At 42.9% G+C, this 72089-nt stretch overlaps 1 protein-coding gene across 1 annotated transcript; it reads left to right on the forward strand.

Annotated features, from left to right (window-relative positions):
* The first annotated feature begins 28792 nt into the window (after positions 1-28792).
* On the forward strand, positions 28793-37695 carry LOC110488611 (alpha-2Db adrenergic receptor-like). Its single transcript, XM_021560887.3, has one exon. The coding sequence runs from the start codon at positions 32571-32573 to the stop codon at positions 33885-33887; it is 1317 nt and encodes a 438-aa protein (XP_021416562.1). The 5' UTR covers positions 28793-32570; the 3' UTR covers positions 33888-37695.
* Positions 37696-72089: the final 34394 nt, after the last annotated feature.

Raw genomic sequence — 72089 nt, forward strand, 5'->3', positions numbered from 1 at the left:
CTCAAACTAGACACTCTAATGTACTTGTGCTCAGTTGTGCACCGAGGCCTCCCACTCCTCTTTCTTTTCTGGTTAGAGCCAGTTTGCACTGTTCTGTGAAGGGAGTAGTACACAGCATTTTACGAGATCTTCAGGTTCTTGGCAATTTCTCGCATGGAACAGCCTTCATTTCTCAGAACAAGAATAGACTAATGAGTTTCAGAAGAAAGTCATTTGTTTCTGGCCCTTTTGAGCTTGTAATCGAACCCACAAATGCTGATGCCCCAGATACTCAACCAGTCTAAGGAAAGCCAGTTATATTGCTTCTTTAATCAGGACAACAGTTTAAAGCTGTGCTAAGATAATTGCAAAAGGGTTTTCTAATGATCAATTAGCCTTTAAAATTATAAACTTGGATTAGCTAACACAATGTACACAGGAGTGATGGTTGCTGATAATGGGCCTCTGTACGCCAATGTAGATATTCCATTACAAATCTGCTGTTTTCAGCAACAATAGTAATTTACAACATTAACAATATCTACATTGTATTTCTGATCAATTTGATGTTATTTTAATGGACAAAAGAAATGTGCTTTTATTTCAAAAACAAGGACATTTCTAAGTGACCACAAACATTTTAACAGTAATGTATATACAGTTGAAGTCTGAAGATTACATACACCTTAGCCAAATACATTTATTTTCACAATTCCTGACATTTAATCCAAGTAAAAATTCACTGTCTTAGGTCAGTTAGGATCAGCACGTTATTTTAAGAATGTGAAATGTCAGAATAATAGAATGATTTATTTCAGCTTTCATTTCTTTCACATTCCCAGTGGGTCAGAAGTTTACATACGCTCAATTAGTATTTGGTAGCATTGCCTTTAAATAGTTTAACTTGGGTCAAACATTTCGGGTAGCCTTCCACAAGCTTCCCACAATAAGTTGGGTGAATGTTTTTTTCTCCTCCTGGCAGAGCTCGTGTAACTGAGTCAGGTTTGTAGGCCTCCTTGCTCGCACACGCTTTTTCAGTTCTGCCCACAAATTTTCAATAGGATTGAGGTTAGAGCTTTGTGATGGCCACTCCAATACCTTGACTTTGTTGTCCTTAAGCCATTTTGCCACAACTTTGGAAGTATGCTTGGGGTCATTGTCCATTTGGAAGACCCATTTGTGACCAAGCTTTAACTTCCTGACTGATGTCTTGAGATGTTGCTTCAATATATCCACAGAATTGTCCTCCTCATGATGCCATCTATTTTGTGAAGCGCACCAGGCCCTCCTGCAGCAAAGGACCCCCACAACATGATGCTGCCACCCCCGTTCTTCACGGCTGGGATGGTGTAATTTTGTTTGGAAGCCTCCCCATTTTTCGATGGTCATTATTGCCAAACAGTTCTATTTTTGTTTCATCAGACCAGAGGACATTTCTCCAAAAAGTACAATCTTTGTCCCCATGTGCAGTTGAAAACCACAGTCTTGATTTTTTATGGCGGTTTTGGAGCAGTGGCTTCTTCCTTGCTGAGCGGCCTTTCATGATATGTCGATATAGGACTCGTTTTACTGTGGATAGAGATATTTTTGTACCTGTTTCCTCCAGCATCTTCACAAGGTCCTTTGCTGCTGTTCTGGGATTGATTTGCACTTTTCACACCAAAGTACGTTCATCTCAGACTTTCCGCGATAGGCTTGTAGGCCTGTTGTAAGACAGGTCCTCACCAGACATCACCAGCAACAACGTCGCCTATGGGCACAAACCCAGTGACGCTGGACCAGACAAGACTGCCAAAAAGTGCTCTTCACTGACAAGTCGCGATTTTGATGTTCGGATTCGCATTTATCATCGAAGGAATGAACATTACACTGAGGCCTGTACTCTGGAGTGGGATTGATTTGGAGGTGGAGAGTCCGTCATGGTCTGGGGCGGTGTGTCACAGCATCATCGGACTGAGCTTGTTGTCATTGCAGGCAATCTCAATGCTGTGTGTTACAGGGAAGACATCCTCCTCCCTCATGTGGTACCCTTCCTGCAGGCTCATCCTGACATGACCCTCCAGCATGACAATGCCACCTGCCATACTGCTCGTTCTGTGCGTGATTTCCTGCAAGACAGGAATGTCAGTGTTCTGCCATGGCCAGCGAAGAGCCCGGTGCCAAGGCAAGGTGCCTTGGTGGAAGAGTGGGGTAACATCTCACAGCAAGAACGGGCAAATCTGGTGCAGCCCATGAGGTGAAGACGCAGTGCAGTACTTAATGCAGCTGGTGGCCACACCAGATACTGACTGTTACTTTTGATTTTGATCCCCCCTTTGTTTAGGGACACATTATTCCATTTCTGTTAGTCACATGTCTATGGTCGGAACTTGTTCAGTTTGTCTCAGTTGTTGAAACTTGTTATGTCCATACACATTTTTACAGATGTTAAGTTTGCTGAAAATAAACACAGTTGACACTGAGAGGACGTTTCTGACTGATGAAATTGGGGAGAAAAAGGAAGTAAAATACCCCCCCCCTCAAAAAAAACAACCAGATAGACATACAAAGTAGGTCTCCTGAACAATGCCGAGTAGACAGACAAAAACAACGATATGGTGTCAGCAAAGTCAACAGGAAATAACTAGATTGAACACCAATGACTAGCTACGGATTCTGATTCATACACAATGTTTGGAGAAGAGGAAACTTGTGCACTGAGACCAGTGACTGTGAGTGAGTGAAACAGAGCTGTGTGTGTGTCTGTCTGGGTAAATGAGAGCAGAGAGAGAGCTGCTTGTTCTAATCCAGTCGTTGCAGCAGGCTCAACTGATACCCTGGCCTTTTATTTACAGAAGAACTAGCAAATAGTTATTTCGAGCACACTGCGCGTCACACTGTTTGAGTGAAGGAGAGATGCGTGCTGGCAGCTGTAAAATGACTGTTTTCCAAGTACACCGCACACCACTAACTGATGCCCCGCAAATTAACGGACAGTTCAATCAGCTAATTAGCGTGAAGGTTGGACTCCCGAGCCTCCAATGGCTGTGGATATGTAACCTGATACCCCAGAGTCATTTGAATTACCTTGATATGCCTTGATTAAACAATTAAATTAAAACAAAATCCCTAAATTGTGGAATTAATTCCTTTAAATGTTATCTGGTACTTTTGTATACCTTTTACCCAGTAGTTCTGAAAGTACCACACACAAGTGTGTATTCTACATCACAGAAAGTATTCACACCCCTTGAATTTTTCCATATTTTGTGTTACAGACTGCATTTAAATATATTAAATTGAGATTGATTTATCACTGGCCTACACACAATACCCCCATAATGTCAAAGTGGAGATATTTAAATTAAGAATAAACTTTTTACAAATTAATAAAAAATCTGAAAAGTCTTGAGTCAGTATTCAACCCCTTTGTTATGGCAAGCCTAAATACATTCAGAAGTAAACATTTGCTTAACAAGACACATAATAAGTTGCATGGACTCACTCTTTGTGCAATGATAGTGTTTAACATGATTGTTTCACTTCATCTTTGTACACCACCTATCCTAATAAATAAAATCCAAATTACATTTGTTTGGGTCACTGGTCTACATAACGTATAGGTGGAATGATGTTTCTCAAATTTTTTACAAAATCATGAATACAAAGCTGAAGTATCTTGAGTCAATAAGTATTCAACCCCTTTGTTATGGCAAGCCTAACAAGTCACATAATATATTGCATGGACTGACTGCGTGCAATAATAGTGTTTAACATGCCTGTTTAATGACTACCTCATCTTTGTATCCCATCCATACAATTATCTGTAAGGTCCCTCAGTTAAGCAGTGAATTTCAACTGCAAAGAATGGCACCTATTGGTAGATGGGAAAAACAGACATTGAATATCCCTTTGAGCATGCTGAAGTTATTAAGTACACTTTGGATGGTGTATCAATTTACTCAGTCACAACAAGGATATAACCATCCTTCCAAACTCAGTTGCCAATAGTGACTTTAAAATAGTTACATAGTTTAATGGCTGTGATAGGAGAAAACTGAGGATGGACAAACAACATTGTAGTTACTCCACAATACAAACCTAAATGACAAAGTGAAAAGAAGGAAGCCTGTAGAAAATAAAAATAATCCAAAACATGCATCCTATCTGCAAAAAGGCACTAACATAAGACTGCTGAAAGCAATTAACGTTCTGTCCTGAATTTCAAAGTGTTATGGGGCAAATCCACTCCAACACATTACGGAGTACCACCCTCCATATTTTCAAGCATAATGGTGGCTGCATTGTGTTATGGGTATGCTTGTAATTGTTAAGGACTGGGGAGTTTTTCAGGATAAAAAATAAACGTAATGGAGCTAAACACAGGCACAATCCTAGAGGAAAACCTGGTTATCTGCTTCCCACCAGACACTGGGAGATGAATTCACCATTCAGCAGGACAATAACCTAAAACACAAGGCAAACTCTACACTTGAGTTTTTTTTTACCAAGAAGACAGTGGCCGACTTAGATTTAAGTAGTTAATTTAATTCAAAACGATGACAAGACCTGTAAATCGTTGTCTAGCAATTATCAACAACCAATTTGACAGAGCTAGGAGAACATTGAAAAGAATAATGGGCAAATGTTGCACAATCCAGGTGTGAAAAGCTCTTATAGACTTACCCAGAAAGACTCACAGCTGTAATCTCTGACAAAGGTACTTCCAAAGTATTGACTCAGTGGTATGAATACTTATGTAAATTAGATATTTCTGTTTCATGATCAATTAATTTGTTAGATCTGCTTAAGTTTGCTGTACAGTACATTATCATAACATAGACAATGTGGGTTTATGAGTTTTGACAACACTAAAATTGAAGGTTGTTATTAAATTAATGCTACAGAGGTTTTTAAAAAATACCTGCAATTTGTATGAATTTGTAAGTGCTTAAAATCCTGTTCAATCTCTTTAAACAAGGCAACATTCCCTTTTGTGTCTGGCAAGGACTTTTAGATATTGCTGTTGGATGCACATAAACAATAAAACATTAGATTTTATTCAACATTGAATGCAACAGAATAAGGGTCATTCATTAGCAAAAATAGAGAACAAATTAGTCTAGAAATCCCTATATTTTTACTGCATTAGAGAATAAATATAGCTGTTCCAATAGGGCAGTAATGACTGTGGCTCTTCGCATCACTGTGATGTTGCCTGCCTGTCTTGGCGCTTAGACAGTGGACGTAGGGGCACACCTGTGGTCCCTGGTGTTGGCACATTGACGACAGTTGGTGTGACAATGAGAGATGCTGTGTCATTACCAGTGAGTGCTGTGGCGGGGAGGAGAACTAAGTGCTGGACAAGCAGGGCCAGATGGCCTGGGTTGCCAGAGATGCTTTCGGAGTGGGAACGCAAGGACACTCCACAGAGAGAGGAACACAGAGCGAGAAAAAGAGAAACAGAGAACAAGAGAGAGATACAGAAAGAGAGAGAGAAACAGAAAAACAGAGAGTGAGAAACCTGGTGGGAGGGACAAAAGTACATAGATAAAGAGAAACTGAATGAGAGACACATAGAGAAAGAATGAAAACTTCAGCCCCAGAACAGTTTGTATGTCTGACTTCTACATTCTGCCAATCTGAATAGTCTGTCCCGAAGGATGAGAGAGAAAGAGAAGCCAGGGTAGAACATCATTTTTTAATATTAGATGTAGAGAGAATAGTTGGTGAGAGGGAGAGTCTGTACAAACCCTTAAACTTACCTAGATCCACAAAATCCAACCTGTCTCTTACCCCCATCAGCCAGCTATACGGTCCAGTGACAACTAAAAGACCCAGCAACAGAGCAACACACCTGCCATGCTTCCTGCTATACTCCATTATTAGCACCCCCGACTCTGTTCTGCCAGTGGTCCCACTCCCTGGCGCCTAATAGCCCCTAAACATCTGAGTGGCAGAGTGCGCCAGGGGCAGAGACAGGAGGGCCTGATGGCTGACCAGGGCTCTGATGAGTCACACACCAGGCTGCCCGGAGCTACCCGCCCGACACTGTCCGCCAAGTCTGACGGGTGCCTGCTTCCTACTGGACATACAAACCAATCGCCTCCCACTGAGAGAAAACAACTTGTCATGATTCGGAAACTGAGATTAAGCCTCAAACTGTGTTGATGATAGGCCTACTGTAACTTTAGAATTGAGAGTTGGCATATGTTACTTTGTTAGAAGAGTGGAGCCATTTAAATTCTTGAGTTTCTGCCCCAAACTAAATGATGTAACGGAGTAATGACCATAGCAACTGACATAATGAGGTTTCATATCTTACTTTCCATTTTTAGGGAAGAAAGGTTTACTTTAAAACTGTTGCCTCTGTTTATGTTTTGGGTGGATAGAGAGTTAACGTTCAACTAATTGCAAGGACAAGGATAAATGAATCATGCCGCGAAAAAAGTTGAAAAAAACTCCACTCATTTTTCATTCTGAAAATTATCTGGAGTATCAAGGAGAGTGATGCTCACGCCAAGATAAACACGCTCTCGTGGATAATTAGGGGAGATGTTTTCTGCGATAATAAAAGGCACAATCAAACTCTGGGAAAGAGGCCAACGTCAAATGAGATGAACGTTCTAATGAACATTCTCCGACACGAGGGAAGGCTGGGCTGTATATCTTGTGGGGGGTCACGAGAATATGATGAATCTCAAAATTGTAGTTCTAACCGGAGTTGTAAAAGTTAATTTATCGTCTTCACAACCAACTGACATAAGATGACAGACATATGGAGCTTGGTCTTAACCAAGAGTTTGACATCAGACCATTTCTTAGATAAATATGCTGTATTGATATTGTTATATCTTGTGGGTTTCATAAATCAAATCAAATTGTATTTGTCACATGTACAGGTGTAGTAGACCTTGCGGTGAAATGCTTACTTACAAGCCCTTAACCAACAATGCAGTTTTAAGAAAAATACCTAAAGAAAATACAAATAAAAGTAATACATCATTAAGGAGCAGCTTTGAAATAACAATAGTGAGGCTATGTACAGGGGGTATCTGTAAAGAGTCAATGTGCGGGGGCACCGGTTAGTCGAGGTAATTGAGGTAAAATGTGCATATGTAGGTAGAGTTATTAAAGTGACTATGCATAGATAATAACAGAGAGTAGCAGCAGCGTAAAAGGGGGGGGGGGGGCAATGCAAATAGCCTCTTGGACATAGACTTGGCACTGATCCCGCATGTTGTGCGGTAGCAGAGAGAACAGTCTATGACTAGGGTGGCTGGAGTCTTTCACATAAAGATAACCATATCTTTATAACAATTCAATGATGATGAAATGGGAGACAGGAATTCTGTTGAACCATTTAATGGTGATTAACCCCATTCCGTACAAATGTGCACAACCGCGACATTCAAACGAGGCTGCAATGGGACTGTATGGGACTGTAGCGACTGTGTTGACATCAAAATCTGGGGTGTGAACTACGTTTCTTTTAAAGCGTTGATTGACATGATAATGGTCCAATAGTATTGGAGAAAAGTTTTAAAAAACTGACCCCTCCGACGCTGTACGTTACAGCGTGACGTGTCATGGCGTAACGTACAGCACACATAAAGCAACTGTCTTATAGCCTCTCTCCACCAGGTGTAGCACTTCTCTCACAGTTTTAAAACAAGGGACAGGGTAAGGGGGGATACCTAGTCATTTTCTGCGTCATCACTGCAAGCTATCATGACGCTCAAAAGCCACTGTTTACTTCTGAAGATCACTTTAGCACCGCCCTAAAAACCCGATTTCAAATTCGACACAAACCTTCATAGTGTTTCATTTACATTTTAGAGGCGATAAGGTGATAAATTGGACAGGTCGAGTGACAACTCTCCTTCTCACTATCACGCATAAGGTTTCACTTCCCCACCCGCCATTTTTAAAAAGACCCGACGGAGCTCATTGCCTTCTTGAAACATGCAGAGATGTGCATCATGAAGGCCTAGTCATTGATTTTGTTAGAAAGGGGAGAAATTGTGCTTTACAATGGTATTGATATTACAGTTGATCTGGAAGTATTACATTTTTTGGGTGCTAAAATAAGGTAAATTGTACAGACCAGCACGATGTACAAAAGTGAGTTAGTTCATGTTATATAGAACGTGATCATCTTTATACATACACAACTCCCATGATGCTCTGCAACACAACCCCAATACAATTTCTCACTTAAATTGTCCCCCTAAAGAACAACACTCAAGGTTACAGTGAGCCCCTAGGTGACAACTGCTGGGTCAGGTTGTTACCCAGTATTGAAAGCTTTGCGCTCAGTTCACAACGATTGACTTGGCTCTCCTGTTGACCTGAGAATGCACTCTCTTCACGTTCTCAGGTTTAAGTAGGTCAAAGCTTGTGCATAGCTCTCTCTGTGAGAAGCGATGAAGGCGAAGCTTTGGTGGTTGAATAGCAGTTCCTGTAGCATAGCAGGAAGCTGTTCAAGCATTGTTGCAGTGTCCCTTGACCCTGAGACACTTGTAGGCATGTTTCATGGTCTGTACAAACCTCTCCTTTTGTTGATGGATTATACAGGGCGGATCTGATGTGCTATACACCATTCACCTGCAGGAACGTGGCTATTTCTTTTAAAAAAGTGCTCCTACTAAACACTTCTCCAAGCTTCAATGGTCTTCTCAGCAGTAGTAGACCTCACGATGGCAACCTCTGGCCGCTTGCTATGAGCATCCACAACCACAAGAAACATTATGTTTTCGAATGGACCTGCGAAGTCGATGTGTATGCGTTGTCGCACCTCCCCCGGCCAATCCCACGAGGTGCAAGTTGAGGTACATTGTGAACCTTCTGGCATGAGGAACATGTTCTTCCTTTTCTCCTCAAGGAGAGACGGGAGGACCTGGGACCAGCTGCTGCCCCACCTAATGTTATTGGTATGCGAGATACCCCAAGGATCCACTGGGTTCTCCCCCTTTGAGCTCCTGTATGGAAAAGTTGGTCCAGTGGAATATGGCAGTGTTCTGTCGGGGCACACAGATCTCGTGGAACATCATATCCACGCGTCCGGGAGAAAAAGTGCATAAACGGCCTTACTAGATATCAGAAGCCCGGAAGGCGGAGGTCCAGCGGGAAGTGATGACAATGCTAGATATGAAGGTATTGGAGGAGTCCCACAGTGGTCTAGCCCTATTGTGCTGGTACTGAAACAGGGCGGAACCGTCTGCTTCTTCAATGACTTCTGGGGCCTGAACGAGGTCATTAAATTCAATGCCTACCTCATGCCCCGGGTGGATGAACTGATCGACCACTTTGGGAAGGCAAGATACATCCACACCTTGGACCTGACGAAGGGGTACTGGCAGGTGCCGCTGGCAGAGGCCTACTGGGAGAAGAGGGCCTTCTCCACCCAGGGGGGCTATACCACTACCGGGTTCTTCCTTTCGGGCTCCACGGGGCCCCAGCGACCCATGGACCGCGTCCTGTGCCTGCACAGTGAGTACGCTGCTGCTAATTTGGATGACATAATTGTGCACAGTGACAGTTGGGAGTCTCATCTCTGAAGGTTACAGGCAGTGGTGGATGCGCTAAGGGATGTGGGGCTGACCGCGAACCCCCACACATGCAAACTGGGCTACGCCGAGGTGGAGTACCTGGGCTATCAAATTGGGGGGGAAATGTGAAGCCCCAAGAAATATATATTTTTTATAAATCGCTGCCATTAGGGAGTGGTCGGTCCCCCTAACCAAGAGGCAGGTGAAGTCATTCCTGGGGATAGCAGGCTACTACAGTCGAAGGTACCTAACTTTGCCTTAATAGCTTCTCCCCTCACAGACTCAACGAAGGCACGACTACCCCAGACGGTGCAATGGATGGAGGACACAGAGGCGGCGTTCCGGGCCCTGAAGGACGCGCTATGTTCACACCCGGTACTTGTCACCCCGGACTACTCAAAACACCTCCTGGTCCAGACAGACACGTCTGACACAGGGGTAGGGGCCGTCTTGTCCCAAGAGCAGAAAGGCGAGGAGCACCCAATCACGTATGTCAGCAAGAAGCTCCTCCTGAGGGAGAAGAAGCACTCGATTGTCGTGAAGGAGTGCCTCACCATGAAGTGGGCACTAGACACTCAAGTATTACCTCCTCGGGAGGAAGTTCACCCTGATCACTGACCATGCCCCCCTTGTGTGGCTAGCAAGAGGTAAGGACACAAATGACTGTGTCACCCACTGTTCCTTTCCTCACAGTTATTCTCTTTCTGTCATCCACAGATCGGGGGCCTAGCACGGCAATGCAGACGCTCTCTCCAGGAGGCATGCAAATCTAGCTCTGAGCATGCCTCCCTCCCGGTCAGGGCTAAGGGGGAGAGGTGGTATCCTGGGAGGTCTACCCCGGGGGTTGGTGATAGAGGGGAGGTACGTGCCACGTCGGTGGCTCCCTCTGTTGGGAGTACACCGGCTGGGAACCCCGACACGGATGGCTCCAAGTAGGGGTAATTGCCAACCAGCCGTGGAGGCCACATAAAAGGAGTACTGTGGCACATCGCGGGGGAAGAACAGAGAGACCTACACAGAGCAGAAGCTGAGAAGAAGGACCGAGCCAAACCTAAGTGAGTATAAAGTTGTGTTTGCTGATTAGAACTTCCCGTCTCTGTGTTAATCTCTGCATGCTCAACCCAACACCTCACGGTCTACCACACAAAAAACATGTCAATCAAAAATGTGAGGAAGACCGGGGAGACGCAATTGATGATGAATGATACAGATATGCCCAGTCATGTTCATATAATCAGACATAAATTACTGCAGTTTAAGAACATCCATAGAAAGTACTATATGCCAGTGAAACTGAATATCATGTACACAGAAATGTCATTTTTCTGCTGGAGGTGTAAAACACAAAAGGGGGACATATTTGCATATGTTATCGTCTTGTGAAGGGTGGCTGAATTCTGGCAAAGAGTATGTTGTTTTATCTCAGCATGTCTACAGATTCTCCCTTATCCCTGTTCAAGTTTGCTTGGAAATGTTGATACTGGAGACTGTTATCAGAAGAAACTGTGCAACCTAGCATTTATAGCAGTTTAGAAATGCATTGCCAATAATTGGAAGGTTGGTTATCCTCCCACAATGGATGGAAGAAATTTCAAGTTTTGTATCACTAGATTTAATTTATTACAAGATTAAGGTTATACTGTGCAACTTTCATAAGGTATGGATGCCTTACATGGTACGATAAAAGGAGTCTATTTAAAACATGCTCATGTCAGGGGAGATACAGGACGGGTCGACTTAGCTACAGTATTTTGTGTGCAAGTAAAAAGAGCTCTACAGTACTATTAGGCCTATGATATGAATTATATGGCGGGTGTACTGTTTGTGTTAATGTGTGTGTATGTGTGTTTTTATAAAACTTCAGTTTTCCAACTGAAGACATAAAAAAAGGAAGTTGTGTTGGGGAGAGAGTTGAGTTATTGACTAGACTGGTGGGAGTTGGGCGTGCAGGCGGCTCGGGCTGGCTGGGCGGTCTGACTGAAATTTGACATGGAGGATGTCTTAATAAAGACAATCAAAAGTCTTTGCTCTTTATTTGTAAGAGTTGTTCATTTGTTAGGCTATTGGGTAAAGGTGCAACACAATATTGATTATTGAATTATAATTGATCTAGTTCAGTCTTATCAATCACGTAAACATATGTAATAATGATCTCTTACCTAGCTTGATGACTGGGCAAATCAACATCTATGTACTTTACTTCTCTAGAAGTAAAGAAATTGTCCTTATCTCCAAACATAGTTAATCCACACACTTGAGAATTCCTGACTCAAGGGTTAGTTTTCGGTAGTCATAATTGTCTTTGGAGTCATGTCTCCTCCAAAGACAATTACCAGGGTAACTGGACCAGCCATCTTGCAACCGCTTTAGTCTAATGGTGACCATTTTTAAGGTGACCATCCGCATCACTCAAACTTTGTAGTCTGCTAATGGATATGTATCAGCGAACTGCCCAAACTCAATCAGGGCAACCTATCGTGGTTGATGCAGTTAACTCAAATGTTCTGAAATGGTCTCTATACCATGCACACAATACCCTCACAATGATAGACAGTTGCTAACTACCTATTAATCAATGGATGATAATCAATTACACAATTCTTACCAAAAGTTTGCCATCACAATGGATTCCTTCGTTTCACTATCCAGTGTTGACTTCCTGTCCCTTGCGCATGTATAGTGCACGGTCTTTGCCTTTTCCTCTCTGTCTAAATAAATCCATTCTCTTAGTTTCAAACTGACTGAATATCACGGCTCAGTAAAAGACCCAGATACAGACAGTTCGATTAACGGACGTTTATTATATAAACAGGGGGCAGGCAAAGGACAGGTCAAGTGCAGGCAGGGGTCGGTAGTTCAGGGCAGAGTCCTGAGGTACAGAGCGGCAGGCAGGCAGGCTCAGGGACGGGGGCAAGCAGAGGTCAGTAAAACAGGGCAGTGGCAAATGGTACAGAACTGCAGGCAGGCTCAGATTTTGGGAAGGCAGAATGATCAAAAAATGGGGAAACTAGAAAATGGGCTCAAGGAAACAGGAATAAAAAAAACACGCTGGTAGGTTTGATGAGACAAGACGAACTGACAACAAACAAACAGAGAATGCAGGTATAAATGCACAGGGGATAATGGGGAAGATGATCGACACCTGGAGGGGGTGGAGACAAGCACAAAGACCGGTGAAACAGATCAGGGTTTGGCACTGCATCTAATTCATGTTCAACCAGACAGAATCATGTCGATCTTATTAGATATACACTGAGTATACCAAACATTAGGTATATCCCCCCACACACACCTTTTGCCCTGAGAACAGCCTCAATTCGTTCGGGATGGACTCTACAAAGTCTAGAAAGCATTCCACAGGGTTGCTGGCCCATGTTGACTCCAATGCTTCCCACAGTTGTGTCAAGTTCACTAGATACACACGGGAAACTGTTGACCATTTTTGATACACACAGAATACTGTTCAGTGTGAAAAACCCAGCAGCGTTGCAGTTCTTGAAACAAACTGGTGCGCCTGGCACCTACTACCATACCCCATTGTCTTACCCATTCACCCTCAGAATGGTACACATGCACAATCCATGTCTCAATTGTCTCAAGGCTTAAAAACCCTTCTTTAACCCTTCACCTCTTAACAAGTGACATTAATAAGGGATCATAGCTTTCACCTAGATTCACCTGGTCTGTCTAAGTCATGGAAAGAGCAGGTGTTCTTAATGTTTGTATACTTAGTGTACATATGTAAAATGTCAAAACATGGCAATAGACAAAACAGTAAACGTCATTATCTGCTAGCCATATAGGTGGTGGCCCGAAGCCTAAAAATATGAAGTTGATCAATCCCCGCTGAGGAGGAGATTATTTTTTGTATATGACAGTAAAACATTCTTACAATGACTATACAATTTGTTGGTACCTTCAATTCTTGCAAATTTTCTCAAAAAAGTCCAATTCAACACTGTCTGCTCAGGGAAATTTGCTGAACTGCTAAACTTGGAACCAATCAGAACTCCTGTACATACCCCTCGTGATAAAGGAAGCCAAATGGCCTTCTTCTATCTAAGATGTTAACACAGCCTCAAGTGAAAACTTGAGCTGCTCTTTGTGTGTTATGAAGAGGAACATATAACTAGCTCCCAAAGACTGAAATAAGATTGAGTGCACTTGAAATCGAGTGCACTTGAAATACGCAGCATGCAATGCAAATTGTCTTAATTGTATGAAGAGGTAATTCCTTTAACCAGTTAGCCAATTTAAAGCCTAGCCAGCTACTGTAAACGTCAATTTGCCTGCTCAGGAAGCCAGTGTTCCATTAGCTTGGAGGGGACAATGGTATTGAACACTGAGCTGTAGTCAATGAACAGCAATCTCACATAGGTATTCCACTTATCGAGGTGGGTGAGGGCAGTGTAGAGTGCAATTGAGATTGCTTCGTCTATGGATCTGTTTGGCTTGTATGCAAATTGGAGTGGGTCTAGCGTGTCTGGGATGATGGATGTTATGTGTGCCATAACCAGCCTTTCTAAGCACTACATGATTACAGATGTGTTTGCTACAAAGTGGTAGTCATTGTGGCATGAAGCCATAGAGTTCTTCGGGAACAGAAAGAATGGTAGTCATCTGAAGACATGGGGATTATAGACTTGGACAAGGAGATGTATACAGAAAGTAGCCCTATTTGGTAAAAGACCAAGTTCATATTATGGCAAGAACAGCTCAAATAAGCAAAGAGAAACGACAGTCCACAATTAATTTAAGACATGGTCAGTCAATATGAAACATTTCAAGAACTTTGAAAGTTTCTTGAAGTGCAGTCGCAAAAACCATCAAGCGCGATGATATGAGGACCGCCACAGGAATGGAAGGCCCAGAGTTACCTCTACTGCAGAGGACAAGTTCATTAGAGTTACCAGCCTCAGAAATATCAGCCCAAATAAATGCTTCACAGAGTTCAAGTAACCGACACATCTCAACATCATCTGTTCAGAGGAGACTGTGTGAATCAGGCCTTCATGGTCGAATTGCTGCAAAGAAACCATTACTAAAGGACACCAATATGAAGAAGAGACTTACTTGGGCCAAGAAACACAAGCAATGGACATTAGACCGGTGGTAATTTGTCCTTTCTCAGTCCAAATCTGAGATTTTTGGTTCCAACTGCCATGTGTAGGTACAGTGCCTTGCGAAAGTATTCGGCCCCCTTGAACTTTGCGACCTTTTGCCACATTTCAGGCTTCAAACATAAAGATATAAAACTGTATTTTTTTGTGAAGAATCAACAACAAGTGGGACACAATCATGAAGTGGAACGACATTTATTGGATATTTCAAACTTTTTTAACAAATCAAAAGCTGAAGAATTGGGCGTGCAAAATTATTCAGCCCCTTTACTTTCAGTGCAGCAAACTCTCTCCAGAAGTTCAGTGAGGATCTCTGAATGATCCAATGTTGACCTAAATGACTAATGATGATAAATACAATCCACCTGTGTGTAATCAAGTCTCCGTATAAATGCACCTGCACTGTGATAGTCTCAGAGGTCCGTTAAAAGCGCAGAGAGCATCATGAAGAACAAGGAACACACCAGGCAGGTCCGAGATACTGTTGTGAAGAAGTTTAAAGCCGGATTTGGATACAAAAAGATTTCCCAAGCTTTAAACATCCCAAGAAGCACTGTGCAAGCGATAATATTGAAATGGAAGGAGTATCAGACCACTGCAAATCTACCAAGACCTGGCCGTCCCTCTAAACTTTCAGCTCATACAAGGAGAAGACTGATCAGAGATGCAGCCAAGAGGCCCATGATCACTCTGGATGAACTGCAGAGATCTACAGCTGAGGTGGGAGACTCTATCCATAGGACAACAATCAGTCATATATTGCACAAATCTGGCCTTTATGGAAGAGTGGCAAGAAGAAAGCCATTTCTTAAAGATATCCATAAAAAGTGTCGTTTAAAGTTTGCCACAAGCCACCTGGGAGACACACCAAACATGTGGAAGAAGGTGCTCTGGTCAGATGAAACCAAAATTGAACTTTTTGGCAACAATGCAAAACGTTATGTTTGGCGTAAAAGCAACACAGCTCATCACCCTGAACACACCCTCCCCACTGTCAAACATGGTGGTGGCAGCATCATGGTTTGGGCCTGCTTTTCTTCAGCAGGGACAGGGAAGATGGTTAAAATTGATGGGAAGATGGATGGAGCCAAATACATGACCAATCTGGAAGAAAACCTGATGGAGTCTGCAAAAGACCTGAGACTGGGACGGAGATTTGTCTTCCAACAAGACAATGATCCAAAACATAAAGCAAAATCTACAATGGAATGGTTAAAAAATAAACATATCCAGGTGTTAGAATGGCCAAGTCAAAGTCCAGACCTGAATCCAATCGAGAATCTGTGGAAAGAACTGAAAACTGCTGTTCACAAATGCTCTCCATCCAACCTCACTGAGCTCGAGCTGTTTTGCAAGGAGGAATGGGAAAAAATGTCAGTCTCTCGATGTGCAAAACTGATAGAGACATACCCCAAGCGACTTACAGCTGTAATCGCAGCAAAAGGTAGCGCTACAAAGTATTAACTTAAGGGGGCTGAATAATTTTGCATGCCCAATTTTTCAGTTTTTGATTTGTTAAAAAAGTTTGAAATATCCAATAAATGTCGTTCCACTTCATGATTGTGTCCCACTTGTTGTTGATTCTTCACAAAAAAATACAGTTTTATATCTTTATGTTTGAAACCTGAAATGTGGCAAAAGGTCGCAAAGTTCAAGGGGGCCGAATACTTTCGCAAGGCACTGTAAATGGGTGATCTCTGTATGTGTATTTCCCACCGTAAATCATGGAGGAGGAGGTGTTATGGTGTGGGGGTACTTTGCTGGTTACATTTAATCAGCATGGCTACCACAGCAATCTGCAGCGATACACCATCCCATCTGGTTTGGATTTAGTGGGACTATCATTTGTTTTTCAACAGGACAATGACCCAACACACCTATTTTATCAAGGAGAGTGATGGAGCGCTGCATCAGATGACCTGGCCTCCACAATCCCCCAACCTCAACCAAATTGAGATGGTTTGGGATGAGTCAGCCCACAGAGTGAAGAAAATGCAGCCAACAAGTGCTCAGCGTATATGGGAACTCCTTCAAGACTGTTGGAAAAGCATTCCAGATGAAGCTGGTTGAGAGAATGCCAAGAGTGTGCAAAGCTGTCATCAAGGCAAAGGGTGGCTATTTGAAGAATCTCAAATATAAAATATATTTGTAACACTTGTTTGGTTTCTACATGACTACACATGTGTTATTTCATAGTTTTGATGTCTTCACTAATAGACAGTAGTAGAAAATAGAAAATAAAGGTGTTCTAAAACTTTTGACCGGTAGTGTATAAACATAACAACATTACATTAACATTTTACTGTCATCTTTAAAACCCGGCTAACTCTCCTAGTGGTACAGTACTATAGACCTAGTGCTGTTAAGTCAAACCAAACTCCACCAGAACACATACAGACAGCAAGGATGGGATGGCCTAGCCACACCTCGCCACAGCCCCGCAGAACTGTTCTTCACTCACTCTCATGCCTTCATCATCATCATCATCATCATCATCAACACCACCTGCTCTCTATTTTTGTTCTGTTCATCTTTAGATAGAAAGACACAGTCGATAGCTCACGTGGGCCAGTGATGGTAGATGGAGAGGCCCACAGTCTGAAAATAGCGTCAAGGATCTTGTGAAAGCTTGAAATCATCCAGCAGGATTTAAACTATTGCTGTTCAAAGAGAGGAGACTGGCTGGGCTGTGTTTCGTTTGTTTAAACCTCTCTTCCTCCCTCCATTTCTCAACCCTCTCTAGCCCGGTCCAAAAACAAACCCTATAAGACCTAAAGCTTGTTTTTTGACTGCTTGGCCCTGTTCAGAAACAACCTCTAGCCACTTCTACCACCTAGGCATTTCATGCAGATCTGAAAGAAAAGGAGAGGTTTAATCATTATGGTAGTAGCCACATTTCTTCCACTATCCAGTCCTCTCCGAATTAGCCTTGGGATTATGGTTGTTGTTTTGGGACAGATGTTATTTGTCTTCTAGCTAAATCTCTCATCCCTGACTCGAACCCTGTTAACTACATGAAAAAAAGCTTTTTGAAATTAAAATCAGAATATCACAGAGTGTTTTGCACTGATTGCCTATCTAGTTTCTGTTGTTTTCTGTTAATTAATAATTATGGTGGGACAAAAACAAGACAGTCTTTGCATCTCTCTCTGTCTGAACGCTGGATGCTGCAATTGACAATTGTTTGCAATTAATAGTTTGTAAGAAGAGAATAGCTTCACAATTGTGGCGGGTGCATCCTCCGACAAGGTTGTTCGAAATATATATATATATATATAATTACAACATTTGTATATATGTATCAAACATGTACAGTATTTTAGTATTGTTTCATATTATAAAATGGGCTCTGTATTATGAAAATATATTAAAATTCAATGACTTATGGGTGAAATCATCATTATTACACTAGTTGGAAGTTCTTCATTTCAGAAAATAGTGATATTTATAATGAAGAAAAATATACAGTTGAAGTTGGAAGTTTACATACACCTTAGCCAAATACATTGAAACTCAGTTTTTCACAATTCCTGACATTTAATCCTAGTAAAAATGCACGGTCTTAGGTCAGTTCGGATCAACACCTTATTTTAAGAATGTGAAATGTCAGAATAATAGTAAAGACAATTCATTATTTCAGCTTTTATTTATTTCATCACATTCCCAGTGGATCAGAAGTTTACATACACTCAATTAGTATTTGGTAGCATTGCCTTTAAATTGTTTAACTTGGGTCAAACGTTTTGGGTAACCTTCCACAAGCTTCCCACAATAAGTTAGGTGAATTTTGACCCATTCCTCCTGACAGAGCTAGTGTAACTGAGTCAGGTTTGTAGGCCTCCTTGCTCGCACACACTTTTTCAGTTCTGCCCACAAATGTTCTATAGGATGAGGTCAAGGCTTTGTGATGGCCACTCCAATACCTTGACTTTGTTGTCCTTAAGCTATTTTGCCACAACTTTGGAAGTATGCTTGGGGTCATTGTCCATTTGGAAGACCCATTTGCAACCAAACATTAACTTTCTGACTGATGTCTTGAGATGTTGCTTCAATATATCCACATATTTTCCTTGTCCTCATGATGCCATCTATTTTGTGAAGTGCACCAGTCCCTCCTGCCTCAAAGCACCCCCACAACATGATGCTGCCACCCCCGTGCTTCACAGTTTGGATGATGTCTTCGGCTTGCAAACCTCACCCTTTTTCCTCCAAACATAACGATGGTCATTATGGCCAAACAGTTATATTCTTGTTTCATCAAACCAGAGGACATTTCTCCCAAAAATATTACCTTTGTTCCCATGTGCAGTTGCAAACCGTAGTCTGGCTTTTTTATGACAGTTTTGGAGCCGTGGCTTCTTCCTTGTTGGGCAGCCAATCAGGTTAGGTCGATATAGGACTCGTTTTACTATGGATATAGATACTTTTGTACCTGTTTCCTCCAGCATCTTCACAAGGTCCTTTGCTGTTGTTCTGGGATTGATTTGAGAGGTGCCAGGTTTCCTCCAGACGTGACTCTTGGCATTCAGGCCAAAGAGTTTAATCTTGGTTTCATCAGACCAGAGAATTTAGTTTCCCATGGTCTGAGAGTCTTTAGGTGCCTTATGGCAAACATCAAGCGGGCTGTCATGTGCCTTTTACTGAGGAGTGGCTTCTGTCTGGCCATACTACCATAAATGCCTGATTGGTGGAGTGCTGCTGAGATGGTTGTCCTTCTAGAAGGTTCTCCCATCTCTACAAAGGAACTCTAGAGCTCTGTCAGAGTGACCATCGGGTTCTTGGTCACCTCCCTGACCAAGACCGTTCTCACCAATTGCTCAGTTTGGCCGGGCAGCCATCTCTAGGAAGAGTCTTGGTGGTTTAAAACTGGCTGTAACATAACAAAATGTGTAAAAAGCCAAGGAGTCTGAATAATTTACAAAGGCACTATATATGTACATATCTACCTCAATTACCTCGTACCCCTGCACATCGACTCTGTACTGGTACCCTGTATGTGTAAGTTATCGTTACTCATTGTGTATTTATTCTTTGTGCTGTAATTATTATTTTTTTATATGATTTAAAGAAAATCCTCTCTGCATCATTGGAAAGTGCTCGTCAGTAAGCATTTCCAACTATCTCTCACAGTCTCACATCAGAATTAGACTTTCATCCACGTTTCTCAAGTATCATATTTCAAAGTTGCTGCAAACTTCAAATCTCGAACTGCTTAAGGTTAAGTTTAGGCATTTACTCTGAATTTGTAAGGTTAGGGTTAAGTTTAGGCATTAACCCCAAATTCTTAAGGTTAGGAATTAACTCTGAACGGTTAATGTAAGGGTTAGGGATTGGTTTAAAACAAATTTCTATTGCTGGATTTGAACTTGCAACCTTTGCAATAAGAGGTAGATTCTTACGCTCATCCATCATACCCGACCACAACACCTTAGTAAAATCGAAACTTACTTGAATGTAACAACGCTCTCTGTTGCCCCTGGTGGCCGGTTTCCGCAATCTCCTGACGTCCTCAGACATGGATGGGTGTCAAATATTGATTTGTTTAAAAGGTGACCTGGCTGAGTGTTTCAATGTTGTTCTACACCTGTTGTTTACAAAGTATGTGAAAAATACAATTTTACTTAATTTGAGTGGTTCTCAGTAATGTGTTGTATTGGATTTGTCCTAAACATAACACTTTAATTTAGGACAAAAAGTGAATTGCTTTGCTCATGTTTTGCAATATTACTTTAGTGCCTTGTTGCAAACAGGGTATATGTTTTTGAATATTTTTATTCTGTACAGGCTTCCTTCTTTTCACTCTGTCACTTAGGTTAGTATTAGTGTTGTGGAGTAAGTGCAATGTTGTTGATCCATCCTCAGTTTTCTCCTATCACAGCCATTAAACTATGTAACTGTTTTAAAACCTCTTGAAACTAGGGGGCACTATTTTCATTTTTGCAAAAAGAACATTCCCAAAGTAAACAGGCTATTTTGTCAGGACAAGATGCTAGAATATGCATATAATTGACAGTTTAGGATAGAAAACACTCAAAAGTTTCCAAAACTGTAATTTTTTTGTCTGTGAGTATAACAGAACTGATATTGCAGGCGAAAGCCTTAGAAGAATCCAATCAGGAAGTGACTCATGTTTTGAAAGCTCTGCGTTCCGATGCGTCCCTCTTGAGCAGTGAATGGGCTATCAACCAGATTCCCCTTTCTACGTATTCCCCAAGGTGTCTACAGCATTTTCACGTAGTTTCACGCCTTTATGTTGAATGAGCGTAAACGACTACATAGCGTAAGTGTCCGGCTGAGGACTCTGAGTAATTATTGCGTAATAGACAGAGGTAGCTATTTTACCTCCTATATTATCTAATAGATATTTGAAAAACACCTTGAGGATTGATTATAAACAACGTTTGCCATGTTTCTGTTGCTATTATGGAGCTAATTTGGAATATTTTTCAGCGTTGTCGTGACCTCAATTTCCAGTCGAATTCTCAGCCAAACTTGAAGAACTAACGGAGCTATTAAGGCTACAAAAATAATATTTTGGGAAAAAAAAGGAACATTTGCTATCTAACTGGGAGTCTCGTGAGTGAAAACATCCGAAGCTCATCAAAGGTAAACGATTTAATTTGATTGCTTTTCTGATTTGTGTCCAGGTTTCCTGCTGCTAGCTAGGCATAATGCTATGCTAGGCTATCGATAAATTTACTCAAATGCTTGTCTTGCTTTGGCTGTAAAGCATAATTTCAAAATCTAAGATGATATGGTGATTAACAAACGGCTAAGCTGTGTTTCAATATATTTCACTTGTGATTTCATGAATATGAATATTTCTAGTAATATTTTTTGTCTGTTGCGTTATGCTAATTAGTGTCAGTTGATGACAATTATCCCGGATCTGGGAGAGGGAGTTCCAAGAGGTTGTAGTCACCATTGGCCTCATGGTGAAATCCCCGAGTGGTTTCCTTCCTCTCCGGCAACTGAGTTAAAAAGAACACCTATATTTTTGTGCCGACAGGGTGCATTGATGCACCATCCAAAGTGTAATTAATAACTCCACCATGCTCAAAAGCATATCCAATGTCATTTTTTTTCAGGTGCTTTTTTCATAATGAATAGATTGGTATAGGAGATCTCTATGGAATGCTCCTTATCTAATAAAGGGGTGTCAATCTCGTTCCATGGAGGGCCTAGTGTCTACTGTTTTTTTTGTTTTGCCTTTCAACTAAGACCTAGACAACCAGGTGAGAGGACTTCGTACTAATCAGTTACCTTCATTCATCAGTCAAGTACATGGGAGGAGCGAAAACCCGCAGACACTCGGCCATCCGTGGAATGAGTTTGACACATATGATCTAATCGGTAGTGCTGAAAGATAGTCGCTGCAGACCAGTCCCAACCCCCCCTTAGCCTCTACACCCTATGCAATTGTGAAGAACCAAGATAATTAGGTTGGTATGCAGAAAATGCTCCGCCTTTCCCTGAAAGACTTGATATAATTTTGACCAGATTGTATGTAGTCCTCTCAGATTAGTGCACAGGGTTAAGGTCCTAATGTTTGATTTGGGATTGGGTCGTAGGCTAAGGTAGGAGCGTCTAAATTCAACAATCGCTCAGAGCTCAGGTAAACCAGGGAAGACTAACGTTGACAGTCTCTCACCAATTAATTGGCACCAATACATACAACATCTATGTGAATTTACTTACCTAGCTAGTATATAAGCAATATGACTGAACCAGTTTTAGAGGTGTATGTGGACTATGGCTATTTTATGAGTTACAGTGCCTTGCGAAAGTATTCGGCCCCCTTGAACTTTGCGACCTTTTGCCACATTTCAGGCTTCAAACATAAAGATATTAAACTGTATTTTTGTTGTGAAGAATCAACAACAAGTGGGACACAATCATGAAGTGGAACGACATTTATTGGATATTTCAAACTTTTTTAACAAATCAAAAACTGAAAAATTGGGCGTGCAAAATTATTCAGCCCCTTTACTTTCAGTGCAGCAAACTCTCTCCAGAAGTTCAGTGAGGATCTCTGAATGATCCAATGTTGACCTAAATGACTAATGATGATAAATACAATCCACCTGTGTGTAATCAAGTCTCCGTATAAATGCACCTGCACTGTGATAGTCTCAGAGGTCCGTTAAAAGCGCAGAGAGCATCATGAAGAACAAGGAACACACCAGGCAGGTCCGAGATACTGTTGTGAAGAAGTTTAAAGCCGGATTTGGATACAAAAAGATTTCCCAAGCTTTAAACATCCCAAGGAGCACTGTGCAAGTGATAATATTGAAATGGAAGGAGTATCAGACCACTGCAAATCTACCAAGACCTGGCCGTCCCTCTAAACTTTCAGCTCATACAAGGAGAAGACTGATCAGAGATGCAGCCAAGAGGCCCATGATCACTCTGGATGAACTGCAGAGATCTACAGCTGAGGTGGGAGACTCTGTCCATAGGACAACAATCAGTCGTATATTGCACAAATCTGGCCTTTATGGAAGAGTGGCAAGAAGAAAGCCATTTCTTAAAGATATCCATAAAAAGTGTTGTTTAAAGTTTACCACAAGCCACCTGGGAGACACACCAAACATGTGGAAGAAGGTGCTCTGGTCAGATGAAACCAAAATCGAACTTTTTGGCAACAATGCAAAACGTTATGTTTGGCGTAAAAGCAACACAGCTGAACACACCATCCCCACTGTCAAACATGGTGGTGGCAGCATCATGGTTTGGGCCTGCTTTTCTTCAGCAGGGACAGGGAAGATGGTTCAAATTGATGGGAAGATGGATGGAGCCAAATACAGGACCATTCTGGAAGAAAACCTGATGGAGTCTGCAAAAGACCTGAGACTGGGACGGAGATTTGTCTTCCAACAAGACAATGATCCAAAACATAAAGCAAAATCTACAATGGAATGGTTAAAAAATAAACATATCCAGGTGTTAGACTGGCCAAGTCAAAGTCCAGACCTGAATCCAATCGAGAATCTGTGGAAAGAACTGAAAACTGCTGTTCACAAATGCTCTCCATCCAACCTCACTGAGCTCGAGCTGTTTTGCAAGGAGGAATGGGAAAATATGTCAGTCTCTCGATGTGCAAAACTGATAGAGACATATCCCAAGCAACTTACAGCTGTAATCGCAGCAAAAGGTGGCGCATTATTAACTTAAGGGGGCTGAATAATTTTGCACGCCCAATTTTTCAGTTTTTGATTTGTTAAAAAAGTTTGAAATATCCAATAAATGTCGTTCCACTTCATGATTGTGTCCCACTTGTTGTTGATTCTTCACAAAAAAATACAGTTTTATATCTTTATGTTTGAAGCCTGAAATGTGGCAAAAGGTCGCAAAGTTCAAGGGGGCCGAATACTTTCGCAAGGCACTGTATTTCCTCTAATGTTAGCCTACCTCCTCCTTTTCTGTCTATTGTTGTTTCATTTCTTCCTCGCTTTCAACAGTTAAATCAAATACGTTTCGTTGTCCTTATCTTCATCATTCTAACGGTATCCTTGAATAATATAGGACTAGGATTAGATGCAAAGGGCTTTCACTTCTCCTCACAAAGATGTAATGATTATGTGTCTGAATAAATAACTGCTATAGCCTACCGCCATCGCGTGTTGGCTCATCTTTCAAACTGCCCGTTGAGTTCTATGCCCTGCTGTATTTAACATTCAACAAACAAGAGCTTGCGTACCTCTTTCAATAGTTTATTGGTATAAGAAATGCTAAAAAGTCATGTCCAGCAAGCCTTTCTAGTCTAGGTTTTGCTGCATGTTGACTCCAAGAGCTAAGGAGCGTTTTTAGAGGGAGGCCAGCAGAGCACTGTTGCGTGCGTATTGCGCAAGAGACAGGAGCTAGAAGTCAGAAGCTTACTATGCATAACCCATGATTAATTAGGTAAATATAAGGCTAATCCTGCATTGAATGTATTACCTGAAAGAGGTAGGCGAGGACATCTACTTTATATTTAGGCCTATATATCAATCTAGAACTGGATTATCTATTTTGGATTCAATTTGAACGGAGTTGATGGAGAGAAAGAATGACTGTGAGAGAGTGCTCAGGCCTGCACTGATTTAAAGCGATGATATTCAATATTCTAGTGGTAGGCTGTTCTGAAAAAAAAAAATGTTACAATTAAAAAACAAGGTGACCCCTGAAAGCTAGATGGAGAAGGGTAAATTAGACGTGCATTCGGTCTTTATATTACTATAGCATAGACTATGCTGCAGAAAATTCAGCTCTAACTGTCACAAGAAAAAAAGTTACTATGATGAGATTATATAAATCTGCATGCATTGTGAACTGCGCTCCATACTGAGATGGGCAGTCTGTCCTACCCTGAGCGTTGATGATTCATCATGCAGAGGCCATATAGAAGCCAGATATAGACATTGCATATAATTTAACAATTCCATTTCATGCCATGCTGGGCATATAAATAATGTATTATTTATCCTGGGAAAATAGTGTTTTGGGCAGTAAATCCCAGTAAATCTCGGTTACTGCCCTTCAACTCTAACACACACACACACACACACACACACACACACACACAAAGAGCACATTGGGAAGCACGTGCTCTGCCCCTTTACCCCTTCCCTACTCCCCCTTTCTCTCTCACCTCTCACAGTAGTGATTTTATTCACCACCAGCATTCCATCACACTGGACCATGTGACACTTCTTGTCCAATCTGTGGTCCTGAAGCTGAGAGTAGATGATTGATGGGAATGTAACATTGTAGTGTTTTTATGTTTTAGTCTAATAAGGTTGACAGCTTGTCTATATGGGTCTAGCCTGTGTGGACCGGTTTCGTCCAGTTCAGACTGACATACCTTGATATACTCATGCTGGATCTGTTCCAGTGTCTCCAGATTCAAAAACAGTTAGACGTTTTGGAAAGAGAGACAGAAACAGTGAGCACAGACTTAGAACGTCCAACTCTCAGACTCTCCACAACCTCACACTTCCTCCTCCCCCTGTGTCTTTCTTGCCTCCCTTCCCCATCTACTCCCTCATCAGCTCTTTCTCCCCCCTGTCTTACCAGTGATGGAGTGTTATTGAAAGCTCTATGGCTTTGTGCATGCAACAGAGGCAGGGCTACTCCCGCGACTGTCCCTTTCCACAGTCACCTTGAACTCTCCCAGCTCTCAGTCCCCCTCTGACACTGTCACTAGAGAGTCATCAAAACACACTGCTGCACTTCTGCGGAAACTTACACACAGAGCGTGCGCGCACACACACACACACACACACACTTAAAGCAGCAATCAAGCAAACAGATCATCACATGACTAGCAGCCTATAAATAAATAGGTTATGTATAAATGGTTAGCTATCTTTTCACAGAGACACACAAACCCTTACTAACGTTCGCTAGATAGCAAGTAGCAAGCCTACCGGTACAGTAGTGTTACAATAGCATTAAATAGCTGTAACGATTGTCCTCTTCTTCTGACGAGGAGTAAGATATGTTGGACCAATGCGCAGCGTGGTAAGTGTCCATTTTAATATATAAAACTGAACACTACAAAAATATAAAATAACACCGTGAATGAACAAATGAAAATCGAAATAGTCCTGTGTGGTACAAACACAGACACAGGAAACAATCACCCACAACTCAAAAGTGAAACCAGGCTACGTAAGTATGGTTCTCAATCAAGGACAATGATTAACAGCTGCCTCTGATTGAGAACCATACCAGGCCAAACACAGAAATCCCAAAACATAGAAAAAGGAACATAGACAACACACACAAATCACGCCCTGACCATACTAAAACAAAGACATAACAAAAGAACTAAGGTCAGAACGTGACAATAGCTTTAAATGCTAGCTACATTATCTAGTTATGTGCAAAGCCTCTAGGATAACGCACAGTCATATATGTACACTACCGTTCAAAAGTTTGGGGTCACTTAGAAATATCCTTGTTTTTGAAAGAAAAGCAACATTTTTGTCTATTATAATAACATTAAATTGATCAGAAATACAGTGTAGACATTGTTAATGTTGTAAATTACTATTGTAGCTGGAAAAGCTGTTTTTTAATGGAAAATCTAGAGGCCCATTATCAGCAACCATCATTCCTGTGTTCCAATGCATGTTGTGTTAGCTAATCCAAGTTTATAATTTTAAAAGGCTAATTTATCATAGAAAACACTTTTGCAATTATGTTAGCACAGCTGAAAACTGTTGTACTGGTTAAATAAGCAATACAACTGGCCTTCTTTAGACTAGCTGAGTATCTAGAGCATCAGCATTTGTGGGTTCGATTACAGGCGCAAAATGGCCAGAAACAAGGAACTTTCTTCTGAAACTAGTCAGTCTATTCTTGTTCTGAGAAATGGCTATTCCATGCGAGAAACTGCCAAGAAACTGAAGATCACATACAAACTGCAAACTGGCTTTAACCAGAAAATAAAGAGGAGTGGGAGGCCCCAGTGCACACCTGAGCAAGAGGACAAGTACATTAGAGTGTCTAGATTGTGAAACAGATGCCTCACAAGTCCTCAACTGGCAACTTCATTAAATAGTACTCGCAAAACACCAGTTTCAATGTCAACAGAAGGCAAGCATCCCGGAGTCGCCTCTTCACGGTTGACGTTGAGACTGGTGATTGAACTCCTTGGCCTGAATGCTAAGCGTCACATCTGGAGGCATCATCATGCTGTGGGGATGTTTTTCAGCGCCATGGACTGGGAGACTAGTCAGGATCGAGCCAAAGATGAACAGAGCAAAGTACAGAGAGATCCTTGATGAAAACCTGCTCCAGAGCACTCAGGACCTCAGACTGGGGTGAAGGTTCACCTTTCAACAGGACAACGATCCTAAGCACACAGCCAAGACAATGTAGGAGTGGCTTCGGGACAAGTCTCTGAATGTCCTTGAGTGGCCCAGCCAGAGCCCAGACTTAAACCTGATCGAACATCTCTGGAGAGACCTGAAAGTAGCTGTGCAGGAACTCTCCCCATCCAACCTGACAGATCTTGAGAGGAGCTGCAGAGAAGAATGGGAGAAACTCCCCAAATACAAGTGTGCTAAGCTTGTAGCATCATACCCAAGAAGACTTGAGGCCGTAATCACTGCCAAAGGTGCTTCAACAAAGGGTCTGAATACTTAAGTAAATTAAATATTTTACATAAGTTTTCAAAATCAAAAATAATGATTTTGCTTTGTCGTTACGGGTTATTGTGTGTACATTGATGAGGAAAAAAACAAACTTAATTAAATTGAGAATAAGGCTGTAACCTAACAAAATGTGGAAAATGTCAAGGGGTTCGAATACTTTCCGAAGGCACTGTATACACGGAGTACCAGTACCAGATCAATGTGCAGCGGTACGAGGTATTTGAGGTTGATACTGTATGTACAAGAAGACAGGGTAAGGTGACTTGGCATCTGGATAGTTAATAATAAGAGTAAAATAAAGAACAAGTAGTATGTACTGGGGCTGTCCACATCACCCTCTGTAGTGCTTTGCAGTGCAATTGCCATGCCAAGCGGTGATAGAGCCAATCAAGATGCTCTCAATTGTTCATCTGTAGAACTTTTGGAGGATCTGAGGAACCAGGCCAAATCTTTTCAGCCTCCAGAGTGGGAAGAGGCTCTGCCATGCCCTCTTCATGACTGTGCGGGTGTGTGTGGACCATATTAAGTCCTTAGTGATGTGGACAACAAGGAATTTGAAGCTCTCGATCCATTCCACAACAGCCCCACAAGATGTGGATGGGGACGTGCTCTCCCTTTTTTCTCCTATAGTCCACGATCAGCTCCTTGGTCTTGCTGATGTTGAGGGAGAGGTTGTTGTCACATTTATATTATTGGCTTTATTTTCTGCCTCTTGGGTTCCCCATGAGTCTGGGCTCTGGGGATTCAGCCCCAGTAAGCCCCTATATTTATCCAGCCCTATGTACTGTGGTAGGAGGTGCGAGTTGAAGCTTGGGAGAGAGATTGTAGGTGGGAGGTTGAATTGTGTTGTTTTATGGGATGTTAGGTCAAGCGAAACTCTTTGGCCACAGTGAAGGGATGTGGATTGGGAGTCAGGACGGGGCTGTGATGCACATCCACCTCTAATTAGGTGTGTTGATTACATCACAGCAGGAAGCTGGAGACCAACCAGCAGGATGTGGGGTATTGTTTCGCAACTAGGAATAGGTACAGATGGAAGGGGGTTGGGATGGAGGTGTGTTTGTGTGTGTGTTCATGTGAGTGCACGTTTGTATTGGGGGAAGTGTTTACTCACAACTTTCCTGAAACCCACAACTTGTAGTCTCCAAACAAGTCTCAATCAGACATTGAAACGCTGGCATTGACTTTTAGCTTTGAATGCTTATCAGCTCTAACAATTACATTTTGTTACGAAATCACAAAACTGATGTTTACTGTAAACCACATTTCTTTGAGCACTGGTGATAGTTGTCCTGGCGCTGCCTTGAACATGTTATATGGTCTTGAGGAGATTGCTGAAGTACTGCCAGACAGTGCAGGATTTGTTTTTTCATCAGACCTTGATAAATGGGAGTGCATTTTTTATTTTTTTATCTGGACTGTGTCAGCACCTGAATACAACACTGTACAATTGGACTGCATCTCGTTATGGGGTGAAAAGTTGAATCTTGAAGTGTTATGTCTACAACTATTCAAACCACACCTACAACGTCTTTATTAAAGGCCGATAATGTACCTGATTTCAATTGAGCAGGTATACAATTGGTTTTTAACTCTATTTCATGGGTACAAGGTGAAAGAATGGTTTACACAGCTGATGAAAAGTTACAGAATACACTACAGTTGTACATCTCTGAATGTTCTAACCATTACCTCTCTCCTTTTTAAAACCCCAAATAGCCTTGCAACTGTATGACCTACAAATGTTTTTGTGTATTTTCTGCTTGCTACTATCTGAAAGAGCATGTCGTCCTGATAATGACTGGACTGGAGCAGAGGTGAGCTGAGGTGGGTCTGGGCCTGTGAGGCTAATGTTCTGTGTCTGTATTACAGGTGGAGCACTGGGGCCATATCTGCAGCACCAGGCCTAGCTCTGATCCACTGTGACAGTCTCCCTTTAGGTGGGCAGTACCTCTCAGCACTCAGCACTCATTGGGATTTATAGCTCAGATTCAGGGATGGATGGGGGGGGTTGGTGGTGAGGAGGGTGAGAGGGGACCACTGCTGCATGTACCCCTGCAGAGGGATGCTAAAACTGAGCATCCTGACAACACACACACACATTCAAAATAACACACACCGTATTGCACACACAGACTCAAAATAACACACACCATATTGCATACACTCTCAAAATAACGCACACTGTATTGTGTGCACACACTCAAAATAACACACACCGAATTGTACTTACACACTCAAAATAACACACACCATATTGCACGCACACACTCAAAATAACACACACCATATTGCACGCACACACTCAAAATAACACACAACCACTCAGAACAGTACACATGTACAGTGTCACACACTCAGAAGAGAACATACACACTCAACCCTCCTGTCTGCACACCCTGTTTCCTTTGCAAATGGAGTGCTTTGGCGTGGGCCCTTAGATCCTCAAAAAGTTAACAAGCTGCACCATTGAGAGCATCTTGACTGGCTGCATCTCCTCTTGATATGGTAACTGCTTGGCATCCGACCAGAAGGAACTACAAAGGGTAGTTTCTATAACCCAGTACATCACTGGGGCCGAGCTCCCTGCCATTCAGGACCTCTATACCAAGCCGTCAAAGGAAGGCCCTAAAAATTGTCAAAGACTCCAGCCACCCAAGTCATAGAATATTCTATTCTCTCTTCTACCTCACAGCAAGCGATACCGATGCACCAAGTCTGGAACCAACAGGACCATGAATGGCATCCATTCTCAAGCCATAGACTGCTAAATAGTTAACCATATAACTACCCAGATCATCTGCATTGACCCCCTTGTGCACTGAAACTTTGAATCATCAAATTAGCTGCTACTACTGCCTATGAACAATCCTGGTGCCTCATCTTTATCCCTACCTACAATATACAGTACTTACATACAGTATTTACCTCAATTACCTCGTACGCATGCACATTGACTCTGTGCTGGTACAGAGCCAAATAATCGTTACTCACTGTGTTTTTATTTCTTGTGTTATTAGTTTTCTATTTTGTATTTTATTTTGTATCTGCATTGTTGAGAAGGGCCCGTAAGTAAGCATTTCACTGTTTGTGTCCACTTGTTGTTTATAAAGCATGTGAAAAATATTTTTTTTGGCTCCCGTACATAAAATTACACAATTGTCATACATCTGCACCAGTGCATTCAGAGCAGAGCTGCGCTTTGTCGAATAGCAATCAGCCACGCTTTGCCCCGTGACCCTAAGTGGCTGTGATAGCTTTGTCTCCTCCATCCTCTTATCTCCACGCTTCTAATGGTTAAACAGTTTTACACCCAGCCCTGCCACAGCACAGCTGTACAGAGCATTATGTTATATCACTAGGCTAGCTCCCTACAGCAAATGTGTTCCGAGGGGCTAAACGGTCAGCCAGGTATTTCTCTCATTTCAATCTCCTTGTGTTCTATGGAAAAGAGAAAGAGTGTGGTGAATGTGTAATGTAACTCATGTTATCATTGCTATCGTCTGCACATTGAGACATTATTTAAACATGGCTAATTTGCTGGTTTGAAAAGAATAGCAATCTGTACAGTTTCCATCTCTTTATTATCTGCTCAGCATTGCATGAGTGAAGTTCAGGGAGTGAAGAAGAAGACATACCAGACGGAATGGTCAAAGTAAATCAAGTAAACAACACATCAAGCTATGAAAGATGAACAGACATGTTTTTGTTTTGTCCCTAAACCTCCCAGCAATGCTTACATTGGAGATTATGTTTATACACACACACACACACACACACACACACACACACACACACACACACACACACACACACACACACACACACACACACACACACACACACACACACAGCATCTCATCACAGATGATCATGTCAGCAGACACCTTGTTTCCTGCTTAAAATGGATCACTTTGTAATGGTAGTTGTGAACTTTACCCCAAAGTCAACATATAGGCTAACATACCATTCATGCTGTTCTACATGTGATATCAAATGATAATCCAGTTGATGATGGTGATGGATACATTACTCTTATTTTTATTAATTAACTTCCATTATAACATGTCGCTGGGCTGTGCTATTTTTTATGTGGATAAGAGGTGAATCAGGTTTGGAAATAGAAAATAACCAAACAGGTAATTCTAGCCACCTGCAGTCTCCCCTCAGCTGTTCCTTATCCAAAGTAAACTCAGACCTCTCTCTCTCTCTCTCTCTCTTTCTCCCTTTCTCTCTCTCTTTCGCTTAGTTTGACGATAGGTTGGTCTTAGGAGTGATGTCACCCACTTCACTCCCGCATGCACACAAATTCCACTAGCAGTGTGTGTCTCGCAGTGCGCGCTGCCTCTTGTGCGTAACTGGCGACACAAGGCTTTAACAAAAAAGAAAAATACAGCACTGCGCACGGGAAAGACCGAGAGTTAACAGAAACAAAATGTTGCTAATGCTCCTGGAACGTTAGCCTAACATGTAGACTTACTTATCTGGTTTCCGGACTTTATAGTGGCAACAACTTACTGGATACGTTGTGGCCACGGAGCGAGCTGGGCTTGTGTCGCCAACATTTCGCGGACCCTCTATGGAACTGAAGATGAGAGCAGCTCGCCAGGACGCAATGGGCCCTCGGGTATTTTACCAATGTGCTCTATATCTGTTCACACAACCTAACGCACAGCGCGTCTCCACTGATTGCATTCTCTAGGACTAATGACTTTATCAACATTTGAATGCTTCCAAGTTAAGTGTTTTGGGGCGGAAAGGCACACACTAAAAATTTACCAAGAGAAGATGCGTTCAGGATGGATGTAGCCAAGTTTACCACCGTTACCAATACCTCGCAGGATACCAACACCTCGAGCGCCCCAAGACCTCTCCCGCAAACGGGGGTGGGCTCCGCGCTCATAATCCTTGTGGTCACCGTGATCATTCTGGTCACCATCGTCGGTAACGCGCTGGTCATCGTGGCCGTGCTCACCAGCCGGGCTCTCCGCGCCCCCCAGAACCTTTTCCTGGTGTCCCTGGCGTGCGCAGACATCCTCGTGGCGACACTGGTCATCCCGTTCTCCCTTGCCAATGAGGTCATGGGTTACTGGTACTTTGGGAGCACCTGGTGCGCCTTTTATCTGGCACTGGACGTCCTCTTCTGCACCTCCTCCATAGTCCACCTGTGCGCCATCAGTCTGGACCGCTACTGGTCAGTCACCAAGGCCGTGAGCTACAACCTGAAGCGGACCCCCAAGCGAATCAAGTCCATGATAGCCGTGGTGTGGGTCATCTCCGCCGTCATCTCCTTCCCACCTCTCATCATGACCAAGCACAACGAGCATGAGTGTCTGTTAAACAACGAGACCTGGTACATCCTATCTTCTTGCCTCGTGTCCTTCTTCGCCCCGGGCCTCATCATGATCCTGGTGTACTGTAAAATCTATAAAGTGGCCAAGCAGCGCTCCTCCACCGTGTTCGTGGCTAAGACCGGCCTGGAGAGGCAGCCCTCTCAGTCCGAGACGTGCTTCGTGAGGAAGGAGCGGATGGAGATGGAGAGCCCCAGTAGCCAGAGCTCCGAGGACCACCACAGGCAGGAGGAGCTGGATTATATCGACTTGGAGGAGAGCTGCTGTGCGTCGGACAACAAACCACGGAACCACCGCTTCTCCAAGCGTAGGAAGGTGGAGGTCTCGGACTGCTGCCCGCCACAGAGCTGCCGTCTCTCCTGGGCCTCAGCGCGCGCCTCGCAGCTTTTCCAAGAACCCCAAAACGCTACCAACGCGACCCTGGTGGCCCAGCGACATCACCTCGCGGCACATCGGCATCACCTCGTGGCGGCTGCGTCCAAGACTAAAGTGGCCCAGATGCGCGAGAAGCGCTTCACGTTCGTGCTGGCCGTGGTGATGGGGGTGTTCGTGCTCTGCTGGTTCCCTTTCTTTTTCACATACAGCCTGCACGCGATCTGCAGGGAGAGCTGCTACATACCCGGCGCGCTCTTCAACGCCTTCTTCTGGATTGGCTACTGTAACAGCTCAGTGAACCCTATGATATATACCATTTTCAACAGGGATTTCCGTAAAGCGTTTAAGAAAATCGTATGCCGGACTTCAAAACGCACTAATACCACTTGAAAAGAAGGGTCACTTTGAAGCTGTGACTGACTGTCTGTGCGTCACTGCTCATCGAAACAGACGTCAGTTCTTCACCTAAGCACGCATCCCTGCACCTCTGAATGACTATATTCGTTCCAAAAGGAACGTTTTTATTTAATAATAATAATAATAATATGATATCAAAATATCTCGTGTTGTGCGCTAATGTGTGAATATTAGAAACAATGTACAGAGGAAATAGGATATATCAAACAAAAGCTAAATAGAGTATTGTCATTGATGATTTTGACCCCTGCTTTCAAAGTTAGGAATTCGTTTAATATTCAGTGAGGTAACTCATATATTTAGGCCACAGCATAATAATTCCAGGGCCTTTTTACGACCCGTTCTTTTCTGTACTTTCATTAATCTTTTATGTCCCATAAAGATATGAAAAAAATCTAGTTCAGAGTAAAAGTGAAGTCATAACCCAGATTTCGAGGCTGATGGAGCTGTGTGTGTGGCACTGAGAGGTTTCGGTTTTTCAAAAAAAATATTCATCAAACTGTCATCAATAAGACATGAGAGAGACTGAGTTGACATACATTTTTTTTTTACTTTGACTTTTTCAAAGAATCTCAAAACGCATAAAAAGTCAAATAACAAAACAAAAAGTTGAAATTATAGAAATTGAAAGTGTCCGTCGGCTTCGGATGAAGTTGAGGCAGTTTGGGCTGGAAAGGCAGTGTAGGTTCAGTGTACAGTAGGTTCACACTGTACACGGTTGTAGCATCTACTTAGGCATTTCTTTCATGAGTAGCCAAACTAGTTAGGAATGGCTGCAATTGCTTGGTCAAGTTTAATAGAGATGTGTCAAAATGTAATTCACTTTCACTTTCAATCCATTATCTAAAACGGTATCCGATTATGACTGATGTCAGGTGGGTTGATGACACAGATCTCTTTGAGTGGGCTTCGGGTCTCCCTCATCGCTGAACCCCCAAATGCATCCGCTGTTGTCCGTGGTGCTGAAACGCCGCGCACTACGCCGATGGCACTATGCTGTGACGCGAATGCGTGACATGGCATATTCAATGGTTTGCAAAACCATATATGAACTGTTATCAATCAGAAAAATCTAGTGATATGGGAATATATCTCATGATATCGTGCCTCATTTAAACACTGTGTGTAAGCAGATAGATCGATCACGCTTGGCACTTTTGCTAAAATGAATGTATCCTCATAAGTGATGAGAAATGAAGATTGGTAGAAATTGCCTATGGTATGAGCCACCTTCATAGCATAAACACAATCTAACATGATTTATGCTGCAATTATTTTAATCTTCAGCCAAATAAGAAGCTATTGGCCAGAAGATTAAAAACAGACCTTGAAATCATTACTCAGACATTATTGAGTGGGCTCCATGTTTTAACCTTTGGAAATAGAAAACTCGTGTCACTACAAATGTGTCACTACATGCTCCATAATTGTGTGTGTGTGTGTGTGTGTGTGTGTGTGTGTGTGTGTGTGTGTGTGTGTGTGTGTCACAGGCGGCTGGTGGCACCATCATTGGGGAGGACAGGCTAGAACGGCATGTACTTAGCGGTATAAAACACATCAAACACATAGCTTGATACCAATCCATTCACTCCATTCCAGCCATTTATATTAGCTATCCTTCCTTTTACCAGCCTCACCATGTGTGCGTGTGAGAGACAGAGAGACAAAGAGAGAGAGAGAGGGAGAGAGAGAGAGAGAGACAAAGAGAGAGAGAGAAAGAGTGAGAGAGAGAGAGAGACAAAGAGAGAGAGACAGAGAGACAAAGAGAGAGAGAGACAAAGAGAGAGAGAGACAAAGAGACAGAGAGACAACGAGAGAGAGAGAGACAAAGAGAGAGAGACAGAGAGACAAAGAGAGAGAGAGACAAAGAGAGAGAGAGCGAGAGAGAGAGAGAGAGAGAGAGAGAGACAAAGAGAGAGAGACAGAGAGACAAAGAGAGAGAGAGAGAAAGAGAGAGAGAGCGAGAGAGACAAAGAGAGAGAGAGACAAAGAGAGAGAGAGAGAGAGAGAGAGAGGGAGAGGAACAGATTTTGGTTCAACAATGGAGTCACGTCGTTACCCAAGCTTTGCTCTCTAACCCTCTTTGTTCTGTTTGATATTGCAGTATTATGCTTGGTCTAATTTAAACAGTAGGCTGAATGCTTTGAATTCCAACTCTTTATTTACTGTATCTACATTTTTAAAACCAACAAAGCCTCAAGACTTTTCTACCATGACAAATAAATCCACAATTGGCCATATTGCAGACAGGAGCAACATGAGAGTGATTCAGTGATGTCAAAGAAGACATGTGCGTTAGATCTCTAGATGTGTTGGATGTGGAGACTGACAACGGACGTTGTCATGGGTACATCGTATACTGTAGAGCTGCTGGGTGAAGGGTTAAGCAGAAGGCGATGTGGAGACTGACAAATTACATTATGAGGAAATATGGGCTAGCGACTCTAAGGCTGTGGTTTTAATACCCAGAGAAGCCACATACTTATCATGTAGGATAGATGTAAATGTTGCATTGGACCTTTGTTCTATAGATAGCCAATCAGAACCTGTTACACTTGAACTGGGTCATGTCTCGTGTTGGGTCGTTCAAGACAAAAATGGGATGTAAAATTCAAATACAGTATTATAGAGAATATGGTGATATAGGGATACTAGTGCATGAGAAAAACATAATGTGGTCAGGGAGAGGGAAGCCATCTTGGTTCTATTGTCTGAGCCCTGGCAGGGGGTGAGAAATAAATACACTATTTATATCCACTGAAGAATGTCTTCAAAGTCCCAATGCCATCAGACGTATTGGCATGGTGCCAAACACACTAAACTGGACTAAGAGTATTTAACAGTCAAGTGGCTTAGAAAAATAAGAAATCAAACAAGGCATCATTCAGTTCTCCTGGGTTTTACTGAAGTAGAAATGCTTTAACAAGTTGTTTGGGTTTATTCAGGAGGTGGTTGTAAGGGGCGGGAGTGATCAGGCACTATTTTTTATGTCTATTTTATCTCTAAGGGAGATGGTTTGAAGAGTGCTGCATATTATTTATAAACAGAAATAGAGATTTCATGAGATATGTAGGACTGATTTGACGATGGAGATAGATATTTAGCTCAAACACATCTGCTGTTGGTGGAATTCATTCAAATGTTTCACATAAATAGCTTTTTCCCCCAGGTATAACTCTTCACTTTTGACCTAAGATTGAATCATCATCAGCTTAATTCCAAAACAATTATTTTCAAACCAGCAAGATCACAGTTCTGTAAATGTGTTATTGGTGTGTAATGTAATTTATCAATGGATATATACTCAATGTAGCATATATAGTGACTTCAGAAAGTATTCACACTCCTTAACCTTTCCCACATTTTGTTGTGTTACAGCCTGGCCTGTACACAATACCCCATAATGTCAAAGTGCAATTATGTTTTTAGAAATGTTTACAAATGTATAAAAAATGTGAAGCTGAAATGTCTTGAGTTAATAAGTATTCAATATGTATTCTACCCCTTTATACAGCAAGCCTAAATAAGTTACAGAGGAAAAATTTGCTTTATAAGTTGCATGGACTCACTCCGTATACGATAATAGTGTTTAACATGATTCTGAATGACTACCTCATCTCTGTACCCCACACATACAATTATCTGTAAGGTCCCTCAGTTGAGCAGTGAATTTCAATCACATATTCAACCATAAAGACCAGAGAGGTTTTCCAATGCCTCACAAAGAAGGGTACCTATTTGTAGATGGGTATAAAAAAAAATAAAGCAGACGTTGAATATCTCTTTGAGCCTGGTGAATTTATTACACTTTGGATGGTGTATTAATACACCCAGTCACTACAAATACACAGGTGTCCTTCTTAACTCAGTTACCGGAGAGGAAGGACACTGCTCAGGGATTTCACCATGTCGTCAATGGTGACTTTAAAACAGTTACAGAGTTTAATGTTAATAAGCGAAAACTGAGGATGGATCAATAACATTGTAGTTACTCCACAATACTAACCTAATTGCCAGAGCAAAAAGAAGGAAGCCTGTACAGAATAAAAAATATTCTAAACATGCATCCTATTTGTCTATAAGTCTTTATGGGGCAAGTACCACTCTCCATACTTTCAAGCATAGTGGTGGCTGCATCATGTTATGGGTATGCTTGTAATCGTTAAGGACTGGGGAGTTTTTCAGGATAAAAAAGAAACGGAATGGAGCAGGCAAAATCCTAGAGGAAAACCTTGTTCAGTCTGCATTCCAACAGATACTGGGAATTAATGAATTTACCTTCAGCAGGACAGTAACTTAAAACATAAGGCCAAGTCCATACTGGAGTTGCTTACCAAGGAGACAGTGAATGTCCCTCAATAGCCGAGTTGTAGTTTTGATTGACTAAATCTACTTGAAAATCTTTGGCAAGACCTGAAAATAACCAATTTGACAGAGCTTGAAGAATTTTGAAAAGAGAAATGGGCAAATGATGCACAATCCAGGTGAGGAAAGCTCTTATAGACTTACCCAGAAATACTCACAGCTGTACTCTCTGCCAAAGGTGCTTCCACAAAGTATTGACTTAGGGATGTGAATACTTATGTAAATGAGATATTTCTGTATTTCATTTTCAAAGGAATTTGTTAAACTTTCTACAAACATGTTTTCACTTTGTCATGATGGGGTATTGTGTGTAGATGGGTGAAGAAAACAACAACTTATCCATTTTGAATTCAGGCTGTAACAACAAAATGTTCAATAATTCAAAGGGTATGAATACTTTTTGAAGGCACTCTACATTATACATGCCTTCGTCACATTTCCAGGTGTCAAGAATGAGAAACAATAATCAAGCACTTACAGGATATGCTATTTGTTTTGTGATAACATTGTGCTGTTTTCAATTATGATTGGAAGAGACATAAAACTCCCCTGTCAAATTTTGCTACCCAATTCAATTATCTTTCTAATCAACTGCTCCATTGAGGCAAACATGGAACATAACACTGTTTAATTAGCAGTGCTGTTTCTCTGTGCCTTGATCCATGTGTAATCTCTATGGGCCTCTTCTCTTCTCATGCTACACTAACACTCCCCAGAACCCTGTCTCAATGCCCAAACCACCCACTGGGCAAAAACCGGTTCAATCAACATTGTTTCCATGTCATTTCAACCCCAAAGAATCAATGTGATGACGTTGACACAACGTGGAAAACTAATTAGATTTGCAAAAAGTCATCCTCATAAGTATTTTTTTCACCCAACTTTTAACCTTCTGTAAATCCAATGACATGGTAAAATGTTTTATGTAATTCCCCAAACAGAGAACAATTTGCATCCCTAGGCCTAGGCTAATTTTACAGTCAGAAGATCAAGGGTATATAAGCCCCACGTGAGTGGGTGTGTGGCCATCAACTTTCTCGAGGGCCACTTCAGCTGCATGGAACAGCCTCTTATGTCCTCATATTCTCAGTTTTAAATAAAGCCACAGGGAGAATAGTCCAGGAAGAGAAGAGCTACGTTGACGCCTGACCTCTCCCCTCCCATAGTACATAACGAGAGCTCCAGACTTACGTGACCAGGACGGATGGGACCAAAACAAGGAAATCAAGGAAGCGTGCACTGCCCGTTTTTAAAGGAGAGGAAGGGATAAATCTGACGGTTTGAAGTCTCCGAGAAGGAGCTGCGAGGCGAGGGGTTGTTTAGGTCGACAGGATGAGCAAGGCTATTTGCTTTGCAGGCACAACAGGCCCGGCACGGGGAAAGGTTATAAATGTTTCAAGATGGGATGGAGGAAGAAAGTAAGGGTCTCCTTTGAAGACCAGAGAGAGAACGAGAGTAGCCTGGTTCTTACACCTGTTACGTTGTTATTGTTTCTGACACAATGGGAACACACAGGTAATTGCTTTTCTTCAATTGTTTTTTAACAAGATAAGGCTGGAAGCGTACAAGGCCAGTCGATTCGTCAATCCCAGGACCTGTGTGTCTGCAGAAAGTGACACGTGGCAGATTGTCACTAAATCAGCTGATGTCAGGGAAAGAGAGAGGGAGCAGATCACATAAGGCAGTGTCTGTCCCAGTGTAAATTAACCTGCTAGTGGTTGGTCACCTACAGCAAATAACAACACTAGGCCCAGGAGCAGCTAACACTTAATACTGGTATCTGCAGGGGATCACAGGAGAGACTGCTATAGGGAAACTGCAGGTAATACAATACAGGACCTGCTAACACTATAGCTACCCAACTTCCATTGGAACCTGGGAAATTACAGGGTCCTAGAGGGATCAGCACTTCCCTTTAAGTAAGACAGAATTAACAATACTCACCACACCAGGATTTGCAAGAATATCAAATAAAATTAAAATCTATTTAACGTGCATGTAACACGTCTCAATACACTTTACAAAATAAAAATGATCATAAAAAAAGAACAGGTCTTTCAACAGTACTTGGAGAGAACACAGGACCCAACCAGGTATAACCTCTGACACCGTGTAAACACCCGAGAGTTACACTGACTTGTTTAAAAAAAAGGCTCTCGCTAACACTGTACAAAGCTGACCAACGGCGGGGGTGGCGACAGTACAGTCTCCTAGAATGTGACTAATACCAGACAGACAGTTGTTTCCTCATTTTACGCATCTTTATCAATGCGAATACAGCAGAGGAGCGACTGTCATTTGCCTCCAGGTGGCTTCTCTCTGCTACAGAGTGTGGAGTGTAATGTTGTAACATCAGTCAGTGATAATACTGTAGATGCGACTGACAGGCCTGTTGCCTATCCTCCCACGTCTAATAGGAGTCCATGGTGGGGAAGTGAACTAAAGTCTTTGCAGGAGTAGGAGAGAGAGATTTACTGTACGTCAGTTTTGATACCATTCAAACCAAATGGCCTTTTCAAGCCCATGCAGACGTCTGTGCAGGCCGGAGATTTTAAAAAGGGCCTTTTCTGTGCCGGATCGCCAAATCCCATGTCTGTCCTTTCTGACCTGGGCCTTCTGTTTCTGAGAATGGTGGCGTTAGCAGTTCCTTAAAAATGTCAGTTGTTTATCTCCAAATTGAATGTCTACATCCCAGGAGATGCAGTGTGTGTGTGGGCGCCCATGCGTGTGTGTTGCAGGTTGGCATTTGTTTTCATGAATCTTGCCTTGGAGGCAGAACTGAGAGATTTACACTAGATTGGCCAGCTGCAAAGTCAACATTGGCTATATTGTAGACATTCCTTAAAATGTATTAGAGTTAGCAGTGTGGTTTGTATGACTTTTTGGCTGTGCCAGCTAGTGACTACTCTTCAGAGCTGCCTCGAGTACATGAGTCATCCCAATAAATGCCAACCTGTGTGTGTGTGTTCCTGAGTTGATGCGTCCTGTATGTGTGTCCAGGTTCATATATACAAGTATCTCTAAGCGTGTTTTTGTTTTCAGGCACGTGTGTGGGTTAGCTAGCTGGATTTCTAAATTCTGTTCATTAGAGAAGCGGGCCGTCTACAGTGCCAGGGTACTTTGGATTGGGATTAATGAACTATTTTGCTGAGTGTGTTCTCTCTCTCTCTCTCTCTCTCTCTCTCTCTCTCTCTCTCTCTCTCTCTCTCTCTCTCTCTCTCTCTCTCTCTCTCTCTCTCTCTCTCTCTCTCTCTCTCTCTCTCTCTCTCTCTCTCTCTCTCTCTCTCTCTCTCTCTGTCTCTCTCTCTCTCTCTCTCTCTCTCTCTCTTATTTATCACACGTGCAGAATACAACAGGTGTGTTCCGGTACAACCGTGAAATGCTTACTTACAAGCCCTTAATCAATAGTGCAGTTCAATAAGAGTTAAGAAAATATTTACCAAATAAGAAAAAGTTAAAAATAATAAAAATGAACACAATAAAATGATAATAACGAGGCTATATACAGGGTGGTACCGAGTCAGTGTGCAAGGTTCCAGGTTAGTTGAAGAAACGTGTACATTTAGGTAGGGGTGAAGTGACTATGCATGGACAATAAACACCCTATGACTTGGGTGACTGGAGTCTCTGACAATTTTATGGGCTTTCCTCTGACATCGCCTATTATATACTGTAGGTCCTAGATGGGCCATACGCACTACCCTCTGTATGGTAATAAACGTGAATATCTAGATGCGAGCAAGACATCTTATTTCTACTCCCTGTCTCATAGAGTGAACATGCATTCTCAGCAGTGTGTCTAACGTTGAGGCAAATCATTTACTTTTATCTCAACCTCCCCCAACAAGGTTATTTAATTTGTTTGTTTTTATACATGTTTTTATTTGTATTTTTATTTTAAATACAGTTTAGTTTCAGTTAGATTTCAGACCTGATTTGCTCCTTTGTATTGAGTTGTAGTTATGTAAAAAATATTATATATGTCATTTTTATAGGATTTAGTTTCAGTTTTAGTAGCATGGGTGGGAGGCTAGGAACCATATTGTTGAAAAGTTTTTTTAAATGTTTTTTTGGGATGTCACTTCTTTTAACTGGAGGGCAAGTCATAGGTTAGGGTCAGGTCATGAGTTAGTTTAGGTTTAAATTCTAACATCATTTTCAGTGTAACTTGGATTTAAAAGGAATAGTGCCAAGACTCTCTCTGGCTAATGTTTATACCAATCCAATGCTATTGAACTGTAGTTGTACATGTAAGAATAATCAAGTTAACTACCAATTACATCTTTTTCAGTTTGCTAGTGATAGCTAGTAATAATGATGCACAAGCTAGGCCTATTTGAAGCATTGCCATCTCCTGGCCGCATTTAACCACTGGCCGCATTTACCCACCAGGTTCAGTAGCTTAAAAACCACCCCATTGAAAACCCATTAGATTTTTACCCTAAATTTAGGAAAAAAACTACAACTGAACAGAATTCACAATTCATGTAATTTCCTGATATTATGGCTGGACTCATTAATGTAGGCTTCTGTTGCTTCTTTACTGCCTCCTCCGTCGCCTCCTCCTCCCCCTCCTCCTCCTCCATCTTCTCCTCATTCTTCCCCCTCCTCCTCCTCTTCCTCCTCCTCTTCCTTTCCATAATTTTGGTCCTCTTAATTTCCTCCTCACCCTCCATCCTTTTCCTGTGTCTCCTCCTCCTCTTCCTCCTCCTTCATTCCCCCCCCCTCCTCGCCTTTATTTTCCTCGTCCTCATCCTCCCCTTCATCACTTCCCCCTCCTCCTCCTCTTATCCATCCTCTTACTTTCCATAATTATGGTCCTCTTAATTCATTCTCCTCCTCCTGTTCCTCCTCCCACTCCTCCTCTTCACCCTCATCCTCCTCTTCCTCCTCCTCCATTCATACCCTTCCCCCTCCTCTTCCTCCCTTTCATTTTCTTCATCCTCCCCCTACTCCTCCCTTCCCCTTCCTCCTCCTTTGTCTCCTCCACCCCTCCCCCTCCTCCTCTTGTCTCCTTGTCTCCTTGTCCCCTTCCACCTTCACCCCTCCCCCCTCCCCCCTCCTCTTGTCTCCTTGTCCCCATTCCTCCTTCACCCCTCACCCCTCCTCATCCTCCCCTCCCCCTACTCCTCCTTGCCACCTACTCCTCCCTCCCCCTTCACCCCCCCCCCCCTTCCTCCTGCACCTCCTCCTTCACCCCCTCCTCCACCTCCTCCTCCCTGCTCATTATAAAAGGTATCAGTACAGGAGGTCTTGGCATCCACACTCCTTAGAAAATTCCTGCTCTGTTATCTGTCCTTTGATCATCGATATAAAGTTATGGAGTTCACCGGGATGCTTCACTGGGCATCATAACTCACATAGACAACCTAACCATATGATTGGTAGCTGTATTGCATCTGCTCAACCTCCAGGCCCAGCAGTTATACAACAGCTTGTATTTTGTCGTACAGCCATTCGAACGACCACATACTGAGAAAGACGTGAGAAACAGCATTGCGGCTCTTTAAGTTGTGAGCAATGAGCATCCATTTCAAGGAGCAGTGAAAGCAGCTCACAATCTGTTGTGTTTCTTTGCTCTTTACTAAACATGTAGAAATAACAGCCTGTGTATCCTTCAATATTCTGCAAACAATATTGTTTTTAGAAAGAGTTGGATATAGAGCCGTGGCTCCCAAACCTTTAAAGCTCATGTGAGCCGCTTAAAGTACTTTCACGTTTGAAACCCAGGCTTTAGCCATGACTAAAGGCAGCCTACCAACATTCAGGAAACACTGATAGAGATGGAGTTGAATACATAGCTACAGTAAAAAAAATCACATTGTCATTTAAACCTATAGTGGGATACAGAGGGAGTAGACATGGAGTCTGCTGGCCCAGAAAGAGGAGGGAAACGTGGGAGACATGAGGGAGTTTCTCCATCTCTGACCTTGACCAGACCCAACGACAGAGGAGAGGAAGCTGGGGAAAGGAGGGGCTCCTTTCTTCCTACAAGGCTGATAGCCCAGTAGAGATATGGCTATTGTGGCTATTGTTTTCTACTTTCCCCTCCCTCTAGGATGAATTTATCATCATCAGCGTGGACAGGCTTCTGTTACAGTTTACATTGCCACAAAACAATGCCAGTCGCGGCTCAAAATGGTGGAACAGCGCAGAGAAACAGAGCAGATCTGACTGTGCTGTTGTTATAACACATTCTCTCTCAGGGTTCTAGAATGATGGTTGATAAATGGCACCGGTCAGTGGGGTAATTCACATGACAATCATCATCCCATGATGGCACGGTTCTCATCAGTCTCCACAATCTGACCGTCAATACAAACCAACCAGCCATTGAGACCTAAAGTTGCTCTGTTTTCCGTCCAGACTTATTTCCAGACTAATTTCTCTAGCTTTCTTTTTGGACTCCCAACTATTTTAATCCCCAGAAGTAGACCTTGCGGTCAACGCTCCCAGCCACTAATGCTTTCGTTTAGAGGTTCGTGGTGGACAGAGAGACAGCATCACAGACCAGGCTCTCAAGGACACCAGGAAGTTATAAATCAAACCGTGGTGATTGAGGGAGATTGAACAGCTTGGGACTGAACAGCTGTGTGGGACAGCAGCTTACATACGTATGTAACGGGGATCACTGCTATTCCTCTGTGGCAACAAAACAAACAGACAGAGAGAAACTCCAAGATAAATGAAACAGATCAGATGACGCCCCAAGGACAGGGGCAGGTTACGATGGCCCCCCCAGAGGCAACTAAACAAAGCAGGGAGAACTCTAGGGGGATGGGTTTATTTACCTGACACTTGACCCCTGTGTACACACACGCACGCACGCACACACACACGCACACACCAACACACACACACACACACACACCCTTCCCATATATTAAACCCTTTTCAACAAAAGGAAGTATAGACTCAGTAGCTTTGAAGGTAATTTCACTGTATTATCACTGGAAAGGCAAACTAGTGTTCCAAAAGGGGTTGGTTTGGTTTTGGTTTTTATTATTTAAAAAATAATCACAGTTTTCGGGTTTAGAATGATTTTTTTTTTTTTTTTTACATTAAATGCACTATGCATTATGTGTGTTGAATGCTCTAATAACACAGAATAAACCAATAAATAAAAGTCCCATGACGGTAGTGACTGCCCATTAATGCTTATCCCTTATTAACCATCATTTATTCACATTCCTTTTATTAAATATTTTAGTTGATGACGTTATTATTTCATTCCCCAAGTCATCATCTGATCTCCATAGAGTTGCGGCCTTTTCTGTCTGTTCACTATTTTAGTAGTTATTCAAAGGAAATAAGGCATACATTTATGACTGCTGAATACCAACTATCAGTCACTGAGATCATGCATTTTCAGGTTGAGTTACCTCGCCAAGCAAATGCTCTCTATCCCTCTCGATAGAGCATTATTCTGTCAGTCTCCGACACCGGACAAGTAGGCACGCAATGGATTTTGGTAACTGTAGTTAATTACCAGTATTAACATTCAGTTAATCGCTCAACACTAACCCTTATACAACATTTAATTACTCAGGCCAACCATCTGAAGGTGGGAGTTCATCTCCAGTCCCAACAAGCACCACTTCACCACTTTCTCTTTCTCTAATTGGCTGAGTAAACTTTTATTTTATAACCACATGGTGTTTTGGGATCATGACAGGGAATTCCTAGAGGACCGAACAGAAAATCCATCCAACAATAGAGTGGAAATCACATTACAGTGCACCGTCGTTCCATTTAGTCAGGACACAGAGAGGGTGGGTGGTGTTATCGAGCATTGTGCCTCCTCCGTCTCTCCTCCGCATGATTTTCTCTAAGCCACTTAGAGGGCTCCTCGTTGTCTTTTCGCTCACCTTTTCTCTTCTTCACCTCCCTGGTTTCTTATTGATCTGCGCAACACCACCAAGTTCAGTCCTGGTGTTAACAGTTTCACATGTGATCCTAAATGCATAGAGTAGATATGGGACATATGGGACATATGGGATTGGCTAATGAGCCATCAAGGATGTTTGTTAATAAGCCCTATAGGATTCAGACTTATATGGCTAATTATGCCAATAATCTATTGGGCTGATGTCAGAGGGTATTAGTGTGCAACCACGGAGGACCAAGTAGAAGTCCCCAAACCACTATTATTAGGCAGGGGGAATGTCTGCTGGTCTTCTTTATAGAAAACCTCCAGATAGGGGTACTCTCTACTATGTGTAAGGGTTGTGACCTGTGTGGGGTTGTGACCTGTGTGGGGTTGTGACCTGTGTGGGGTTGGGACCTTTTTGGGGTTGTGACCTGTGTGGGGTTGTGACCTGTGTGGGGTTGTGACCTGTGTGGGGTTGGGACCTGTTTGGGGTTGTGACCTGTGTGGGTTTGGGACCTGTTTGGAGTTGTGACCTGTGTGGGGTTGTGACCTGTATGGGGTTGTGACCTGTGTGGGGTTGTGACCTGTGTGGGGTTGGGACCTGTTTGGGGTTGTGACCTGTGTGGGGTTGTGACCTGTGTGGGGTTGTGACCTGTGTGGGGTTGGGACCTGTTTGGGGTTGTGACCTGTGTGGGGTTGTGACCTGTGTGGGGTTGTGACCTGTGTGGGGTTGGGACCTGTTTGGGGTTGTGACCTGTGTGGGGTTGTGACCTGTGTGGGGTTGTGACCTGTGTGGGGTTGGGACCTGTTTGGGGTTGTGACCTGTGTGGGGTTGTGACCTGTGTGGGGTTGTAACCTGTTTGGGGTTGTGACCTGTGTGGGGTTGTGACCTGTTTGGGGTTGTGACCTGTTTGGGGTTGTGACCTGTGTGGGGCTGTGACCCGTGTGGGGTTGTGACCCGTGTGGGGTTGTGACCTTTTTGGGGTTGTGACCTGTTTGGGGTTGTGACCTGTGTGGGGTTGTGACCTGTGTGGGGTTGTGACCTGTGTGGGTTGTGACCTGTATGGGTTGTGACCTGTGTGGGGTTGTGACCTGTGTGGGGTTGTGACCTGTTTGGGGTTGTGACCTGTGTGGGGCTGTGACCCGTGTGGGGTTGTGACCCGTGTGGGGTTGTGACCTTTTTGGGGTTGTGACCTGTTTGGGGTTGTGACCTGTGTGGGGTTGTGACCTGTGTGGGGTTGTGACCTGTGTGGGTTGTGACCTGTATGGGTTGTGACCTGTGTGGGGTTGTGACCTGTGTGGGGTTGGGACCTGTTTGGGGTTGTGACCTGTGTGAGGTTGTGACCTGTGTGGGTTGTGACCTGTATGGGTTGTGACCTGTGTGGGGTTGTGACCTGTGTGGGGTTGTGACCTGTATGGGTTGTGACCTGTGTGCGGTTGTGACCTGTTATTGTCCGCATCCCTTGCCTATTTCCCAACTGCCTTGAGTCAGTATGTGTGATCTCCAACAGCGGGGGGTCTGGGTCGCTGAGTGTCCACTGTGAGAGTCACAGTACTATGCGTCTATGGTATGTGTAGTCAACTAGTAAATTATTTCTTATTATTATTATTTAGGTTCTGGTCTTCTGAGATACAAATGGGCATTCAACAAACCAGATAACTATACAATTAAGCACAGCATTTTTTTAATTAAATGAATTAATGTATGTTTCTTTTAATGTGTGCTCGTGTGTTGAACGACTCCCAGTAGATACATAAGAAACATGCGAGCAGTCCCTTACATTCTCCACTCCCACTAATCAAGACAGAGTGAATGTAAACAGAGACCTTTATGGGACCATACATCATCCCTATGGGATCCCACTGATAAATACATGGAAGGGATATACTATTTGTGTTAGGTCATGCTGGACGGGCTAGCTTACGTCTCGTCATGTGCAGTGTCACTGTACCACACTCCATCTCCTTATGGGGTCTCTGTTACAGTGAGAGGGTCCAGAGGAGCAATGTACTCCAACCTAATGAATGGGGACGTTGGGGAGAGCTAGAGGAATAAAGTATAGCCTTCCAGGAGTCTTCTCTCTAATAGCAGCAGTATCTCAGAGTCTCTGTGATAAGGGCCTCTCAGAATTGATCTTGGCTTGAAGGTCATTCAAACATCCGTGTGTATGGGTGTGGAATACTCCTTAGTCAGTGAGAGAATTATAAAAATGTAGGAGAAGATAACGTTTCTCTCAGTGATGCTCACAAAGTGCCCAAACACAAACCACACTGCTCAGTCACACAACTTACCTTGTTCTGTTCTCTAAGGCCCTGTGAGTGGTAGGCTACTGTAGTTACCCTAAGTGGTGTTTAGGATGTTTAGGATTAAGATGCGTGAAGGAGGAACAGGAGGAACGGTCCCTGTGCTAATTACAGATGGAGGGAGGGGAAAACCTGCCTTGCTCTGATTACCGGACAGATGGTGTGACACTGTACACAACCTGGAGGAGAGAAGAGGGGTGGGGGGGGGGGGGGGGGGAGAGAAAGGCGTGAGGGGGAAACAAAAAAAGAGAGCCAATGAGAGGTAGATGTATGGAGAGTGAGAGAGAGATGAGAGATTGGGATGGAGGGATGCCGAGAAAGAGGTAAGGTAAGAGAGCTGGTTGGAGAGAGGGAGAGAAAGAAAGAGAGAGACAAAGAGCACATGTGAGAGATAATGTACAACACAGTGGAAAGAGAGAGAGAGGCCAAAGCCTTCACGTCAGTGAACACAAAAGCTGCTAAAACATAGAATGGCAGGAGGGCGTACAAGTAAGAAAGAGCGAGAGAGAGGCGAGAGAAAGCAAGTGAGAGAGAGACAACTTGCTTGTTAACCATGTGGTAATCATATTCACAAGTTGGGTTTTTGCGGACATGGCAGAGTAAGCAGAATTCCGTATCCTCAACAGAACAGAGAGTGAGAAAACAGAAATGTTTCACTGGGGAACAGCAGCACATTGAACATATGAGTGCCCCCTAGCTGCTGGTGGATAGAACAACTAGACAAGTCAAAGATCAAATGAATGATGAAAGGACATAGGAAAACTGAGATGAATTCAGATGAATTCAGTTCACTTTTTATCCATTAGTTCTGAAAGTAGCGCTCGAGAGCCAAAAAGGGTAGCCAAAAAATGCGTACTACATCATATATCTGCAGATATGCGCAGTACGTCATTGCTCTCTCGCACTCTCTGCTGTGACACTGAGCCATTGCGCAGTTGTGAACCTCATTGGATAATGCTGGGCAGGGCCGGCCTTCTTCTTCCACTCTGAAACTCGTCAATGTGCTAGTTACTGATCAATATGCTAGAAGTCACACAGATGGCGAGGGGATGAAGTGCGTTAGTTGGAACTCGAAATGTTAGGGGACTGGCCCATGTGGGCCAAGCTTGCAGTACTCAAAATGGAGCCGCACAACTTCTCTTTCAAACTAGGGATTTTGTGGTTTATTGAGCTAAAACAGCAATTCTGCTTATAGATTATGCATGTATGAACTACACATTGACACATCCAGCCCAAAGTGGGAGGTTTCAAAAAAGACTTACTTAGTCGCCAAAGTTCCCGGAGAGTCTCTTTAATCCAGGAATACTATGATTCTTGATCAAACAGCAAATGTCCCCATCCAGGAATTGAATGGGTTGTCATTGCACCACACCACACCCACCTCGATAAGCTACAGCTGTCACGCCCTGATCTGTTTCACCTGTCCTTGTGCTTGCCTCCACCCCCTCCAGGTGTCGCCCATCTTTCCCACTTATACTCTGGGTATTTATACCTGTGTTTTCTGTCTGTCTGTGCCTGACTGCCGTCCTGCAACTTTGCTCCTACTCTGGATTACTGACCCCTGCCTGCCTTGACCTCTCAGTTGCCTGCCCCTGTTGTTACAATAAACATTGCTACTTCACACAGTCTGCACTTGGGTCTTACCTTGATCCGTGAGAACAGCAAGTCCCTATGCCAAATAACGCAAACCAGAACTGGGTTACCTTCAGATGAGTCACGTGACACTTGTGGGAAAAACGGAGCATGCCATCGTGTTCATGAGAATCTCATCATTCGATAGAATGGTCGTGTCAGTTTGTCGGACAAACCGTTCGGACGCTACAGAAGTCTTCTTGAGAAGATAAATTTCGGGATTTGTCTTACGGTCTGACAAACACAGCTGCAGCTTAGCCACCTTCTACCGCAGATGCGGAAAGTCGATATGGGCGGATATAGTGGATTGAGACACAGCCCATGCAAAAAAAACAGATATCTAGGTTAACCTTTTTGGGATAGGGGGCAGCATTTTCACTTTTGGATGAATAGCGTGCCCAGAGTGAACTGCCTCCTACTCTGTCCCAGATGCTGATATATGCATATTATTATTAGTATTGGGTAGAAAACACTCTGAAGTTTCTAAAACTGTTTGAATGATGTCTGTGAGTATAACAGAACTCATATGGCAGGCAAAAACCTGAGAAAATGTTTCACTTCCCAAGGCTTCCACTAGATGTCAACAGTATTTAGAACCTGTTTTGAGGATTCTACTCGAAGGGAGGGGCTCATAAGGGCTCTTTAAGCGAGCGGTCTGGCTATATGCCACAGCCTCGGTCTGGCGTGAAAGGTAGCTACATTTGAACAGACAAAGGAATTGTCCGGTTGGAACATTAAGTTTTATGTTAAAAACATCCTAAAGATTGATTCCATACTTAGTTTGGCATGTTTCTACGGGATGTAACGGATAATGTTGAACTTTTCGCCCGACGTTCGGCGCGACCTGAACACGCTTTTGAATTTGTTTACCAAACGCCCTACCAAAAGAAGATATTTGGACATAACTGATGGACATTATCGAACAAATCAAACATTTATGGTGGAACTGAGATTCCTGGGAGTGCATTCTGATGAAGATCATCAAAGGTAAGTGAATATTTCAAATGCTATTTCTGAGTAATGTTGACTACCCAATAGCGGTTATCTTTTTGGCTGCTTTGTTGTCTAAAGGCTGTACTAAGATTATTGCATGGTTTGCTTTCTCCGTAAAGTTTTTTGAAATCTGACACAGCGGTTGCGTTAAGGAGAAGTTTATCTAAAGTTCCATGTATAATAGTCGTACCTTTATCAATGTTTATTATGAGTATTTCTGTAAATTGATGTGGCTCTCTGCAATATCACTGCATGTTTTAGAACTACTGAATGTAAAGCGCCAATGTAAACTCAGATTTTTTTATATAAATATGAACTTTATCAAACAAAACATACATGTATTGTGTAGCATGAAGTCCTATGAGTGTCATCTGATGAAGATCATCAAAGGTTAGTGATTAATTTTATCTTTACTTCTGCTTTTTGTGACTCCTCTGGAAAAAAATGGCTGTGACTTGGTGGTGACCTAACAATCGTTTGTGGTGCTTTAGCTGTAAATCCTTTTTGAAATCAGACACTGTGGCTGGATTAACGAGAATTTTATCTTTAAAATGGTGTGAAATACTTGTATGCTTGAGGAATTTTAATTATGAGATTTTTGTTGTTTTGAATTTGGCGCCCTGCACTTTCACTGGCTGTTGCGGGGGGTTAGGTTAAACTGACAGATTTAGATGAGGATTTTTTAAAAATCTTCCGTGGATTGACACGCAGGTCCAAAATATACACTTAAGGATTCGTCTATCTAAGGCACAGTGTATTCGTACGGGAGGTTTGCACTCTGAGTACTGTCCTGAACTACAGCGGAGCAACCACAGCAATTATGGAAGCTGAATACAATGACAGGCCCCACCAATATGAATTATGCAATACTCAGGCGGCTTACAATGCTTTACAATTACAGCCTGAGCCTGGGAGAAATATGCAGTATTTTTTACATGGGTGGCTCAGCACTTAAATCCTCAGTCCAGATTGCTTTTCACAGCTTTGTGAAGCCCTCCCAAATTGAATGTGGATATCTTGCAGATGTTCATTATGAAAAGGCATTAGAGAGCCAGCTGATTTCTGGTGCCTGTCTCTTTGTTTAACATAAACCCTTCAAAACCGTCTCACGCTTGTTCTGAAAGATTCATAGCTGACATTTTCGGGTCGTGACGCACACCTCAGTGTGTCATTCTGGAAGAGAGAGCCGGACAGACAGACATGAAGACTGGTTCTAGATTGGTGTATGCTTATCATCTGCCTTGGATGTTCACATGCTCGTTAACTCCACTGTTTGCTCAATTACTGTACCATAGACTTAGAAATACCCTATTTAATAGCCGATGTTCCATCTAATTGGCGAATATTCTAAAAATCTGTATTAAGAAAATACGTTTAATGTGTTTCCATCAAATTTTCAACTCTACCGATTTTATTTTATTTTTATCACAAAAACTGTTGCGTTAAGTAGCAAATGTGCCTACTCTGGTATTGGCTTGTGCACTCTAGCCAACAGCTTGCAGATACATTGTGGGTAAACTGTGTGGATACAGTCTACATGATGAGATCATTATGGATAAGGATATGGATATGTTTTTTTTTGTCAAACGGCAGTGAAGCGTCGATCATCACGTCATCAGAATAAGACCCTCGATATTTATTGGAAAGGAGCGTCAAGATCACAGTGCACTTTCCCCACCCTGTGAAGTAAATCATGACTTACAGTATTTCCTCCGATGCCTAATAAATTGCATGGTTTCCCAAGTCGTAGTGGGAGGACCACACACCATATCCAAGTTTACCTTTTATGTGTTTGGGCGTACCTGCTCATTCATATGATTTTTTATTGGCCTCAACAATACAACAGTCCTCTCAGGCCTAAAAATAAAGCATGTCCAAATGCGCATGGATCCTCCAGTCTAGCTCTATATATGGTTCCAATTTTCACAACATAAGCTTTTTGGAATCAATTATTACTACCTTTTACAGCTCTGTTTCTGTTCTCTCTCATCTCTACATCTTTCCAACCTTAACACAACAAACAATTCCAAACTGCTCCCTGACCCTCAGCTAGTATTTCCTAAAACCTCGTTCCACTCCAAGCGCTCCTGATGGACTGAGTTAAACTAGGCATAATGTTGTTCTCACTGTAACCTTACTAATATAACATTCAGGTCCGTGATAGTCTTAGGGCTCTCAACATTCTGGTTGTTCTCCTGATATTCTTACTTTTATTGCTCAAAGGACCCTGATTGTGGAACTGGAACTGGTGAAATTGTCCAGATACAAAAGTAATGATACAATAGTAGTAATATGTAATATATACCATTTAGCAGACGCTTTTATCCAAAGCAACTTATGTATGTGCATACATATAATTTATACATATAATTGAAGGGAAAATGATGTTCACTCTATGCCGTTCCCATCCCAAAGTGGTGAAACGAAACCCCACTGCAATACCAAGACTATGATAGTGAGACCTGTTGGAGAGAGAACCCATATGCTGTTGTCTAGTTGATAGGTATTCGACTAGCCGGACTGTTCCCCGGACTCCACATGTAGGGATTTGTACAATGCTCAACAAGGCTATTGAACTTGACATTGGTGTCTGTCTTTATTCCTTTATCCAACATATCATACTGAAACATGGTATCAGAAGTGGCTCGGAAACCACACGTTTGTTATTTTTCTAGCTAAGTACAGTATAGGCGCAGTTACGTTCCATATGCGAACACATGCCGTTTCCTACTCACAACACTGATCAACTCATTGTTAGCTGGTTAGCTAGCATCACTACCTACCTCGATGACTGAAGGCAAAGAAATGTCCTATTCCATTGCCATGGCAGCGAACATTCCGCCACCAAATCCCATGGTTCTCACAGGGGACTGGAATACTAATTGGGACAACTTCAGGGATGAATTTGAGGTCTATGCACTGGCGACTGGTCTGAGAAACCCAACGAGGTACAAGCGGCAACTCTGGGGAGTTTCATGGGCAGCGAATGCAGGCATATCTACCGGCACAATCTCACCCTCACAGCACGACAACAGTGTGATGCAAAGGCTATATTGGATGCATTGGAGAATTACTTCAAACCCGCCAGAAACGTAATTTACGAGCGGTTCGTTTTCGGAAGCTGCAAACAGGAAGAGGGTGAGTCAGTACTCAACTCTGTAACCCGTTTGAGTGAAAAATCCGCCACTTGTGAATACGGGGAATGAAAGATGAATTGATTCGTGACAAAATAGTATTGGGAATTGCAAATGAGGATACGCGCCGGCGTCTACTGAGAGAGAGAGGCTTAACATTAGTAACTGCCATCGAAATGTGCCGCACTGCTGAAGTCACTGACATGAGAATGAGAGCAATGGAAATCGAAACCCCACGCTCCGACGTCGATACTGTTCATGCTGTTGCTAGGCAGACATTCAGACAAAACCAATCGAGGCAGAGTAATTCACCACGAACGGTGAACACAGAGAGCCCTGTAGCATGTAAATACTGTGGGAATACACACACACGCGTGGCAAAAAGCACTGCCTATAGAAAACCATGCAGAGCTTGTGGAAGTAACAATCACTTTGCAAAAGTGTGTCTCAAAAGCAAAAAAAGGTTGAGTGAGGGCAAGATTCACTGTCTTGATGATGTCACTCAATGTTTAGAGCTGAACAGTGAAAGTGACATTTACATGCAGGAATCCATTGGCACTGAACACTCAAGAGGGAAGAAATGGTTTGTGACACTACGATTACACAACAAGCAACAACAATGTCAACTGGATTCCGGTGCTACATGCAACGTATTGAACTACAAAGACAAAATCAATCTGGCACCTGACACACATCTATTGCCCAGCGATACTAGACTAAAGCTGTACTCAGGAAAGCTAATGAGCTTTATGTGCACCTTTGAGACCGAATGTGTTATTCAGGGACACAAACACAAGCTGGAGTTTGAGATTGTGAAAACCAGTCAACATCCTCTCCTCTCAGGCTCTACATGCGAATGCCTGGGACTGATGCAGGTCACTGTACCAAATGACCTGCACATTGTGGAGCATGTCCAGCATGGACCCCTGTCCAAAGAACAACTACTCAGCAGATATGACGATGTATTCAACACGCCCGTTGAATCAGTGCCTGGGGAGGTACACTTTGAAGTAGATGAGAGCATCATTCCAGTCCAGTGGGCTCCTCGCATTGCAATGAAAGTGGCTGTGAAGGCCCAGCTGGACAAGTATGAGGCCGATGGCCACATGACATCTGTGACTGAACCAACTGACTAGATCAGTAATATGGTCATAGTGAAAAAAACAGAGAAGCTGAGGGTCTGCATCGACCCATAGCATCTGAACCATGCACTGAAACGATCCCACTAGATCATGCCGACACTAGAGGATGTCCTCTATAAGCTTCCCAAGGCCAGGATTTTCACCTTGGTGGATGCCCGAGATGCATTCCTTCAATGCAAGCCGGACGAAGAAAGCAGCTTCATGACTACCTTCTGGACCCCCTGGGGTCGGAAACGCTGGCTCAAGCTCCCGTTTGGTGTCTCAGTGGTGCCTGAGGTATGCCAACACAAGCAGCACGAGTTTCTGGCTGGGCTCAAGGGCATTGAACCCATTGCCGATGATGTCCTGATCGTAGGCTGTGGTGACACAGACGAAGAAGCAGAACGCGATCACGATGTGAAGCTCCTGGCACTGATGGTGCGCTGCCGATCAGTTAAGCTTCGTCTTGGCCTGAAGAAGCTGCAGTTCAAGGTGAAAGACGTCCACTTCCATGGCCACATTCTCTAAGCAAAATGCCTGAAGCCGGACCCAGACAAGGTCCGAGCGATCCTCGACATGCCAAACCAGTCTGTTGCAAAAGGAGTACAGTGTCTCATCGGTTTTGCAAACTATCTTGCAAAGTTCATGCCACACCTATCAGCAGTCTGTGTGTCACTGCTCCGGTTGCTGGACAAAGACACACCATGGCACTGGCTACCCAAGCATGAGGCTGTAGTGAAGGAGATAAAATCTCTGGCTTCAACCATGCCAGTGTTGCGCTACTACGACATCACAAAGCCTGTCACAATCCAGGGCGACTCCAGCCAAAGGGGACTTGGATGCTGCCTTATGCAGGAAGGTCAGCCCTTTGTGTTTGCCTCGAGAGCACCGAACAAAACCATCCACAAATTGAGAATGAGTGCCTCAGCATCGTCTTCTGCTGCCAGCGATTCCATCACTACTTATATCGTCGAGAGCTGGTCTCCGCTGAAACTGACCACAAACCACTCATTGCTATATTCAGTAAACCTCTCCTCAACGTGCCCAAGAGGCTTCAAAGCATGCTCCTGACTCTGCAAAACTACAGCCTGGTAATTTACAAGCCAGGACCAGAGATGTACATCAGCGACACTCTGAGCAGGGCAACAGCACAATGTACAGGCAGAGGCACTGTCTATCAGCGGCAGGCCATCTGTTCGCTACAGCAGGAACAACAAGATGTTCAACAGATCAGTCAGGCAGACTACTTAAACGTCACAGGTCACCACCTAGCCCAGATCAGGCAACACACTGACAAGGACGAAGAGCTACAGTCACTGAAGTCCATGGCTCTCGCAGGTTGGCCATACCTGAAAGAGGAGACACCTTTCAAAGTGAGAGAATACTGGACCTTTCGAGATGAGATCAGTGTGCGAAATGGCGTCTTGTTCAGAGGTTAGAAGGTCATTATTCCCAATCACTACGTCCAGAGATGCTTACCGGCATACACTCCAGTCACGTTGGAGGTGATGCATGCTACCGCCAGGCTCGTGATACATTATACTGGTCAAACATGCAAGGAGAAATTAAAGACTTTGTCAGCAACTGTACCTCATGCAACGAGTACGCTCATGAACAGCAAAAGGAAACCATGATGTCACAAGAACTGCACACAAGGGCCTGGCAAATCGTCAGCATGGACTTATTCAGCCACAGACAAAAGGACTATCTTCTCATCGTTGATCACTACTCTGACTTTTGGGAAATTGAACTGCTCCCTGACTTGTCTGCAGAGACGGTCATAAAGCGCTGCAAGGCACAGTTTGCAAGACAAGGTCAGCCTGACAAGGTAATCAAGGACAATGGCCCACAATTCACTGCACAGTTCAAGCGTTTCGCCTCAGAATGGGAGTTTGACCATGTGACCTCCTCTCCAAGACACGCAAAGCAAATAGCAAGGCAGAATCAGCTGTCAAGATAGCAAAAAACCTGTTAAGCAGGGCCTTGCGCGACAGCAAAGAACCATGGAAAGCGATCTTACAGAGGAGGAACACACCCACCGAAAACATGGACAGCAGCCCAGCACAACGCCTTCTGTCCAGACGTCTGAAGACTACCATCTCTGTAGCTAACAAGCTACTTGAGCCCTGCGTCATGGTTGGCATCACGTTCAAACTGCGTCACAGAAAACAGCTCGCTAAGTGCTTCTAAGACAGGAATGCTCGAGATCTACCAGAGCTGGAGGTGGGTGAAATAATAAGGATGAAACCACTGCCAGGAGACCACACAGGACTTTGAAGGCTGGGCACATGCCTACGGAGAGTTGCACCATGTTCTTACCTGGTGGATGTTGGTGGCTCCCACTATCGTCTCAATCGGGTGGATCTGAGCGTAGCAGAGCAGACAAACCAGAACACGCCATACCTAGATGAGCTGGATCACAGTCCAGGCCTAAGGGTAAGGGGCGCAGAATTGAGACATGAGCCAACTGAAGGTGAGGCCAAGCTCTCCAGCTCGTGGTCCTAATCCTACCCATGTCAGAGCCAATACTTACTCACAAGTGGGTCGGCTGTGCAAGCCACCGGACAGGCTTACTCTGTAAGCAAGAGACTGATAAAACTTAATGTTATGCTGTTATGTTTGCACTTTCTATTGAAAAGGATGATGTTACGGAGTCTAGTTGATAGGTTTTCGACTAGCCGGACTGTTCCCCGGACTCCACCTGTAGGGATTTGTACAATGCACAACAAGGTTATTGAACTTGACATTGGTGTCTGTCTTTATTCCTTTATCCAACATATCATACTGAAACACATGCCTTAGCCCATATCATGAAAACTAAAATCCCAAACCATTTACAGATCCTTGCTTACTCACATGTTCCCCTCATCAGTGTGTTTGGGAGTAAATACATAACTGAATGACATACAGGTAACTGCCAAAATAAAGGAAACACCAACATTAAGGTTCTTACAGGTTTTTTCAATCACGTTGGTGCAAATTTCACAAGTATGTGGTACATTTTCACAACTCTAAGCACAAAATCTAAACAGATCATCAAAACTCTAAGCACATTTTCAATTGGCTGAGTACAACAAACACCTGGTCATCAAACAACTCATTCCAAAGTCATGGGCGTTAATATGGAGTTGGTCCCCCCTTTGCTGCTATATCAGCCTCCACTCTTCTGGGAAGGCTTAATAACACTAGATGTTGGAGCATTGCTGCGGGAACTTGCATCCATTCAGCCACAAGAGCATTAGTTTCCACTGCTACAGATTCCAATGGCGGCGAGCTTTACACCATTCCAGCCAACGCTTGGCATTGTGCATGGTGATCTTAAATCAAATCAAATGTATTTATATAGCCCTTCTTACATCAGCTGATATATCAAAGTGCTGTACAGAAACCCAGCCTAAAACCCCAAACAGCAAGCAATGCAGGTGTAGAAGCACAGTGGCTAGGAAAAACTAGAAAGGCCCTAGAAAGGCCAAAACCTAGGAAGAAACCTAGAAAGGAACCAGGCTATGAGGGGTGGCCAGACGTCTTCTGGCGGTGCCGGGTGGAGAATATAACAGAACATGGCCAAGATGTTCAAATGTTCATAAATGACCAGCATGGTCAAATAATAGTAATCACAGTGAACAGGTCAGGGTTCCATAGCCGCCGGCAGAACAGTTGAAACTGGAGCAGCAGCACGGCCAGGTGGACTGGGGACAACAAGTAGTTATCATGCCAGGTAGTCCTGAGGCATGGTCCTAGGGCTCAGGTCCTCCGAGAGAGAGAAAGAGAGAAAGAGAGAGAACATACTTACATTCACACAGGACACCGGACGAGACAGGAGAAATACTCCAGATATGACAGACTGAGCCTAGCCCCCCAACACAAACTACTGCAGCATAAATACTGGAGGCTGAGACAGGAGGGGTCAGGAGACACTGTGGCCCCATCCAATGATACCCCAGGACAGGGCCAAACAGGCAGGATGTAACCCCACCCACTTTAACAAAGCACAGCCCCCACACCACTAGAGGGATATCTTCAACCACCAACTTACCATCCTGAGACAGGCCGAGTATAGCCCACAAAGATCTTCGCCACGGCACAACCCAAGGGGGGGCGACAACCCAGACAGGAAGACCATGTCAGTGACTCAACCCACTCAAGTGACGCACCCCTCCTAGGTCCGGCATGGAAGACCACCAGTAAGCCAGTGACTCAGCCCCTGTAATAGGGTTAGAGGCAGAGAAATCCAGTGGAGAGAGGGGAACCGGCCAGGCAGAGACAGCAAGGGCGGTTCGTTGCTCCAGTACCTTTCCGTACACCTTCACACTCCTGGGCCAGACTGCACTCAATCATAGGACCTACTGAAGAGATGAGTCTTCAATGAAGACTTAAAGGTTGAGACCGAGTCTGCTTCTCTCACATCCTAGGCTTATGTGAGGCTGCTCAGCCATGGAAAACCATTTCATGAAGCTCCCGATGAAGAGTTCTTCTGCTGACGTTGCTTCCAGAGGCAGTTTGGAACTCTGTAGTCAATGTTGCAACCGAGGACTGACGATATTTACGTGCTACGCGTTTCAGCACTTGGCGGGCCCGTTCTGTGAGCTTACATGGCCTACCACTTCACGGCTGAACCGTTGTTGCTCCTAGATGTTTCCACTACACAATAACAGCACTTAGACTTGACCAAGGTAGCTATAGCATGCCAGACATTTGACAAACTGGCTTGTTGGAAAGATGGCATCCTATGAAGGTGTCACTGAGCTCTTCAGTAAACCCATTCTACTGACAATGTTTGTTTATGGAGATTGCATTGCTATGTGCTCGATTTTATACACCTGTAAGCAACGGGTGTGGCTGAAATATCCGAATCCACTAATTTGAAGGTGTGTCCACATACTTTTATATATGTTGTGTACATACACTGAACAAAATATAAGCCAGTGACATGTAAAGTGTTGGTCCCATGTTCCAAGTGTTGAAATAAAACATCCCATAAATGTTCCATACACAGAAAAAACATTGCGGTTTGCTGATGTCAACAGCAGCAGTAAAACAACAATAGTGCTATATACATGGGGTAACGGTACAGAGTCAATGTGCAGGGGCACCGGTTAGTCACGGTAATTGAGGTAATATGTACATATAGGTAGAGTTAAAGTGACTATGCATAGATAATAACAGAGAGTAGCAGCAGCGTAAAAGAGGGGTCTGGGTAGCCGTTTGATTAGCTGTTCATGAGTCTTATGGCTTGGGGGTATAAACTGTTAAGAAGTCTTTTGGACCTAGACTTGGCGCTCTGGTACCGCTTACCGTGAGGTAGCAGAGAGAGCAGTCTATGACTTGGGTGGCTGGAGGCTTTGACAACTTTTAGGGCCTTCCTCTGACACCGCATGGTATAGAGGTCCTGGATGGCAGGAGGCTTGGCCCCAGTGATGTACTGGGTCGTACGCACTACACTTTGTAGTGCTTTGCGGTCAGAGGCCGAGCAGTTGCCATAACATGCTATAGACATGAGTGCTATTGGTCGGTAGTCATTTGGGCAGGTTACCTTAGTGTTCTTGGTGTTCTTGGGCACTATGGTGGTCTGCTTGAAACATGTTGGTTTTACAGACTCAGTCAGGGACAGGTTGTAAATGTCAGTGAAGACACTTGCCAGTTGGTCAGCGCATGCTCGGAGTACACATCTTGACAGCCTTGTGAATGTTGACTTATTTAACTTCTCTAGGGTAGGGGGCAGCATTGAGAATTTTGGATGAAAAGCGTGCCCAAATTAAACTGCTTGCTACTCAGCCATAAAAACTAGAATATGCATATAATTAGTAGATTTGGATAGGTCCAAGAGGCTTCTTAAATGTCTTACTCACATCGGCTATGGAGACCGTGATCATACAGTCGCCGGAACAGCTGATGCTCTCATGCATGTTTCAGTGTTACTTGCCTCGAAGCGAGCATAGAAGTAGTTTAGTTCGACTGGTAGGTTCATGTCACTGGGTAGCTCGCTGCTGTGCTTCGTTTTGTAGTCTGTAATAGTTTGCAAGCCCTGCCACATCCTCAGAGCTGATGTAGTACGATTAAATCTTAGTCCTGTATTGATGCTTTGCCTGTTTGATGGTTCATCAGAGGGCATAGCAGGATTTCTTATAAGCTTCCGGTTTAGAGTCCCACTCCTTGAAAGCGGCAGCTCTAGCCTTTAGCTCAGTGCAGATGTTGCCTGTAATCCATAGCTTCTGGTTGGGGTATGTACTGTGGGGACGACGTCCTCAATGCACTTATTGATGAAACCAGTGACTGTTGTGGTGTACTCCTCAATGCTATCAGAATAACCCCCGAAACATATTCCAGTCTGTGCTAGCAAAACAGTCCTGTAGCTTAGCATGTTCTTCATCTGACTGTTCTTATTGAGCGAGTCACTGGTGCTCCCTGCTTTAGTTTTTGCCTTTAGGCAGGAATCGGGAGGATCTAATTATGGTCAGATTTGCCAAATGGAGGGTGAGGGAGAGCTTTGTACACGTGTTTGGAGTAAAGATGGTGTTGAGATTTTTTCCCTCTGGTTACATATTTAACATGCTTGTAGAAATGAGGTCAAACGGATTTAAGTTTCCCTGCATTAAAGTCCCCAGCCACTAGGAGCACCGCTTCTGGATGAGCGTGTTCCTGTTTGCTTATGGCCATATACAGCTCATTGAGTGCGGTCTTAGTGCCAGCATCGGTTGGTGGTGGCAAATAGACAGCTACGAAGAATACAGATGAAAACTCTCTAGGTAGATATTGATATGAGATACTCTACCTCAGGCAAGCAGAACCTCAAGACTTCCTTAGACATCGTCGACCAGCTGTTGTTTACAAAATATACATAGACTGCCACCCCTTGTCTTACCAGAGGCCACTGTTCTAACCTGCAGAAAAAGCTTCAAACCCACCAGCTGTATGTTATTCATGTCGTCGTTCAGCCAAGACTCTGTGAAACATAAGATATTACAATTTTTAATGTCCCGTTGGTAGGATATGCGTGCTTGTCTATTTTATTATCCGATGGTTGTATGTTGGCTAATAGGACTGATGGTAAAGGCAGATTACCCACTCATCGATCCTTACAAGGCACCCTGATCTTCATCCCCAATATCTCTGTCTCTTTCTCCTGCGAATGACAGGGATGAGGGCCTTGTCGGGCGTCTGAATAAATCCTTCCCGTCCGACTCGCTAAAGAAAAAGTATTCCTCCAGTACGGGGTGAGTAATCGCTCTCCTGATATCTAAAAGTTATTTTCGGTCATTAAACACTGTAGCAGAAAGATGATGTACAAAACAAGGTACAAATAATAATCACATACACAATTACACAATTGGTTAGGAGATTGATAACGGATGCCATCTCCTCTGGTTCCGTTATCCTGTGTTTGTATTGTATAAGGATATTGGATCTGTAAAACAGATATTTCTCAACATACTCACAACCTGCAATTGGAAACAAACTATTTAACAAAAATATTGCATGTCAAGTTATATTTAAATATTGTTTGGAAAATTATATTTACCATCTACTATTCTTTCTATTAAACACTTCAAAAAGAACAGTTTGAAATGTGTATCTTGTTTTTTGCTATTGGATTAAATGGTAGTTAAAATGACTAAATGCTGACCTTATCATTCATTAGCTGATGTATTGGGGGCATCTGGAAGTAATATTTCAGCACACCATGTTCCCCAGTTTCTGCAGGGGAGAGAGAGTGATGTGAAAAATGCTATGTTCTGATTGCAGTGACCGTACATGGACGAGAACTTGCAGAGAGACTGTCCTCGGGGGCTGCTGTGTGTGTGTGTGTGTGTGTGTGTGGGGGGGGGGGGGGTAGTCTTGTATTACTATCCTTGTGGGTAACGGAAATCCCCCAAAGTTTCCACAAGGATAGTGAAACAAGGAAAATTCTCCCTTGTGTGGTTATTTCCCAGATTCCCAAAAGTACTAAGGTTTAGGGATTAGGTTTAGGGTAAGGCTTGCAATTAGGCTTAGATGTTAGGGTTAGGGGTTAGAGGTTTAGGTTTAGTGTTAGGGTAGGGTTATGGTTTATGGGTTAAGTTTAGGGTTAAGGTGGTTAAGGTTAGGGTTAGGGAAAATAGGATATTTAATGGAAATACATGTTAGGTCCCCACAAGAATAGTAAAACATATGCTGTGTGTGTGTGTGTGCGTGCGTGCGTGCGTGCTTGTGTTTGACTCAATGAGTTTAGGGTCATGAAATATTGTGTGGATGAAGTGCAGGTGGTTCGCTGTCGGGTTGAATAAAACAAAACAATACATGAACAAATCCATAAATGTATCATTCTTGTGCAAATATCTATAGGCTGCCCTGAGGTTTTTCTTTCGTTATTTTTAGGCTATCTGGCATTAGTGGGTAAAGGTTAAATGCCAAATGCTTTTGAGGTCTGAATACTTTCAGAATGCACTGTATGCATCCAATTTGATCTAAAATCGTATTAGAAACATGTTGGGTCATATTTACAGCTTCTATTTCCTTACAACGGGTCAAAAACTGATGTAATTTGGCAGTTTTGCACAGAAAATCTTTTAGCGCTATTGCATTTTCTACCGGGTCTAAAAGCATATTTGTTCCTCGAAAGAAGCAGAGATGACACGGAAAACTTTACCGATGTCAACTCGATTGAAGCATTCATTCTATAATTTCTGACATTATTCTGGTGAGCAAGTCATCTAGGGCAACATAATGTAATGACAGAAGATAAGCTGCATGTATCTAATTACGGACAAAGTCACCAACAAATAGCCTACCAATTATTGTAGATGGGTTACTAGCAATTGTGGGCGGGTACAGAGGAACAAACAGCTGGCGTACGCACCACTAGTGTATGTGCATGTGTCAGTTTGTGAGTGAGTGTGTGTCATGGTTGGGGGTCAATTCAGAATTGGGTAGTAAATTGCTCTTTAATTCCAATTAAATTCTTGAAATGAAATTGGCCACACTCCACTGGAAGCAGAATTTGAATAGATTTTGAATGAAAGGAAGTAGCATTATGGTTGAAACATTTCATTTTTAAACTATTTTCCATAAAACTACTTTAAATAGAACAGTGGTCTGGAAATATTCTAAGAACTTGTTGTGGGTTGTCTATAAGAAATCATATTTCCCTTAAAGTCTCAGTGCAGTCAAAAACTAGATTTTCATGTGTTTTCTGTTTATTTCTACGCTATGTGGTTGGAATAATAGTCTGAAATTGGGAAAATTATGATCATGTCGTTTTAGTGTAAGTGTTGTTTGAAAAGACCACCTGAAATTCCAGCCTGATTTGGTGGGATAGAATGTTGGCCTGCCTGGTGACATCCAAACCTCTCTGTAAATAAAAGCTTGTTTTCAGATTTCCCCTCTCAGCTCAGACAACGCCCAGACAGTCTTAGCAAAATTCTTGCTTGGGAAGTTGCTAATTGGTAAGAAGCAATTTTTGTTTCTTTTTTTTAACATTTTAATTGAAAACAGTAAGGTACATAATCAAAATCAAATCAAATCAAACTTTATTTGCCACATGCGTCGAATACAACAAGTAAATGTCCGGTGGTGATTTTTATGAATTGTTCAGCAGTCTTATAACTTGGGGGTAGAAGCTGTTGAGGAGCCTATTGGTCCTCCGGTACCACTTGCTGTGCGGTAGCAGAGAAAACAGTCTATAAGGTGGGTGACTGGAGTCTCTGACAATTTATATAGGCCCTGGATGGCAGGAAGCTTGATGTACTGGGCCGTTCGCATTACCCTCTGTAGCTCCTTACGGTCAGATGCCAAGCAGATGCCATACCAGGCGGTGATGCAACTGGTCAGGATGCTCTTGATGGTACAGCTGTAGAAGCTTTTGAGGATCTGGGGACCCATGACAAATCTTTTCAGTCTCCTGAGGGGGAAAAGGTTTTGTCGTGCCCTCTTCACGACTGTCTTGGTATGTTTGGACCATGATAGTTCGTTGGTGATGTGGACACCAAGGAACTTGAAACTCTCAACCCGCTCCACTACAGCCCTGTCGATGTTAATGGGGGCCTGTTTGGCCCGCTTTTTCCTGAAGTCCACGATCAGCTCCTTTGTCTTGCTCACATTGAGGGAGAAGTTGCTGTCCTGGTACCACACTGTCAGTTCTCTGACCTCCTCCCTATGGGCTGTCTCATCGTTGTTGGTGATCAGGCCTACCACTGTTGTCTCGTCAGCAAACTTAATAATGGTGTTGGAGTCGTGTTTGGCCACACAGTCATGGGTGAACAGGGAATACAGGAGCGGAATAAGTACACACCCCTGTGGGGTCCCAGTGTTAAGGATCAGCGTGGCAGACGTGTTGTTGCCTACTCTTACCACCTGGGGGCGACCCGTCAGGAAGTCCAGGATCCAGTTGCAGAGGGAGATGTTTAGTCCCAGAGTCCTTAGCTTATTGATGAGCTTCGTGGGTATTGTAAAAATCATACAATGTGATTTTCTGGATTTTTGTTTTAGATTCCGTCTCTCACAGTTGAAGTGTACCTATGATAAAGAAGTACAGAAGTCTACATGCTTTGTAAGTAGGAAAACCTGCAAAATCGGCAGTGTATCAAATACTTGTTCTCCCCACTGTAGGTGTTCCTTTTGTCCAGATGAGAAAGGGCAGTGTGGAGTATGATTGAGATCACGTCATCTGTGTATCTGTTGGGGCGGTATGCAAATTGGAGTGGGTCTGGGCTGTCAAGGAGGATGCTGTTGATGTGAGCCATGACCAGCCTTTCAAAGCACTTCATGGCTACCGACTTGAGTTCCAAGGGGAGGTGATCATTTAGGCTGGTTACCTTCACTTCCTTGGGCACAGGGACTATGGTGGTCTGCTTGAAACATGTAGGTATTACAAATTCGGTCAGGGAGAGGTTGTTAATGTTAGTGAAGACACTTGACAGTTGGTCCGCGCATGCTTTGAGTACACGTCCTGGTAATCCATCTGGCCCAGCGGCTTTGTGAATGTTGACCTGTTTAAACGTTTTGTTCACATCGGCTACCGAGAGCGTTATCACACAGTCATCCAGAACAGCTGGTGCTCTCATGCATGCTTCAGTGTTGCTTGCCTCGAAGCGAGCATGAAAGGCATTTAGCTGGTCTGGTAGGCTCGCGTCACTCTGCAGCTCGCGTCTGGGTTTCCCTTTGTAGCACGTAATAGTTTTCAAGCCCTGCCACACATCCACATAGTAGGATTTAATAATTGTTACCCAGAAATGATTTTATATAGAGATTATAAACGGCTGCATTGGACTTTTAAAGTTTAAAAGATCAGAAAAAAATGCATTTCCCTGTACATTATTTTCATTAATAAGAGGCTATCATTTTTCAGGTATGATCCAGATGCAGACAAGAAACGTTTATTTCTAATAAGGGGGCAGGCAAACGACAGGTCAAAGGCAGGCAGGGGTCAGAAATCCAGAGAAGGTACAAAGTGTCCAGAACGGAAGGCCGTCTCAGGGTCAGGGAAGGCAGGGGTCAATGATCCAGTGAGGTGGGGAAAGGTTTAGAACGGCAGGCAGGCTAAGGGCATGTAGAAGGGTCAACACCGGGAAGGACTAGGAAACAGGAGCAAGAAACAGACAGGTGCAGGGGAACAAACGCTGGTAGGTTTCACAAACAAAACAAACTGGCAACAAACAGACGACACAGGTATAAATACACAGGGGATAATGGGGAAGATGACGACACCTGGAGGTGGGTGGAGAGAAGCACAAAGACAGGTGAAACAGATCAGGGTGTGACAGAGGCAGACCCTTTTGATAAAAGATTTGTTAAATAAATATTTCCTGTCACACTGAATCCGTGTCCCGAATCGGAACAGTTGCTGTTCAATATGTGATATTTGACTAGAATGGCATTGTAAACAAAAGCCAACTTTCCAGGACATATACATGTCTTATATGGTCAGAAAGATGATTGTTAATCTAACTGCAATGTCTAATTTACAGTAGCTATTACACCCCAAAAAATACCATGTTATTGTTTGAAGATAGTACACAACAACAAAACACTTTTATCAAAGCAACTGGTTTGATACATTCACCTCTGATGGTATAATGTAATTACATTTAGTAATCTTGCTCTGATTTGTCATCCTGAGGGTCCCAGAGATAAAATGTAGCGTATATTTTTTTTGATTAAATCCATTTTTACATCCTAACACGATCCATGTTGTATACAGTGTCTTACATGAATTCCAAATCTTTCAACTTGCAACAATCTATGAAATATAAATGTTTCGGTGAAACAAACAAATCCTCAGACACTAGAAGGAACCCAAACTTTGTTTCATCATTCTACATTATCTAATGGCTACACAACATGTCTATAAGCCCACAAAGGACAGACATAATTACGCTTTAATGAGACGGTCCGTGTTCATTTGATTGACAGCCTCTTGGTCCAATGACCACCTATCATTTAAAACATAGCTTCACCACCGTTCAAAATTTGTGGTTACTTAGAAATGTCCTTGTTGTTTTTTTAAAAGCAATTTTTTTGTCCATTAAAATAACACCAAATTGATCAGAAGTACAGTGTAGACATAAATGACTATTGTAGCTGGAAAGGGCAGATTTATAGAATATCTACATAGGCGTACAGAGGCACCGGTTAGTTGAGGTAATATGTACATGTAAGTAGAGTTATTAAAGGTGACTATGCATAGATGATAATAACAGAGAGTAGCAGCGGTGTAAAAGAGTGGGAGGGGAGGGGGGCAATGCAAATAGTCTGGGTAGACCTTTGATGTTGGTGTTCAGGAGTCTTATGGCTTGGGGGTAGAAGCTGTTAACCTGCCTAGGACTGGGGTTCCCCTCGCCAACAGCCAATGAAATTGCAGGGCGTCAAATAGAAATCAACAGAAATCTCATAAATCAAATTTCTCAAACATATAAGTATTAGGCACCATTTTAAAGATACAATTCTCGTTAATCCAGCCACAGTGTCTGATTTCAAAAAGGCTTTACAGCGAAAGCTCCACAAACGGTTATGTCAGGTCACCACCAACTCACAGAAAAACCCAGCGATTTTTCCAGCCAAAGAGAGGAGTCAAAAAAAGCACCAATAGATATAAAATGTATCACTAAATTTGATGATTTTCATCAGATGACACTCATAGAACTTCATGTTACACGATATATGTATGTTTTGTTCGGTAAGTTCATATTTATATCCATAAATCTTATTTTACATTGGCGTGTTATGTTCAGTAGTTCCAAAACATGCAGTGATATTGCAGAGAGCCACATGAATTCACAGAAATACTCATTATAAATGTTGAAGAAAATTCAAGTGTTATGCATGGAACTTTAGATACACTTCTCATTAATGCAACCGCTGTGTCAGATTTAAATTTTATTTTACGGAAAAAGAATAATCTGAGAACGGCGCTCAGAGCCCAAACCAGCCAAAATAAATATCTGCCATGTTGCGCAGTCAACATTAATCATAAATAGCATTATAAATATTCACTTACCTTTGATGATCTTCATCAGAATGCACTCCCAAGAATCGCAGTTCCACACTAAATGTTTGTTTTGTTCGATAATGTCCATCATTTATGTCCATTTATGTCCAAAGATCTTATTTTGTTAGGGCGTTTGGTGAACAAATCCAAAAGCTCATTCAGGTCCAGTCGGACTAAAAGTACAAAAAGTTATGTTATAGGTCGAAGAAACTTGTCAAACTAAGTATAGAATCAATATTTAGGATGTTTTTATCATAAATGTTCAATAATGTTCCAACTGGAGAATTCCATTGTCTGTAGAAAAGCAATGTGAAATGCAGGTGACTGAGAACGAGGCAGCTAGCAGACCCCTTAGTCAAACAGATCCCACCCGGCCCCCCTTCACAGGAGAAGCCTGAAACAATGTTCTAAAGACGAATGACATCTAGTGGAAGCTTCAGGAAGTGCAACATAACCCATATCCCACTGTGAATTCGATAGGGGCTGAGTTCAAAATCTACAAACCTCAGATTTCCCACTTCATGTTTGGATTTTTTTCTCAGGTTTTTGCCTGCCATATGGGTTCTGTTATACTCACAGACATCATTCAAACAGTTTTAGAAACTTCAGAGTGTTTTCTATTCAATACTAATAATAATATGCATATATTAGCATCTGGGACGCAGTTCACTCTGGGCACGCTATTCATCCAAAAGTGAAAATGCTGCCCCCTATCCCAAAGAAGTTACGAATCCTCTTGGACCTAGACTTGGCGCTCCGGTACCGCTTGCCGTGCGGTAGCAAAGAGAACAGTCTACGACTAAGGTTTGCTTGTAAGCAGGAATCAGGAGGATAGAATTGTGTTCAGATTTGCCAAATGGAGGTCGAGGGAGAGCTTTGTTTGCATTCCTGTGTGTGGAGTAAAGGTGGTCCAGAGTTGTTGTTCCTCTGGTTGCACATTTAACATGCTGATAGAAATTTGGAAAAATGGATTTACGTTTCCCTGCGTTAAAGTCCCCGGCTACTAGGAGCGCTGCCGTTTTCTTGATTGCTTATGGCGGAATATAGCTCATTCAATGCTGTCTTGATGCTAGCCTGACTATGGTGGTATATACACAGCTACGAAGAATACAGATGAAAACTCTCTAGGTAGATAGTGTGGTCTACTGCTTATCATGAGATACTCTACCTCAGGCGTGCAATAGCTTGAGACTTCCTTAGATATCGTGCACCAGCTGATATTTACAAAAATACATAGTCCGCCTCCCCTTGTCTTACCAGACGCTGCTGTTCTATCCTCCCGGTACAGCGTATAACCAGCCAGCTGTATGTTGATAGTGTCGCCGCTCCACCACAACTCCGTGAAGCATAAGATGTTACAGTTTTGAATGTCCGGTTGGTAGTTTCATCTTGCGCGTAGGTCATCGATTTTATTCTCCAAAGATTGTACGTTTGCTAGCACAATGGAAGGCAGTGGGTTTTTTTCTGATCGCCTACGAATTTTCTGAAGGCAGCCCATCCTTTGGACATTTTTTCTCCACCTTCTCTTCATGCAATCACCGGGATCTGGGCCTGTTCCCGAGAAAGCAGTATATTGTTTGTGTCAGGCTCGTCAGACTCGTTAAAGGAAAAAAAGGATTCTGCCAGTCCGTGGTGAGTAATCGCCGTCCTGATGTCTAGAAGTACTTGGAAATGTACCATTTGACCAATTCGGCAAGTTGGGTACATTTGGGCAAACTCATGAGGTTCACTTGATACAAAATATTATGTAGAGCTCTCATTTGTGAATGTATCAGTCTGAAACTTTGCACACACACTGCTGTCCTCGTCTGGACAACATCTAAATTACACCCAGCATCCTAGGAATAGGACTTACTTTTGCATTTCAAAGATGATGCCATTTTATTAAATTTTTTGTTTGTTTTATCTTTTACCAGATCTAATGTGTAATATTCTCTTGCATTAATTTCACATTTCCAGAAACTTTAAAGTGTTTCCTTTCAAATGGTATCAAGAATATGCATATCCTTGCTTCAGGTCCTGAGCTTCAGGAAGTTAGATTTTGGTATATCATTTTAGGTGGAAATTTAGATGAAAAGTCCGATCCTTATTGCTCCCTTATTGATCCCTTTGCTTTGAATTCAATTCTACTTCCTACAAACTGTTTCCTGTGGGGTGTGGCCAACTCAAATTCAATTCAAATTCACCCCAACCCTAGTGTGTGTTTTTGTGTGTTTGTGTGTGTGAGTGTGTGTGTATGCATGTGTGAGCATTTTTATCTCTCTGTGTGTGTGTGTGTTTGTGTATGTTAGTGTGTGTGTGTGTGTGTGTGTGTGTGTGTGTGTGTGTGTGTGTGTGTGTGCATGTGTGTTTTTTTTATCTGTTCTTGCAAGGGTCTAATCTAGTCACGTTCCTTTATTCCCTATTCCCAGAGGCTGGGCCAGACTTCCAAATCTCTGCCAGATGTTAGCTGTTACTAGGCAGCAGAGTCGTCCAAAGCGATTGGATCAAGCTGAATTGGAAGGCGGGTGACTCAACAAGTCACCCCTTCAACTGCTTCCTGCAGGGTAAAGCCTGGACAGGATGTGATTGAGACCTACCACCTGCTTTTTTCCAACCCTGCACTTACTCAAAATGATGAAACAAATCAATGAATCATCAATCCCTTGATTAGATGAAACAGGTGTGTTGGTACTGGGTTGGAACAACAAAGAGACAAGATTGGAGAACACTGTCTTGGAAGGATGCAGGGACACAGGATCTACAAAAAACACAGTGGAGACAAAGCTGGTTGTAATGACGTCAATTCAAACAGTTTTGTCCTTCGTGTCAGGGACAGTTCGTCAGGGAATAGCTTAAAAGGCAAATATTTTAATTTTTTTATCAGGAGTCAGTTGATCCTTTTTATTTTTCTCTTAATGGGACATCCTTTATTTTCGAACCCATTGACAGCAGTTTGACACTTGTAAGAGAATGGTAAAATAATGTGTGATCCGCTTGCTGCACCACATGACTTTGGAATGCATTCTGAGTTTCACTGATGTTTAAATCTTTCACGCCCTTCTTCTCCCTCTCATGTGAATTTAATCTTATTGAAGAGATCAGGTACATTTAATGTATCCATGATACATAGGAACAAAGGGAAAGGAACATAGCCACTACCGAAACACAGCCACTACCTTGTTCTCTAAACACGGTGTATGAACTGAGCAAACTGAAGTGAAGAGGAAACTCAGCAACTCTTGGCAGTGGAATTTAACTCAAATGCTTCTTTATATTTAAGACTAACTCGTTTCATCAGGGGCACAAGTACCA

Source organism: Oncorhynchus mykiss, chromosome 14 (assembly GCF_057628025.1).
Source record: "Oncorhynchus mykiss isolate SJ-2025 chromosome 14, ASM5762802v1, whole genome shotgun sequence".
Lineage (NCBI taxonomy): Eukaryota > Metazoa > Chordata > Actinopteri > Salmoniformes > Salmonidae > Oncorhynchus > Oncorhynchus mykiss.

Bases quoted from the DNA above. Each gene is read 5' to 3' on its own strand.
- LOC110488611 (XM_021560887.3), top strand. From the start codon at position 32,571: ATGGATGTAGCCAAGTTTACCACCGTTACCAATACCTCGCAGGATACC.